The 64663-nt window shown below is 42.3% G+C and overlaps 3 protein-coding genes across 6 annotated transcripts; 2 read left to right on the top strand and 1 right to left on the bottom strand.

The window, feature by feature from the left end:
• Window positions 1-6038: 6038 nt before the first annotated feature.
• Window positions 6039-16014, bottom strand: ARMT1 (acidic residue methyltransferase 1). Its single transcript, XM_084201540.1, has 5 exons — window positions 15933-16014; window positions 14473-14578; window positions 13708-13949; window positions 12098-12263; window positions 6039-11072 (listed from the first exon to the last, which is right to left on the bottom strand). Exons 1-5 carry the CDS (start codon window positions 15980-15982, stop codon window positions 10305-10307), a joined length of 1332 nt encoding a protein of 443 aa, XP_084057666.1. The 5' UTR covers window positions 15983-16014; the 3' UTR covers window positions 6039-10304.
• A 72-nt stretch (window positions 16015-16086) lies between these two features.
• On the top strand, window positions 16087-37015 carry RMND1 (required for meiotic nuclear division 1 homolog). Of its 3 annotated transcripts, XM_084201714.1 has the most exons (12): window positions 16087-16201; window positions 18854-19368; window positions 23531-23639; window positions 26561-26636; window positions 26983-27022; window positions 29988-30088; window positions 31343-31449; window positions 33475-33539; window positions 34408-34484; window positions 35493-35613; window positions 36320-36436; window positions 36675-37015. In XM_084201714.1, the coding sequence occupies exons 2-12, from the start codon at window positions 18868-18870 to the stop codon at window positions 36705-36707; spliced, it is 1347 nt and encodes a 448-aa protein (XP_084057840.1). In that variant the 5' UTR covers window positions 16087-16201; window positions 18854-18867; the 3' UTR covers window positions 36708-37015. The 3 variants fall into 3 exon arrangements, with proteins under 3 accessions (XP_084057840.1, XP_084057839.1, XP_084057841.1); XM_084201713.1 differs by lacking the exon at window positions 36675-37015 and having other exon boundaries at window positions 36320-36655; XM_084201715.1 differs by lacking the exons at window positions 36320-36436; window positions 36675-37015 and having other exon boundaries at window positions 35456-35526.
• A 7159-nt stretch (window positions 37016-44174) lies between these two features.
• Window positions 44175-53068, top strand: ZBTB2 (zinc finger and BTB domain containing 2; the record flags this gene model as incomplete). 2 transcript variants are annotated; one of them, XM_084201940.1, is made up of 3 exons in its annotated part: window positions 44175-44304; window positions 48045-48228; window positions 50210-53068. In XM_084201940.1, 2 exons carry the CDS (start codon window positions 48056-48058, stop codon window positions 51570-51572), a joined length of 1536 nt encoding a protein of 511 aa, XP_084058066.1. In that variant the 3' UTR covers window positions 51573-53068. The 2 variants fall into 2 exon arrangements, with proteins under 2 accessions (XP_084058066.1, XP_084058065.1); XM_084201939.1 differs by lacking the exon at window positions 44175-44304 and having other exon boundaries at window positions 48023-48228.
• Between the last annotated feature and the right edge of the window lie 11595 nt (window positions 53069-64663).

Below are 64663 nucleotides of genomic sequence, written 5' to 3'. Positions count from 1 at the left end.
AAAGCAGGAACCTTCACATTGGTTTGTCCAGGGTATATTCACCAGTTCTTTACTGAAATACATCTTTTTTTCCCCCTCAGATGTTGAGGTAATCAGTGGGCCCTTTTTACCTACATATTTGTATAGGACTTGGTACAGCGGTTGGACTCAGTAGGCTGTTCAATGATTTTTATAAATCCCAGTGTCATAACTTTTCATATTCTGAAATCAGACAAAATGAGATATCCCAAATCTGCAATGTTTTTTCTTAGGGCAATGAATATTCATGAGTGTATACGTGCATAAAATTGCTCTTACTTCTGAAAATACACTGCAGCAGCAGATTATTATTATTATTTGTTGCAACCAGAAAGATGACATCCAGCATGAAATACCTGAAAGAATGGGTAGTTGAAAAATGTTCACACTTGGCTGCTGCAGATTTTTCTTGGTAGCAGCAGCCAGCATGCACATCACCTCAGAAAAGCACAAAGCTACAAACAGCAACGAGCATGAGAGGGTTCAGACAGTATTCCACAGTGACTCAGATTTTGCTAACACATACAAAAACAGACTAAAATGAATCACACGAAATTATGAGACTGGAAAGGACTTGTGAGAACATCAAGTCTGACTATGACCAAACACTGCCGTGTCAAACAGATCACGGCACTGAGTGTCACATCCAGTCTTTCCTTAAACACCTCCAGGGACAGTGGCTCCACCACCTCCCTGGACAGTCCATTCCAGTGTCTAACCATCCTTTCTGTAAAGGAATTCCTCTTCATGCCCAACCTAAAACCTCCCCTGGCAGATCTTAAGACTTTGTCCTCTCGTCCTGTCACTGGTTATCTGGAATAGGCCAACTCCCCCACTGGAATCACTTCAGGGAGTGGGAAAAAATGGGTTCACAAATTAACCGTCTTGTATGTATATTTTGGGTCTTCTTTATAGACAATACTTTGCCCAATTTGCCTATCAGGGATCTCAAAATGTATTGATAATTCTATATTAACATAAATCAAAATTTGCAAGTCAAATTTCACAACTGTCTGAGTTCTGCCACTTGCTTTTGCGCATTATAAAATGCCAGAAACACCCAAATACTTTTGATTGCTATCCACTCAGTAAAGTGTTGATTCCTTCTTGTAACTAGGCCAACTCAGTATCTTGCAGTACTTTTTTCTTGTTATTGTTATATACCTATGGAGTTTTTCTGCATTAGTGAAATGTCCCAGAAACATGTAAAACTAACTTAAGTGTTCTCAGCAGCTCAAATAAATTACCAAAGAGATTTTCTAAATTCCATTCAGAAGGGTACTGCTCAGCTCTACCCTCCTCCCTTTGCAGTCATCATTGAAAGGTATTACTGAAAAGATAAAAATCACTCCTGCTCTTCACTGGCCTCAAAGAAGCCAATTTTGAGCTTGATTTATGGGCCCAAATGAAAGTTTCATTACAAGCAAAATTTTAGTCTTACCCTCTGCTACTACTACAAGAAAAGTTGAAGCATTTCCATCATTTGTTTTTCTGTTAGGATGAGGTGACTTTGCATCTAAATATAATAAATGTATTTAATGTGATGAAAGACAACAGTCATCTGAAGGCAATTAGAGAGATACATCACCTACTCTAAACAGTACTGAACATGCCTTCTGGTTGACTTCATCCTTTGTCTGTATGGACAAATTAAGGAATTTGGACCTCCCCTGACATTGTCTCTCACAGCTTTTCCAAAATGATTAACAAGGAGCTGCTGTGTTTATTCCCTAAACAATAAAAAGGGTAATTGCTAAAACAAGATTAAGGGCTTATGCATGGATTTGTGCAAACAATTCGTTCTACTGTTTTTACTTTATCAGTGCTAAATAGAGCTAAATAACTTCTGTAACAGAGCTGCTTAAATGGTAGAGTTAAAAAACAGACCACCATGCACTGCCAACAGCTGTGATTTTCCTATAATGCCTACTATACTTTACTGCAGTCAACAAAATGAAAATATTTTAGAAGTACTTGAGCATATTGGTATATACTCAACTAAAAACTGATTAGTGCTACAGTTTGATTTAGCAGTTGTAACTTACATTTTATAAACATGTAATTTCTAGCATGTTTTTGAGTCCCAAAATCAACACTCACAAACTATTTGACTTCTGGTTGGTTAAAATGTGGAGCAGTTTGCTGTCAACTCTGTCACTAAGCAATGCTAGCAAAAAGTTTGTAATTGGGTAATAACAGTTGTATTTAATATAATGGCAGTTGGTTTTGCCACCACAAACTACCAAAATTTTGTATTTTCTTGTCTCAGACCAATATAGCTTCATTACAAAACTGATGTTCAACTAAATGAACTGTTCACACAAATAAATTTCTTATCCTTTGGAACACAAAACTGTTACAAGGTTCCTATTATATCTTTAGTACAAGGGTTTGATCCTTCTAAGCAATATCCTCTAGTGTCTCCCTTAAATTCACATCAAAGCCAGCAAACCCCTTTCAAAGGAGGAAGAGATGCAAAGAAGAAATTCTTAGATAACTATAAATTCCTGCTCTGTGAAAGCTACTCCCTTCTGCAGCACTTAGTAAGAAAATCTTTCTGGCCTTGAACTTGTAAAGATAAGCTGTAATGATCAGCTGGAGTTCATGGGGCTTCAATCGCACCACGCACGGACCACCGGGCACAGCTCTGCACCTGCAGGAGTTCTGCTTTGGGGTTGGGGGTTTTTGTTTGTTTGGGGGTTTTGGTTGGTTGGTTTTTGGTTTGTTTGGGGTTTTTTTTCTTGGGGGGGGGGGAGGGGTTCCGGGGGAGAGGTGTTTAAAGGCGAGACTAAATTGAATGTTGCAAAGATGACTTGCAAAGGGGGGGTTACAGCCAGCAGCAACACCGACTGAAAGGGGGGTAGGAAGGGGGTCATATTTCCAAAGTCCGGGCTTTATTCCCTCCTAGGGGAACGGCCAAAAAAACCCAAGCCCTAACCAGACCACCCCCCTCGGCCCTTTCCGCCTCGCCCCGTTCCCCGGTTACCGCGGTTCCGCCGCGCCGCTGCCCCCGCAGCCCCGGAGCCGCTCCTGGCCGCAGCCGTGCCCCTGGCAACGCGTCCCGGGGGAAGGGCGAAGGGGGGCCCAGGTTAGGGACAGGGCTGGGTGGCTGCAAGGGAGCATTCCTCACAAGGGGAAGCTCACAGAAACGCCGGGGTTTGCTGGTTTTGTTTGTTTGCATTTTAACATTTAGCTGATAATATTTGCTCACGTTTTCTCTCAAAAAAAACAGCAGCAGCAGCTCCTGTTACCCAGACAGGGTTTCCTTCTCCCCCTAAAACCCGCCATAGGAGCACCCCCACAAAAGCAGCCTTCCTTGACGGCTGCTGAACTGCCTCCAGCTGAAAGAGAACCTCCTCGTCCTTCTCACCTTTCAGCCAAATAAAGTGGATAAAAATGGGAAGAGAGGAACTGCAGGTTGCAGTAAAAGAAAGTTAGCCCTGTGGGTGCAGGGGAGCTGCACATCATTTTCTCTGAAGACCTTGTGAGCTTCAATCAGCCTCTGGGGACAGTGCCATTGGGCACCATTTCTGTACTCAAAAGTCAAAAAGTACTTTACCTTTCTCAGGAACGATGACTTAATCACGTTTTCCAGAGAAGAAAATGAAGAAGCTAGCGACAGTACTAATTTTTCCTGTCCTTGTCCCTGTGTGTCTGCTGCTGGTTCACTGCTGTTGCCGAGGACACAAGCCCCCAGGCAGAGGGGGGATTTTGCTGGTGTGGATCATGCTGCTCCAGGATAACCTCATTCTGCAGTCTCAATCTATTAAGTATTTTTGGCGGGTTAAATTTGTACTGAGGAGTCTTACATAAACCCAGAGGAAATCTAGCACATGTTTTACTATCCACTGCAAATCTGAACAAAAGTATCATCTTGGATTTGTCCAGCATTCAGCTACAGCCTAATCCATCCTACTACCGGAGTGGCGTGCAGATGCAGGAGTAAACGCTTGTGAAACTTTGTCCCAGCTCTCCTGAGCATGTGCTCGAGCACAGATCCCCATCTCTGGTCCTGCAGTGCCACGGCTGGTTCGGGAGTTACACTTTAGCTGCTTCTACACCCTTGGTGATGGGGAGGGAGTGTGATACACTGTATCTTACCACACATCTATGAAGTTATTTGCCCTTAAAAAAAACACACTTTATTGTGATGAACTATAAGAAGAGCAACAACAAAAGAGACCAAAAAAAAAAAAAAAGGATGAAGAAAAGTAGAAATGTCATATAACACTCTGAAAAAGAGCAGGTGCAATACCCACTCTTCAAGCCACTTGACTGAGAAAAAAACTACCTTATTACGAAATGCTCACACTTTAAAATGCTTTACCCTTGTTTGCTAGCATTTAAAAGTAGAGTTCTCAAAAGAATGTCATGTTTCTTTTTCCTGAACAGGGACAGGAAATAATTTAGGAAGGGTTAATTCGGGATTTTTAATTCTAAATGATTTCAAGGAGTCATTTTCATTAAGCAAATTCTTCATATTGTGTTTCATAAAATGCACGGAAAGGATGTTCTCAGCCTTTCTGAGAGAAGAATGATGCAAATCTCTTGAAGGTAGGGACCTAATAAAGCCGCACTAATTTTTGAAAGAAAGCATAATTTAAAAATTACCACAAACTTTCCCTTCCATGAAAATGCTCCGTGTTGAGAAAAGATGCTAAAATTGATGGGTGTTATGAAACCCGAATTCCTGCACCCAGTACATTCAAAAATGTACCAGCTGATATTCTGCAGGTGTCTAAATGAGAATGGATGCGTAAAAATCATTTCAAAGCCAAAAGTCACACGATGGTGTCCCTGTGATAAGCACGTGTGGTGGGATCAGCAATCTTCTGAAGGAAATAACCTGTTTTTACAACCCTGGACAAAGGGAGTGATGAAAATGCAATACACATGGGGGGAACTAATCAGGCTTGGGAAAGAAGTGGGAATCTGTGTAAGGGAAAGCTGCTGGTGCTGATGTATTAGGTTGTTTTCAGTTTGAGGAACTTAAACCAGACACAGAGTCCTTGAAAAGTATAAACTCAACACATGCACCTATTTTGCAAGTCCTCTGTATGTGGATCTCAGGTTTCCACATACGTATGAAAACTCCCTGATTTGCCCCAAGCAAGTAGTTCCTGCTAATGCTTCCATCACAATCCAGCAAAGCAGCAGCAAAACTTCCAAGGCCCAATCTAACATCATGGATGCAGTCAAAGCTGTGTATCTAATTCATGACAAAAGCACTCAAGTGTAGCTCTAACTCAGGATTACCTGAAAACAAGACTACAACCAACCATGGAAAAATGCAGATGCTCTTCATTCATGTAAAGATACTCGAGCTCTCTCTGCAAGTTGTAGGCCCTTCTTGGGCTGGAGGGATTTACCTGTCTCCTAATTCCCTAACCTTAGCAGAACATTGAGCAGAAATAGGACCTCTGTGCAGATAACACAAGTCACTGGACAGAAGGAAAAGTAGGTGGAAAGGCCCTTCAGCTAGCTTGAGGGAGCACTCCTCGACCCTAACCCTTTTTCCTGAATGGTTCTGCCTTTTACACAGGTCCTAGACTAAAATTAACAATTATGTGTGTATATAGACCATCTAGGACCAGAACTCAGTGCACTTCCTCACCTATGACAATTAATGGTATTTTTTTGGGAAGTGGGAGATAAGACATGAAACCTATTCCAAATGCAACTGCATGAAATGCATCATCAGGCCTTTCATCAGTCTTGGAAGGCATCAGCCTTGCCATGGTAGTGTGAGACCAATCAATTAGTTAACATTAAGAAAGCAAATTAAAAAGCCCATAGTATATATCTTGATGTATCTTACCTCAGCTTTTAATCTGTTACTTCATTAGACTTGGAAGAAGTAAGCAGAATCCCAGGAAAAATAAATTTCTACAAGGAGGTAAATTTTTCTTCACAGGGAGTTTGAAAGATTATGATGATGTCACTTACTGAAAAGTGATATAACAGAAGCAGCACACAAGTACTGAATCTTATTTATTCACTCTAAGTTATCACAAGAGGACATTTTATATTTCTTTCACAGTGGAAATAAAGCCAGATGAGCTCAACCTCAAAAAAGCACTGCAAATAAGAACCCTTCTTACAACATGTCTGCAGAATTCACAACTGCAAAGCTGAGGCAGAATGTGGATTAATCCATAAACTAATTCTTAATTCATGTAAAATACACGTAAATGGATTTTTTATTTTCAGGCTGTTAGAAACAGAAGTATATCAGCAAGAATAAAAATGTACAGAAGTTTTCAAAAGTTTTAGGGAAAAAAAAAGCCAAAACAGAGGCAAACAAGAAAACACAAACAAGTCTATGTTATAGGATGTTTTCCCTCACATGTGTTCTGCCACTAGCATATGAAAAAGAAAGAAAAGGATCACTTTAACCAGCACATTCTCAGTTTTATTTTGAAATCCTTAGATAAGTGTTAGGTGAATTCCAACTTACATTTTGCTTTAAATAAAAATAATTACAAGCTTTTGTTCTGTAATTTTGGGTAAACAGAAAGCTGGTAAGCAAACAAACTTTAGTGAAAAAAAACCCCAACAGTTCTGTACAAGATTCCAGTTTGGAATTTTTATTTTAGACACAATTAAGGGTTTCTTTTTAGATTAAAACCATTTCATAGAGTAATTTTCATGCAACAGAGTAAACTTTTTTCCTATGCTGTTTGACAGCACAGGAGATAAATGTTCACATGGAACAAGTGTAAGCATGAATGCAAATAACACTATGAACTTTAAAAAAACTGTTTCAACAACAGTTAGTGTTTATGGGATATCAGCAAGGTGTGTAAACCAAAGTGTTTTGGAAATATTTTAGTTAGAGTAACACCAAAATATTTCCATTTTTGCTGGAACACATGAAGCACCTATCAGTTCTAAAGTGATTCTGGAAATGACATCATCAGCTGCACCAACCTTAGTAAGTAAGTACCAGATACATTTAAGAGACACCCAATCATTTTTAAGGTTTTGAAATTTTAACAGGAGTACAAGTAGCTTAAAAACTAGAAAATTCCTTACTATTGTCCTGTCTTGTTACAGAAGAACGTTTTATGATACCTATCTCTTGCACCTGTATCTTTCAAAACTTCATTGAATAAATATGCTTTACAGGTTTATGCATAAAATCCATTTCATAAGGAAAAAATTCAGGAACTAAGACCTGAATTACTTTAAGTTGGCTTCCCCAGCCACTGAAATAGTATAACAATGTCTGACTTGCACAAAATTATATAATTTATTTCAATATTCTTACAAGCTTCTACTCATACAATCAACTTATTTTCCACATTAATCAATTTATTTTAAGTAACCTTATATACATAAGAAATTATTGTAGATATCTTACAGGATAACTTACCAAGTATTCAGACAGATGTGTGCTGCCTTTCACTGTGCCTGTGACATTACTTTCTTCCTATTTCCTCAACAATGAAAGTCGTCATCAAAATTTGACTTACAAATACAGTTGCTCAAAAGTTAAAAGACAAAAAAAAAAAGTAAAAAATGGGGGTTTTTGTGGTCCTCAGAATTACTGAAAATGCCTTTGGCTTTTGCCATAAATATTCAAATGGCATATGAAATGGAAATCTCAGAAATTTTAATGTACAAATCAGTAGCTCCTGAGTTATGCTGTAGAAAACTTTTGGGCAATCAGTTGTAACACAGATGTATAGAAGGAACTTTCTTAAATACTCAAGTTAAAAAACAGTTGTATTACAGCACATGCTAGTGTTCTAACACACACTTCAGGTTATGTTTTTAAATTCCACCTAAATGCAATAGGTTCATGTTGGCATTTCATGAAGCTGTATTACAAAAAGTAATTAACACCGAATAACTACAAAAGAGTTTCCCATTTTTAAGTAAACTGTGGCAAACCCATCAGAAGAGCACTGTGCCTCACTGGAATATGCCTTCACAACTTTGTTGTGTCATGGGAGACTGTAACACTGTATTACAGCAACACTGATGTTTTCTTTTTTCATACAATCAATCAAAATTTTACAAAAATATAGCCAACCAACAAACAGAAAAGTATGCTGCATATTCAGTTCTGCCTAGAGATAGCACTTTGCAATTACAGTTATAGAAGTCAAGCATTTGGAAGTTATGGCTGTACATTCCTTACACAGCCACAGTCACACTGTATTACCACATAAACTTCTCTTTGTGAGGGGCAAAAGATGGAATATGCACTTTTCATCAACAGGAGAATAGAGAGATGGTTTTTCAGCATGACAACATGTCATACATTAGCTTTCACATGCCAAGCTAAGAATTACATGTGTTGTAGCAATCCTCATGATTCAGTAATACAGAGCAAATACGAATGCATCTCCTAATTGATTTTGTATTTTGTAGGACTGTATTTGTCATTAATTCATATTATTAATTTTCCCCAATCAGCATTGTGAGTTCCCAGAAGTAACAGCCTGAAAGCAACCTGGACACAGTAACAACCAGTAAAAAACTAAATCAAGTTTCTCAGCATGTGTAAGGATTGTGCAAGAGGCAAATCTATTTGTCAAGGGTGGCCCCCAACAGTGACTTTCTCTTCTTGTTCATTATATTCCTTTAAACCTCTCTGGCAAATTAAGTCAGCACCTTACAAACAATCTGTGCACAGGCAAAGCAGATTCCATCCCCAACTGCTCTCTGAGCAAGGTATGATGTTCTCATTCCACATATTCCACAACTTCCATCTCTCTGTTCTTGACCCAAAGTTGTTGCTTCAAAATGCACTTCAAACAAGTTAACAGCATTTTCAAAGATGAGACACTGAGGCTCCAGTGCACAGATTCATCCTGTCGTTTACATACTTGATCAAAGCACTAAAGCTGGAGTGCTGTTGAGCTCTCTCCAGAAACCTTCAGCAGTCTAACCTTCAGCCTTCTTGACTTGATTTTTAATTTCTGCAGTTCAATCAGGTGCCTAAGGATGGGGATTAATTCACCCTGTAGGAGTACCAAGCCAAAGATACAAAGGAAATAAGAGCAGTAAACCCAGGTCTCAAAATTATAACCCCCCCCCCTACAACTGCCTCATGAAATTCCTTGCATCTTTGTTTTTGAATACTTGACCTTGGAACCTTAAAATACCCTTTCATATTTAAGAAGAAGAAAATAAACACAAATAATCAAAGTCACCAGCATTTGGAACATATTTATCCACTGTATAGATCTTTGTTGTATGAACATAACAAGCAGCAGCTTTTGAGACCAGGGTGGAAGAGTAGAAATGGGCACCTAACAACTCCAGTTAACAGGAACCTGTATGCATATGCTTCTCTACCCTGTACTCCTCAGTGCAAATGGGTTGTATATCCTCCCTAAAAATTAAGGCATCCTTCTTAAAAAACAACCAACCAAACAAAAACCCCCAAACAAATACATTTGAAAAATAAACAGAATTACCACAACAGAAGGAAGCAGCAGTACTTGAACCTCATACATACACTGCTGACAGGCCACCTGCAGATCAAATCTGCATTAAATCTGAAGTCCAGTTAATGTAAACACTTGGGTTTCATAAATTTTTTTGTTTGGAGAGGCTTTTCTGTGTGCTTCTTTTTTGGTAGAGCTTTGTAAATAAACAGTATCTTCAATATTCTTAAAATGAGATTGTCCTTTCTCCCACTAATCTTCCTACCAGATGGGACAACTCTCCCACAGGCAAACTGGTTAGCAACATTCACTTGTGCTTTAAGATTGAAATTCAATACTCAATTCTACATGAACGTTTACAAGCTGCTACCCAATAACTTATCCCTTAATATAATGCAAACTATCCTCAAAACATCAAAAGAATCTGTCTGTAATTAACTTCTGAATTCTCTAAAATACTAACTTTCATGCAATGCATGAAATGACACGGAGCACAAATTATTCCAAAATAAGTAAATTCATGCTAATGTGGCACTGGGGAAATTGTTTCTGAAGCAAATTTTTCACTTGTAAAGCTTTCACTCATTAAACTCACACTCAGCGATGAAGAAAAAATATTATGGACAACTAAATATTCATCTTAAAGATCTTCTGACATTGGACAACAGGAAAACAAAATGTATTGAAATGCAGATTGAGTTACGTATACGAAGACCGTTTATAAATATTTGCACAACATTAAAGTCTTCCACAGACAAAACCAACAAACCACTTGAGAGGAAAAAGCGCAAACAAAAAAGAATCTTTACTGAAGCCAAGTATGGAACAGAGAAAATAATTAAAGTCAGACTTAATGTCTCCTTCAGAATATTACAAATCATTTACCTAGAGACCAGCATCAAACTGAACTACCCCATATTTTCCACTTACCATCCACTCAGGTTCAGAAGCCTGAATTTGCTCACCTTGTCCAGGTTTCAGGCCAACCTGAGTGTCAGATTTCAATGTTCTCAAACTACAGAGAGGCGCAGGATGAAACTTATTCAAGGCTTGATGAAATGGGACACTATATTCCCATTTTCTATCTCCTGTCAATTTTCTATAGTTTAGATCACCTTTGAAGAGAAGCAAGTTTGACTTCTGTAGCTCAGCATACAAGTCAGGAGCAACTTCACTCATACTGGAAAAATCATGTGGCAAAGTCCAAAACATGTGGTCATGGAAAACCCAAACTCCCTTCTTCAAATTGCCCTCCCAGTTTATCCCACATCTAGACATCCACATATGATTAGCTGACCCCAGTTGTTTAATAGTCCAGTTAAAATCATGCTTTGTGGTATCTGATACATACCATGGAATACTTTTTCCATGAAAACAGACTTCATCAGCTAGCTTTGACGACAACAAGAAATCAGCCAACACAAGATCACTTACAAGTTCAAATCCTGCATTATCCAGGATTATGTCAACTCTAACATTACTTCTTTCTGTTCTATTTTTTTTGGCATTTACAAGTAGTGACCAAACTTTTTCCATATCATTCACTAAGATGTAAGGTACCATGTTTTCCAGGGATTGCAAAGGACTAGATTTCTGAGAGCTGTCTTCACCAGCTGAAAAAGAAAGGTCACACTTATTGCCCCACAAGGACACCTAGAAGGAAAAAGAAAAATAAGAAAAAAAAAATTACTAAGTCTCACTGTAGTTACATTCTCAACTGCACATACACTGAAGATTTTGTTCCCTTGGTTTTGTTTTAGGTAATAAAGGTTCTAACTCCAAATATTCTTCCAAGCTTTATATAACTCAATATAACTCAGCTTCTTGTACAGGTGTCCAACATAGACAAGATTTTGTGGAAGAAACCAAACAAAGCTCTGCATTTATCCGTCAGAAATGGCGTCAAAAATGACAAAGATGGAAGACTTAGATCAACATAAACACATTGATCACAAAGCTCAAAACAGAAATATTCTCCATACTGCAATTTCAAAAAATATCAGTGGTAACACAGAAAAAGAAATTAAAAAAACAGATTTTTTTTTATTGCATGCAGCCAAAAAAGTATTTTAGATATATGTATTTTAAGTACTTACTAATGAGCCCTTTGTAAAGATTCATCAAATACTTGGCGTACACTGTTGCCAGCTACTGAACTTATCTGTAATCCTATGATACTTTGGGGTTTCTACCAAAGGCACCATATTCCAAGAATAATGCTGTTAAAAAGCTTTTAAACCACTTCTGAACCAGACTTACTTCTATTTTTTTTCCACAAATGAAGTCTAAAAACATTTAATTGACAACTAAAATTAACTTTTTTAAGAATTAATAACTGTTTTAAGAAATAACAGGTAAATATCAAAAAAGTCATCTGGAATTTGACTTTAAATGTTTGAGAGATACTGGTTTTGAAGGAAAGATTGCTGGGTTTTCATATACACAATGAAGACCAGCAGTTCATAAAAAAGCACTGTATTTTAAACAAGAACCCAAAATATAAATATTTTCAGAATAGCAGCAATACAGTAGGGCTATCAGGACTTCATCACACTTTTACAAACAAAAGATCTATATTTTAGCTCCCATATGAAGTTCAGATTCTTTATAACCTCAAATTCTTATTTGTTTCATAGGAGAGATATTGTCAACTCTTGTGTTAAGTACTATCAGTTTACCTGCAATAGCTTAAAAAGTTCCTCCTGAAGTTGCTTTTCATCTAGATCCTTGATGTTCTTAAGAAGTTCCTGAAAATAAGTGCATAAGGCAATAACAGCTTCTTGGGATTCAAAGAAATTTTGAGCCTTTCCTTCCTTAAATACATCAAAGTTGTCAATAGGTGGGCTAAAAAGAGAAGAACAAATATGTTGACATACTTCCCACATTCTTCATTACAGCACATGCAAAAGAAGCACAAAGGTCAGCCCCTTTAGACTGTACTACAGGCCTTAATTAGATTTTCCACTTCTAATTTGTAGATTTTACCATATCTCCATAAGAGCCTAATATTTTGCTGAAACAGACACTATGCAAGGCATCTTTATATAGCAATATATTCTGAAAGTGAACAAGTATTCAATTACAACAACTCTGGGAACTGCACAGACAGTGAGCATTTTGAACTCCACTCTTCAGACAAGAGATTTAAAACTGTAACATACAAGTGAACTAAAGTCAAGGAAAGCTGGCCTGATTTTATATGTGTTTCTGTGCGCTGGAGTGTATTTCCCATACCAAATTCTCTTCCAGTTAGGAAGTTATTCCTATGAAAGTCTTTACTAGGATTCTGGAAAATTACCATGACAAATGAGAATGTTGTAATATATAAAAATTATAGGCCAATCTATTATGAGACATTTGCATGATGACCTTTCAACAAATGATTGAACTTCCATCCAAGCATATGTTAAGAGCAACTAAATATCGGAGATCAAGAAACTTAAAAGTTAAAAATTAAAAGTATCTACTAAGCTTTTTAAGTGCAATCCAGCAGATCAACCTCATATTTGAAGCTTTTGGTTCAAGAGTTCAGATTACACAACATACCAGTGGAAACTGAGTCCCATTATTGTGTTTGCATCTCCACAACACTAAGGGTAAATCCAGTACTCGGGGAGCTTTCAAATCTTTTTGGCAGCAACAGGATGGGATCTTAAACTGTTCATTCCTACCCCATGACGTTGTACTGGCACATCTCCATGGTACCAGCACAACAAGTTTTTCCTGCCCAGTTATTTTTAACTAGTATCAGCTCCCAAAGTTTGATGCAACACATGGGCTGCAAGGAGTGCTGTAACTAAGAAGCTGGTGTAGAATGAACAACAGGGGCTGCTTAAGATGGGTCTACTGCTGTAAGAAACAGTTCTCAAATGGTAACTTCAGATTGCAAGCAGCAACACAAGTTAGAATTCCCAAGAGATTTGTGGCTCTCATGTTCTATGTTTAATGCTGAAAAGAAAATTCTAGACAAACAAACCTTGTAGAAATGCTACATGGTTTTCATATCTCAATTGACTTTAGTCTGCAAAATCAAACTATACAGTCAAGCTCAAGAGTTTTCATGTAGACCAACTACCAAAAGTGAAGCATCAAGCAAGCTTCAAATTGTGCTAAAAATAAGTAAAGGTATTAATTTTAAATCTGATGTGCAAGCTGAGAAAAAGGCAATATGGTAAAAGCCTAAGATCTTCCTTTATCTTACTTCTCAGCTGTCTTTCTTTTTCCCAAATAAAAATGGGAAAGAGTAAAGTTTTGTGAAGTAATATATACCAAGCCAGTAACTACTTACTTCTGTGCTAATGCTGCATGAATTCTTCGATACATGTAACACTCTACATACAGCCAAGGGGATTGAAACCAACTTGGTTCTCCACTTCCATTTGGTAAATTTCGTTGGTAGTCCAGGTATTGGTTCCACAGCACAGCATCGGGCAACTCATCTTCCAAAGGGGTCACCGGCTTGTCTGTTTGCAGCTCATTCCGCAGTTTGGAGAGGAAAGATATAGCTCTCTTCTCTGCTTCAACACCCTTCTGAAAAAAGTGGAGAACAAAAGTTCCTATTCTGTACCTTTATTCCTGTAGAAACACAGATCAACTGTTCATGGAATGTGTAAGGTTTTAATTGCCATATGAGAGTCTCTGACAAATCACTTGATTCAACAAAATATATTTTGGTGAATAAAGCTTGTTTCAGATCCAAGATCCTAAAATTAATTCCATATGGGACTTCTTTTCAGATTGGATTTTTTGCTTATTAGAGGTGAAGAGAGTGTTGAAACACAGTCATGTTCAGAAGATGTTACTGTCCATCAAACACTGTATCAACACAAAAACTCAAGTGATGCAGTTGCATAAGCGACAGATCAGAAGGAAAAGGTTAGACAGAAAGGTGTGTTACAGAACTAATCAAAAATAGCTACTAGAAAGCAATTTTTTTTTTAATCAGACAAAAGGATTGAGACAAACAAGCCTTGCCAGCAAAAACAAGGCAGAGAAAGGGTCTCAAGGGCTAGGGGGGAATAAACATCAGAGGAAACAGGGACCTTACTCTTACCTCACCATGTTCTTCAAAAAATTCATTTTTATGTCGATGCAAAGTATCAATTACTCTTGTGAGGATCTGGGGAAGTCTGTCTTTAATAGTAAAATATGCAAAGGATCTAAAAAAGAGAGGATCAGTATTTTGTTATTGTCAGCAAAGGATGAAATAGCTTCTATTTTTAAAAACAAATGCAAGCTCTTTGTGCTACTTTGGGCTGGGGTAGAGTAAATTTTCTTCACAGTAGCAGGTATGGGAGTTATGTTTTAGATTTGTGCTGGCGACAGTGCTGACAACACAGGGATGTTTTCCTTATTGCTGAGTGGGGTTTGCACAGAGTCAAGGCCTTTTCTGCCTCACCCCACCCCACCAGCGAAGAGGCTGAGGGTGCACGGGGTGTTGGGAGGGGACACAGCCAGGACAGCTGACCCTAACTGACCCAGAGACTATTCCAGACCATATGGTGTCATGCTCAGCAGTGGAAACCAGGAGGAAAAGCTGGCCAGGGAGCCACTGCCTAGGCATCAGGAAGTTCGTGGTGAGCAATTGCTTTCATTTGCCTTACTTGGTTTTCTTGGGTTCTATTTCTCTTTGCTCTTTTCACTACGATTTATTCTCATTTCAATTATTAAACTGCTCTCAACGCACAAGTTTCCTCATTTTTTCCCTTCTCATTCACCCCTCCCCACCCCGCTGAGCTATGTGGTGCTTTCCTGCCAGCTGGGATTATAACACAACAGTATTAAAAGTAGCCCTTAAAGCAGCGGACAGTAAAAAAAAAACAAAACCAAAACAAAAAGAAAAAAAAAAATTCAAACTTGTCAGGTTCTTGTGCCTACTATTGCAGAAAATTATAAACAGTAACCTTTTCAAGGAAGAAAAAGCTAAATGACTGGCCCTGACAAAACAGCGAAAAATTGCAGTTAATTCTAGGCTAAAACGCGACCTCTATTGCTGATAGCCTCTATTGCTAAGATGCAAAACCCGAGATCTGCTCAAATGTTATCACGCATCTCATCAACGAGAAACGCACTCTCCATTATATACTTCATTTACATTTTCTCCAAACGCTGTTTATGTACGAGGACAACGAGCAGAACGCGGCCAGCCGCAAGAGAGCGCACACCGGCCTGGAGGACGATTTTTACTGTGACACTTCTCCCCGGTGGGTTGGAGCCGCGGAGCCGAGCAGCTGCCAGGGAGCCCGGCACCGCCGCTGTCACCCCCTCACGGCCGGCCCGGCCCGGGCCGGGGACTGCGGCGGCGGCTGCGCCGCGCCCACAGCGCCGCCTACGGGCCCCGCGCGTCGCCGGCGCTGCTGTCCCCGCCCGCCTCCCCGGGCCAAGAGCCGCCCCCCGGCCCCACCCGCCGCCCGAAAACCTCCGCTCCCTGGCGGCGAGGAGCCGGACGGCTCCTCAGCTCCCTCCCGCCCCCCGCCTCGCTGCCGGTGCCGAGCGCGCCAGGCCGTGACGGACCCCTTAAACCTGCCCGACAGGGACACCGGGAGCGCCGGTACCGCCGCCATCTTGCTCCGCCCCCCCACGAGCCGGCGCACCGCCCTCCCCCTGCCCCCTCCCGGAAGCGGCCCCGAGCGGCAGCCGGACGTTATTGGCGCGCGGGCCGCGCCCCGCCGCGCGGCGACGGACGGGCGGGGCGTGTCGGCCCGCGCGCCCTGGCGGGGCCCGGCGGGCGGTGGGCGGGGCCGCGGCTCGCGCGGCGGAGAGCGGCGCGCCCCCTCCCCCAGGTCAGTGCTGGCGCGCGGCGGCGGCGGGAACCGCCTCGCCCCTCCCGCCGCGGCGGCGGCGGCGGGCGCGCGCGCGGGGCGGGGGAAGGGAGGGGAAGGGGGGCCGGGCCGGGCCGGCGGCGCAGCGGGTGCCCTTGGCGGCCTCGCGCGCCGGCCGGAGCTGCGGCGCAGCCCGCACTGCGGCAGGGGAGCGGGGCGCAGCCCCTCCTGGGACAATCCCGGGGCGGCGGGGCCTGCCGCAGCGCCCGCGGGAGGGGTGTGAGCGAGCCGAGGCGGCGTCGCCCGCCCTTTTCGCCAGCTCCGGTCCTGTCGCGACTGCGAGGGCCGCGCTACGTTCCTCGCGAGGAGGGCGCAGTTTCGGGGCAAGCGCTCCGTCTGTGGGTGTGAGGGGAGATGCCCAGCCCCGTGCCTCCCCCCACCCCAGGATGCGCCTGTGGCGGCCGGAGCGGGGCGGCTGCCGGGCGGCCGCCCCGCTACCCCCCGTGGTCAGGCGTCGCTGCTCGGGGGTGACGCAGCAGCGGTGGAGGCCGCGGGCCGGGGGTGGGGGGGCCCGGCCCCCCGCGTGCTGGCGGCGCTGCCTTCCGCGCCCGCCAGGGGCGCCCGTGAGTCGCGGGGGCGGCCCCGGCGGCCTTGCTCGGCCCGGGCGGGCGGGGCGGCTTCGCCTTCCGATTGGTCGGCTTGCTGCGCGCTGTGCCCGCCCCCACCCCCCGGCACGCAGCCAATAGGAGCGGAGCCCTGGCGGCCCTGGCTCCCTTCCCCCGCGCTTGCCGCAGGGCGCTGCCGCGGCGGTGCGGGCGCTGTTTGCCTTGGAGCGAAGGACGGGGGGGCCGGGAAGGGGCGGAGTGTCCCCGGCATCCGGGGCTGGCGGGCCCCGGGGGCAGTCTGGAGGCATCCGGACTGCGTGGGCCGGGCGGAGCTCGCGGGCCGGTCTGTGCCGGTCCGGTCAGCCCGCCGGCGGAGCGGGTCCGCCCTGTCCATCTGTGTTGGTGGCTGTGCCGCAGCAAGCCGTGCCTCCCGGCCGGGGACGCAGCAGGCGTGGCTAAAGCGTGCCGTGTGCTGAAGAGACGTTGGAAAATAAATCCCAATTCCGTGCCTGCTGCTCGGAGGTGGCGCCTCCTGCCCTGTTGTGGTCGCCCTTCGTCCCGCTTTCTTCTTGGATTGCTGTGTTCCGCTCCTACTGGCTTGGTGCCTCTGGTGCCCCAGGTCTGACTTTCAGGCCCCTCGATGGAATTTGGTCTATTTGATCTCTTTCCTTGCAACTTACTGTAAGCCTGTACAGTTGAAAAATCATTGCTGGCATTATTGATCCGGGATGAGGTTTTGTTGGCTAGGAACGCCAACAAAACCATTTTAATTCTCTTTCTGCCACTTACCACACACTGCTGGAGACTTTACCCCTTGCCCCCGCTCTCCACCACCTGGGTTACAGTTGCTGAGTTTCTCTCGGCTCTTTTTTTATCCAGGAGGTATCGGGCATTTAAAAAGGTAAATATGCCTTGTCCTGGACAATGTTGCTCTTTAAATACAGAACAAATTTAAAATTATATTTTATCCCAGTGAGTATTCCAGTAACAGGCTTCTAAATTGGGCAAAAAGGTACAAGTGGAGAGTATGTAAAGGTACAAAGTTAAACCCAGTTCATTTAGGTATCCTTGTCAGGATGGAGGGCTTGTTCCACAGCACACACTATGATTTGCTCTTTAAATAAAATGTTTATTTGAACTATTATGTTATATGTATTTTTAATGTTGAAGATCCTCCTTCAGTTTTTGAAAAATATTCTAAAATGGGCAGTTTTTTGAGCTAGGCAGCTTAATGACTTTTTGTTTATAACTTGCTGAGGATGGATTTTGTGTCATAAGGGAAATGTTCTTAGGAAAACCAGATGAGGGTAGGGCCTTGTCACTGAGTTTTTTCAGCAAATCAAACACATCCACTGCGGTATTGAGTCTGTGAATATTTTTATTTTATTAGCTCACACAATGTAGTGCAAATATAGAAGGGTTGCTCTTAGTCTGAGCTGCCAGCATAAGGACATTGTTGTGTTTCAGGCTGCAGGGTGGCTCTGCAGGCAGGCCTGGTGGTCCCTGTAGCACCAGGATGTACTGGCAGGAGCAAGGCTGTGAGTCGGCTCCATTCTCTGTCCTGTGGTCAGGACAGATGGCTGGGGCTGGATCTGTGCTCGGCTGTTCATGGTACAGCAGCTGGAGCTGAGGCTGAGCAGCGTGTGTGTTCTGCAGGTGACATTCCCATACAACCACGTAGTAATCTAATTGGTTTTATTATATATCACAGTGATTCACAGCGTCTGATGTTCTCTTTAACATGTGTGCTTGCTTGCTCACAAGCAGTGGAGTTACTGAAAGTGCAGGCTGCTGCACAGAATGAGCAGCCAAAGGAAAAGATGCCCTCTTGCATATTGAAACAGCAACCAGGTCTATTTTTTCACCACTTGTTGCAAGCACACAGATGTGTTTTGATCTTGGAGTGTTTCCATAGGATCAAAAAAAATTTTTATTCCACCAATGTCATATGCTGAGGAGTACTAACACATGCAAGAGTAGTATGGACCACCTTTTAGATAAGAGGGAAATAGTGTTATTTCTTTCTGAAATGTTGATGGATGATTTTGTTTGTTTGTTTTAAATACAGTTCAGAGGGAAGAAATGAGACTGAAACTTCTGCACCTTCAGATGAGATCTTTCCACGCTTTAACAACAATATGCCAATGCCAAAGCTTTAACAAAACTGGATGTCTACTATTTAAGCTGGATAATGAAGTTGAAAGAGCAGCTCACAGAGCAGCAAAGTCTTGGGATTTGTATGCACTGAAATCTGCCTTCCCTTGGTTGACAAGTCAATGTGTGCAAGTCTGGAATCAGCATTTTCTCCAAGGATTTCTGTCCACTTTGGAAAGAAATGTTTATTATCAGAATGGGGAGGGTTTTTTCTCATCCTGGAGATGTTTGGGGGTGACGATGATGGAAAACTACAGGCTTAATACAGAGTGGATCAAAAAGCTTAGGAACACATCATCAAGATTTTATGCAGTTGTATCAGCTGGTAAAACTGTCCCCAAAGCCAGTAACCAGCCAGTTAAGAGGCCACCAAAGGCACCGAGGACCAAGCAGCCATCCAGAACGAACCTGCCACTCTCAGACATGGAGGTGAGGTATAACATTTATAGTCTGTGTGACATTAAGGAAGTGCATCAGTTTAATTTCCATTCAGATTTGGGTTTAGATGAACATTTTAATGAAATTAACGTAATTATTTGGTGAGAAGGACTTCATTATTTACACTAGTGCTGGAGCTTTGGAAATAGAAGTAAGCTTGATATAAAATTGGCATGTCTGGTATTTTGTAGGTAAAATAGAAGTTTACTTGCAATGTGTTAACAAAAGTGGAGGGAAGATGAGTGGTTATTATAAAGGGGAAAGGTGAAGTGCATTAAAATAGTTACGACCAGTGCTTTCAAATGACATTTTCTATTGAGAAACAAAGTCTAGCTGTCAGAATAATTTAATTTTCTCTACAGCTCGCTTATCCAGATCTACCCAGTTTTAAGATACCTTAAAAGTGTGTAAATAGTATAGAAATAAAAGTGACTAGTATAGAAATAAAAGTATAGTAATAGAAATAAAAGTGAAGTAAATAGTGTAAAGCTTACATTCACATAAAGTTTCAGATGGGTAATGAATGTGCAAGTGTAGCCTGTGTTACCTGAGAGATCATTCCATGTGTAGAAATAGCACCTTGGTTATCAGACTCTGACGTCTACAGAGGAAATGCAACAACAGTCTGTTTTAGATACAGTGAGGTCCAATGAGGAAGAACAGTGCATATTTGTAGCCATAGCTCCTTAAGATAGCTCTTAGCCAGGCTAGGCCTTAAATACACTTGAATATAGGATTCCCATTGTGAATCCTGGTGTCAGATGTGTTACTGTTCTCGTCAGGCTAAAACAACTGAGTTTTGGGGTATTGTTAGTAAAATAGTATCATAGGTGAGACTGCTACAAGTACTGTGTCTTCAGAAATAGTTTCCACATTGCAGAATATATCTCTTACATGATCTACTGAATGTGAGCAGAGAAAAGTTTTAGTGCTTGCCTTCTCATATCTAAGCTTATGATAAGTATTTTGTGTGATAAACAGGTGCATGCCATAGTGTAACATAAAGAGGTAGTTATAAATAATTTAGTTCCCACTAATATTTTCATGTTGCTTTCAAAGAGGAAAGTGAGAAATATTAGTCCTGGAACACTATGTAATGCTTCCAGCTTTTTAACCATGGTATAACATTACATTCAGAGTTTGATTCTTCCTGGGTTTGGGTGAAGTGACAACATTTTTGACGCTTTTAAATGACAGCATAGAATGCAAACAGTTTCTTTGTTTGATATTTCATATATATGTGCAAGCAATGTGCAGTGCTATTTTTAACTTTTTCCATTGTGAAGAAATGGAGAAAATACCATCTGATGCACTGAAATAATAATATACTTCCTGTGGAGGCTTTTGCATGGCAAAATGCTGGGCCGAAGTTACCTATAGTGTAGCAGGCCCTGGCACCAAGGCCACTGCCTTAGGGACATCTCCTTCCCATTTTCTCCTGCTCCGGAGACAGCAGTTGCAGGCCCATTCCTGAGGTTCTCAGTTCAAGAACCCGGAGGATCGGATCGGTGGTGTTTTCCCTCTGGGAGGGCCTGACAGCTGACACCTTTCTTTTGCAGAGCACTTGGTGAATGAGGTCCTTCCTGTCCTCCCCAGCACTGGTCTTCACGTGTTTTACAGGCAGAGTGCAGGGCACCAGCAGTGGTAAACTGTTGTATGACCAGTTTTTCAGGATAGATAGAGGATATCCTTGGAAGCAGTTAAGTGGTTTAGTCAGTCCATCAGTGAGTGGTACCACTGCTTGGATAACCTGGTACGATCTGATGGCAGGAAAAGCCTCTGAGCTAACTCTTAATGCTACAGCCATCTAGCATAGAAATAGTTTGAAATTCAGGCATAGACACAGTATTTACTACACTTTAGATAAAGATTGATTCCTGTGGTGATTCGAGGACTAAAGTTCATCCTATAGGTTTTCTTTCTTAAAATTTTTTGTATGCTTAAAGTGGAAGAGATGGACTAAGGGGAGTTATGATTCCATGAGCCTGTACAGTTACTGGGGGCATGATGATACAGAAAATGAGTTGCCAACATACTTGGCTGTCCTTAGGAGCAGCCATCCTGTGTGCTGCTCTGAATAGAATGTCAATAATGCCATAGGCAGAAAGGAGAAGGGGGTGAGTAGCTCGAGTTCCTTTCTAGCACCAGTACAGGTGCTGTATTCTGGGATTTTTGAAGTTTGCAGGTGAAAGTGTTGTAGCAGAAAACATGGCATTACGGTTGATCAGCCATTTAACACATCTATTTTAGGATTAACTGAGTCACTGATTAGAGTAGATTTTTTGTCTGTATCTCCACCAGCACCCATGGACACGTATTTTAGGTGTCTTAATCAAAAATTATGTCTGAGCTGAATGTTCTCTATCAAACAAGATTCTTGTAAATATGTGAGTGAAACAGTACCTTGTAAAAAAAATCCCCAAACCCAAAAAGTTGTTCATATCCAAAATGCTATTTCAGGCATGTAGCTTAGTGGAAAACCTCTGGTTGTAACTAAATGAGAAATGTAGCCATTGAAACTAAAATTGCAGCTGTAAGACAGAAAGTCAATCCTGTAGTGCCTTGAAATGAAGAATCAGTAATAAACTGTGGGAAACACAGAGCAGGATAGAGGTTTTCAGATTGAGAGATGAGAATTTGCTCCCTTAACTCTTGACAGAAGAGTTTCATGGCAGAACATGTGTACTTACCATAACAGGAGTTTTTTTTTTTGGAAGAATCTTCAGATTCAGATGTATAATTGGCACTGGCGATTTAATGATTGAGAATGGATTTATACAGTTAAAATTCTGATAATGAAACTCAATACTTAAAGGGAACTGAAAGCAGAGTTCTGTTCCACTGTTACTTCAACCTTCTAGCACAGTTGTGGGAATATGCGTACAAAATTGCTCTCTGAATATTATAATTACTTTGAAAGCTTATTTTCTGCTAATGGTTGCTGAATTAAGATTATGTGTAAGCAAAGCTTTGGATGTGACAGTAGAATGTTGATATTAAAAAAGAAGAGTTCAAATGTTAGGTGGTGATTGTAATGATTGGTGACAAGCCCCATGCAGGGAGCAGAGCCCCTCTTGAAGCCTTGCTGTTTGACAGTGTATGAGTGTTGCAAGAATGTAACTTGGATTTTAGGTTGAAGTGTATTGTCGACCAAAATGCCTGCAGATGAGCACAGTTCTTTTGTTCATTTGTTGTTAGTTACATCCCCATTTGTATTAGTTACAAAAAGCTGGGAAGTGACTGATCCACAGTGAGACATTGCTTTCTGGATGTTTTCCACTACATTGTACTGAAAAACAATTTTGTAGGTCATACATGGTATCAGAACAAAGAAATACACTTCAGACAAGTAGTAGAATTTGCAAATCAGTTTATTGTGATTTGTTTGATTAATCAAGAAAATCTCACATCTCCTTGCAAGTTAGCATCATTTTTCCATTTACTTCTTCGAATATGACATTTTAGTTGTTTAAGATTGTGGGATATCAGGACAAGCTGGCCATGTGTACTGTCCCACTGTGGTGTCAGGGGAGACCTGCTGTTAGTGCAGGATGCAGCTCAGGCAGGGAGAGACGCTGTAGATGTGCAGCACCTGCAGCTGGCCCGGAAGGTCGGTGACTTTCTGTGCTGCAGTGGCTCAGCCCTGGCAGTAGCTTGGTGCATGGCAGAACACGGTGTTTGTGTTTGGAGCTTCTGCTTGATAAACACACTGGGCTAGTTAAACTGCATTTATCTTTAAAATGCAGTGTTTTTATTCTATCGGGGGCATACTGCCTCTGGTTTCAGTGGTCAGCCAAGTATGTCATAAGCCATGGGATGGGAGAGCAGCAGCAAGTGCAGCTCTACTGTTCAAGTATTTGATTTGCTTTCAGGGAAGAAGGCTTGTCTTTGAGGCTCTGCCATAGAGTTTTTTGTTGTGACTTCACTCATGCCACCTGACTTGTTCTCAGTATGTGATTTGCTTTCTCACTTAACTAGGAGCAAGTACTCTTTGCTAGTATATGTACACCAGGTAGAAATCATGGCAATGATACCACAGAACAGGGCATAAATGAAAATTGTCACTCTCTTAATAAATTTGAGACAAACAGTTGTCTTATTACCATCTTGCTTCAGCATTGCCCTAACACAAATCTCTGTTCCTTTGGCGCAGAATCTGATGCAGTGCACAGCCTTTGCAACAGCAGATGAATATCATCTTGGTAATCTGTGTCATGACCTGACTTCACATGGATATGTTGAAATAACAAGTTTGCCTAGAGGTAGATTTTTGAAACATATTAAATGCAATGTTATATCTGGGGAAATAAAATATGGGTGAGGGATATAATTTTTGTAACTTTATGTATTCTTATTCTGATAATATCCTGGAATATATCATACTGCCTGTAAAATTATTGCTTTGCTTAAAGATTCTATTTGCCTAAAAGTCCCCACAACAAAACCTTTCAGAATAGCAGCATGAGTAGCTCTTGCTCTTACCCTCTTGATAATTTTTCCCAACATTACAATTACATTAGAAGTATAGAAAAATTACATGCATGCATGAGAAAAAACTTTGGAAATCGACTGATATAGAGAATTTCTGCAGAAATTCACTAACTAAGTATTAGTTTTTGAATGTTTTATTTTAATTAATCTTTCAGTAGTGAAAGTGCACAAATTTTTCAAGTGCGGTACATAAGCTGTCAAAACAGTTCTGTAGTTTGAAGTGTTGTATCTTCTTTCTGTACCTAGATTTCTCTTAATAAATTAAAAAAAAAATCAGAGCTGGAGAGGAAGGCATGCAAGAGAGAATCTTGCTGACAAAGTGAAATAAAAAAGATACACACATAAGTGTTTAGTTCTAGTAAAGAGAGTGCTGTTGATACTTCTTTATTGGATCAGGTATATCCTGGCAATTGCTGAATGCTACACTTAGGTAGGCTTCAGCAAAATAATTGATTCTGTTTCCTGTACAAAATATTTCTGGAGACCTGGGAAAGTATGGCTTGGAAATAGCTGCAGTATACTACAAAAGAAAAACAAATTGATCTTATTTTAGCTTAAGGAACCTTACCCCTGGAACAGCTGGGATTTTCATATGTCAGTAGTAGAATACCTTTTCTTCTCCCTTTGAAAGAACAGATTATATGAAGCTAGGAGAAGCACTGGCAGTTCATGGGCATTTCAGAAGGGGTTATCAGGAGCCTGTCTGCCTCTCAAATAATAATCTAAGTGCAGTAATACTCCAGTGGGTCTTTTTCAAGCATGACACTTACTAATGATTGTCTTGTTCAGAAAGATGAGCATGAAAGACAATACCCACTAGAATATAGGCTTCATGTTCCTTTGTAGTTTCTTTGTATTAAAACTAACTCTGGTTTCACAGCTTTGGGATAGAAACTTTGTACAACCCCCAGCATGACTGTGAATTAAATGTTACTGTTGATGTTATTTTACCCTGGGAGTGTCAGTTTTGCCAATTTCTTTTATTTCTTCATGGCGTTTTTGACTAATGAGTACTGTTTATCAAAGGTTTGGAGGAAGTAATGATGAAAGGATATTGGATTGTGCCAGCAGATCTGAAGTGTTGTGATGGTTGGCATGTGCATGTGGCAGTGATTGGTTGCCAAGCCAAACACTGAATTTGGGAAAATAATTTTTTTAAATATTTCTGCATAGCAGAAATCTAAAACAGCAGTTATGGTGTGAATTTGTTGCTTTGTAATGTTTTTCCAAAGCATTATTCTTGGTTTTGACCTCTTTAAAAACATTTTAGAGGCAGATCCTGCACCTCCACTTAAAGTAGACCAAATTCTCTTCAATTGTGTGTGTTTTGGCTGGAGTGGATAAATAAAGATATGGCTGGTATTTGAAAATGCAAATGAGAAAATGTAGACAAATGTTACTTCCATTATGAACTCAAGCTTCACACCTAAAATTGCTCTAGTTATTCATCCAGTTATGTGTTTCTGAACTGGACTAGCAAGTGGAAGAAAAGTCTTTAAGGGCTCATTCAGACCAACTGTGTGGTCCCAGTTCAGATATTAGCAAAAGTGTATCTGGTACTTGGTCATGTCTCTCTGCTGCCTCAGTCTACCTACCCTCTATGGCCTGAGCAGTAAAGCAGAAGGTAGAATTTGTACACAGGCAGAAGTAACTACCTTGATACTCCATCACTTGACTTGTGATTTTCCTGAAAAGGCATTTAAATTTTTAAGGCTTAGCTGTTAGGCCCTGCAAAATCTTTGTGAAGTCTCACTTGAAATAGAAATAGTGGGCTTTCCTGGTATAGCTTCCACGATTGCTGCAACAAAACAAGTCATGCTGGTTTGAAACCACATCAGGACTTCTAAAACTCCATCTGTATTAGTGAGTGGCACAGTGGAGAAGAATTGTAGAAGAAGAATCAAACCCCTGTTTTGAGAACCCAGGAACCACATTTTGTAAATTTGGGAATATTCTACTTGGACTAGCTCTGGTCTCACCCTTTGTAACAAATGCCCCATTTAGTGGTTGGAGTACCACAGGAGCATTTTTCTGAGCTTCTCTTTCATTTTAATTTAATGCAAAAGCCCTCACATTTTATGTACTGTTGTGCAGTGCACATCAGAAGTGTGGTAAGGGAGAGTGGGTGGAAGATTTGTTTCAAAAGCACACTTCTGATGTGCAGGGAAATGCAGGTGTAGGCTCTCCTGTCTTGGGGGTACACTCTTTCAAGTTTCTGACTGGCAAAGCAAAGTCAGCACGTTTTGAGTGCAGATTAATCCTTTAGTGTGTAGAAATGAAGAGCTTCCAGGCAAGCAGATTTGACTGGTAATTTCTCTGCAACTGTGCAAAACTTCCACAGTTCTCTCACATTGTATGTCCATTTCGGTGTTCTGTTCCTGGTTATTTACAATGTCTGCATTAGTCTTCTCCTAAGTCTTTTGTTCTTCAAGGCCACTGTCTTTCATTGCTGAAGATTCTGGTGAGGTTCCCAGCAGAGGCCCAGTCAGTCTAGAATGTGTTCTCTAGTTCAGAGAAGCAGTGTAGTTTGATATTGTAGTTGGTCCCTGGCAAGCATTTCTCTCAGAAAAATAAAATGTGGAACTGGCTGATGTGTTAGTATGCAACTGTTGAATTACATGCTTACAGCTATCAGCTGTCATGTTTAAAAGTTTGACTAAATATTCTAATTTTTTTACTTATTTCAAACCAGATGCTGCAAATGTTTTGGTGGTTAGTACTGAGAAATCTGCAAAAGAAGATGATCCCGGCATGATTTTTTTCTTCAGGTAAGCAATAAATCATGCTCAATATATTATGTCATGAATAGTAATGGTGTGAAGGAAGTAGTGCAGCTTGGTAGATCTTGCATCATATTATCTCATGAAACTCAAGGAATAACTGTCCAGTCAGAATGATTTTTAAAAAAATCAGAATTATTTAAATGATTGAAAAACACTTCTCATGGTTTTTCATTGAAGTATGGTTAAAAAGCAACTAGTATGTAATTTCTGTGAAGATAGTTTTAAGTTTCTTGATTCACAATGACAAAAATTGCCACTGTACGATTTGAGTATTCCATTAAAATACATTTAAAACAGTATGATTACACTCAGTTTTTCCTTGAATTCACAGGGAAGGGGCTGTTGTATTTTGGAATGTGGAAGAGAAAAGTGTAAGTAAAGTGAAACTTGGTTAAAACTGCATAAGCAGCTGTTTTGTCAGTCTCACAAAGCTCAGCATGCTAGAGGTTTGTCTGGGAGATTGATCTTTCTGTGAAGGAAAAAAACCTGATTGATTATTCTCCAATGAGTGCAGGTTCTTGCCTGCTACTGCCCTCAAGTGTGTGGGCTGCTGATACATCACCTTTGAAATTCATCTACTTAAGACAAAAATCTGAAACCTTAATTTAGTGAGACTGACAAAAAGAATATTCTTGCAGTTCTACATCCTGAAAAAGTAGATCAGAAAAATCTACCTGTGAATGATTGTTTGGAAGGCACTAATGTAACAGAAAATATGTTAGAAGAAAAGGATTATTCCATTCTATTCCATTTTAAGTCAGTTATTAAAGAATTATGTTTGTACAACTTTGAAAGGAAAAAAAAAAGAATTATAAGCAACTTATTAATACTGTTCTGTGTTTTTACCAGCCAGTAGTTTTCCTGAAGGAAGTTTTTTATTGATTGGTATAATTATTAAATATGTTGCTGACATATTATATTTTGGTCGTCTTTGCTGATCTAGAAGGGTATGCCAGAAGCATATCTATTCTAATGAATACATTTATAGTTATTTAATATTTTAAATGTATTTTTATTACTGTGGTTAAACTGGATTCTAGATACAAAAAGTATTGACCTTATCTGTAGACAGACTATGTGAAATTAAATGGTGTGTTAAATAGAGAATACTGAGATTCATAGAAGTTCACAGGAGGATTTTCATTGGGGTAAATGAAAGCACAGAGAAGTTGTTTCCAGATGTGAACAATTTCTGGATTCAAGTTCAGTTCTTCCATTTCAGAACTGAAATGTTCCTAATTTCTTGTCTGTTTTGGGGGGTGTCAGTGTATCAGGTGTCCTACAAAAAGATACCAGTTTTCCCTTGCCTGTTTGGATGCTATGGCTGTAACTACACTACTGATTCACAAATATTACTGAAGACCAGGTGCTTTAACTCCTGATGAACTTTGAGTTGAACACCTTAGCCCACCAGAGTACTCTGAAAATTCTCCTTTTGTTGTACAAGCTTAAATACCTTTGAAAATTTGATACCTTGTTTTCCTCATCAATACTAGTATCAGTAGTTGGTCCCTTGCTAGCTTTATTTGTAAAAGAGGAAGAAAATGCCTCTTTCTGTTTATTGAAATCATAGTCAAAGCTTTAACTGCCAAACTATTTGCTCAAATACAGGAAGTATTTTTATGGACATGCTTTAATGAACTGAAATGAAAGGAGAAAAACCCCAAACTAGTCTGTAGAACAGAAACTGAAAGTAATTCAGTAAAACAGAGTGTAGAGTGTCACTGCAAATGGACAAAAGTACCCCAAAATTACTAGCAGGAGAAAAAAATATATTGTAAATTAAAAGACATTTAACAGAAGAGGTAACAAATACAGACTATCACAAAAAGAAACTTAAAATACAAAATAGCAATTTCAAATACCTGAGTAGGAAGGTTGCACAGCAGCTTCCTTACCAAAATAGCAAGGGCAAAAAGAAAAACCAGCTCTGAGGTTTTATTTAAAAGGAAACTGTGTGACGTAAGTGCCCGTAATAGCGAGAGTTTGCAGCTAGTGGCTCCAGAACATCTCTTCTAATCAATTTTACTGTGTCACAGCTAGTCCCTTCTATAAAATTATGCTGGGCCTAGAAGCAGTGTAAGGTTTGCACTGCTGAACTGTTCCTGGACACTGCTGTTTTGCTGAGGTGACTGGCCTTAGAGCAGATGCTTCCTATGTTTTCATACCCTTTTTTATCACAAGACTTGAATTGTATGGCAAGTCTTAGTCATGCTGATATTGAATTCAGGATTATGAAAGGAGCTGTTTCAGCTGTACAGTTGAGGGGGTTTTTCTCAGTGAAAAATGTTACTGTGTTACATAGATAGTATCACCAAAATTGAAAGCAATGAAGGAAGCTAACAGTGCAAAGAAAATCCCTCTTGCAGGTGATCGAACAGATATTTTTAGAGTACATAACCTGGAAAATATACTTTATGAAAAATTTATTGGGTACAGTTTTGTGCTAAAAGATGAACTATGAGCTTTTATTTTAAAAGGAGAGCGTTTTTAGGTATGACTTAGTAGGAGATTGAATTCTAAATAATTTCGGCATCAGAAGTGTTTTGTGGTTTGGTTTTTTATTGGCTGTTGTGTAGCTAAATGCCTTTTAAAAACTCATAGGTGAGTGCTTTTTTTAGTTTAGAATTTGTTCTAATTGCAGATGATTTTTTTGAGGGGAGCCTTGTAGCATATAGAAAGGAACAAGGATGAGAGATCCTAAGTCAAATGTCAAGAGGAGAAAGTTTTGTGAGAGAAAAGGGCTCTTTCTTCCTGCATCAGGTTTTAGTGTGCTGGAGAATAAAGGAGCAGTGAGATTACTTCTGCAAGTAAAAGTGTACATTTAACTACTTACAGGGATGAATGTGGCAGCTGAAACAATTTTTCCAGATTTTTGTAGTGGTAAAGGGTTTCTGTAATATAACTGACCTCTGGTAGCTGAAACAAGACTACTGATTTAGCATCAAACTAGTAATTTTATCAGAAAAAAATACCTAATGTACTTCTCCGAAAGATTCATTCCCACACTCGGACATCTGCCAAAATCTAGTACAGCTCATTGTTATAATACTGAATACATCCATGTTGCCCTTACTGCTGCTGTGGTTAATCCTTACCCTGTTCCATGTGTCCAGATTCCTTGCAGTTGTTTATAGCTACAAATTCTTCTCAAACCACAACTAGTTTCAGAAGTAAACTATGTTAATAATAACTTCATTATTTAGTGCACCTCTTCATTGTTAGGTAAATAACTTCAGCATGAAGGTTGCATTAATCAGCCTGCCCCTATACAAGTTCTTTGCAGAGTGATAATTTGCTGCATGGTAACTATTGCTGCAATTGTCTCCTTCTTAGATGAAGAATATCATGCGAGTGCTAGAGCAGCATGAAATTCAGCCATACGAAGTTGCACTGGTCCATTGGGAGAATGAAGAGCTGAACTATAGAATAGGAGAGTAAGTATCTTCAGGTGGTCTGTATATAAAAGCTAACAGACACCTAAACCAAATTCAAGCAAAAAGTAATTCAGCTAGTAAAAATATGTACTTGTGCTTACTTTTTTTCCAAATGAGTAAAATAAAGGAAAAAAAACTATAAATCTGAGTGGATAAATGTTTCTGTCTTGGTAAACTTGCAAGTAGTGGCCTTTGTGATTTGCTTATGTGATAGATCTTGTAAGCAAGAAGCTCTCTGCCCACACAACTCTTCAGCAATCGCAAACAGAAACGATGTATGTCACAGCATAAAAACTGATAAGCATTATTGAGATGAGTTTGATTTTAAAGAGGATGCTCTCTATAAGCTTTCACCATGTCCTTGAGATTCATATACAAAGATGTAATTTCTGCATATACTTCATTTAGTAGGAAAGTTACAGCTTGATTATTATGTAATGATAAACCTGGCAAGTTACCTTTCCTTGTTAAATAATGTTTTTTCATAATGGAAAAAAACTTATCTCTACAGAAATACTTCACAATGAAAATTATTATATATATTACCTGTAATTTTCCAACAGCACCCAAAAGCAACCCCTAGACAGGACACTTTGTATAGGAACTGAATGAATGATGCTCAGCTTATTTAAACTAACTTGATAAGGAGACAGCTGTTTGGTTTTTCCTGACCATTTGAAAACTGCATGTACTATTTAGTTGTGTAATTTGCAATTCTTGACGTGCTCCGTTTTGCTTCTGTGTGTTTCCTAGTGAGATGGACATGAAAAATTGAACAAGTCTTTGTCCCCTTTTCTTTGCTCCTTGCCCCCTATGCAATAGAGGTTTTAAGGAAAGCAACATTATAGTGGGGAGGGAGTAAGATTGATAAGAGTACAGCGGAAAATGAAAACAGAAAAGTAACAGAGGAGCTAAAGAGCAGGAGAGAGGCCAGTATCCTCCTTACTCTGAATAATCTGTGTGTATGCAGCAATGCTACAGTTACCATCACAGCTTGCTGCACTTGCATTTACACCTAGAAAATTTGGCCATAATATTTGTCTTAGACTGAGGAACTAATTTTCAGTGAATTGTTGTGAATATTGTCAGGTTGAACATGTCGGGTTGAAAATGCAAGGATGGGGATGATACCATACAGACATAGCATGCCTTACCTAAATAAACAACCAGCCTTTCTTGCACTGTCAATTATTCTTTAAATATTCCTATGCTGGTAGCTTGATCAATGAAGATGCTTCAATCTTGTCTTAACAGAGGTCAGTCAAAGCTCCATAAAGGACAAATCTTGTTAAATTCTGAGCTGGATAGTGATGAAGTTGTTCTGCAGAAATTTGCCTTTTCAAATGCTCTTTGTCTTTCTGGTAAGTTAATATTGTTCATACTATGTAGTCTATGCGACAGATTTTGTGAAATGTCATTTTAAGTGGGACTTGTACAGTGACAGGCTGGAAAAAACTTGGTATCTGGTTTAGACAAACTGTGTAAAGAGTGATTGTGCTTCAGATTGAGAGGATTTGTTTTCAATGCTTTTACCGTGTTTTCTGTAAATTGGAGTTACTTTATTGAATGGAAATCTTTTTAAAGCTGAACAAACATGCTTTGCAAAAGATAAACATGCTTTGCAAAAGATTGACATTCAACTGAGCATCCTGTTCCCCACCTTTGAGAACTATCCTAGGATAACAATGAGTGTAGAGTGCAGTATTAGAAACCTCTCAGTAATCTTAAGTAATTCATACTGACATCATTTCCTCTGACAGAAAAAACTAGATGCCAGCTAAAGAAGTGATACAGGGCAGCTATTCCCAGCTGGGGAGGTGTATCAGTAACACATATGTGGACCAGAGTCACAGATAATGTTTTGCAAGCTTATTAGCTATGGTAGCAGACAGTGGGAGGCACTGTGGAAAAGTCAGGTTCACCAGTCATCCTACTGCTTGAGCAAATAACACCTGTCTACTTCAGCCTTGAATGATGGAGGGAGTGGGAGTTAGGAACCAGCAGCAGTACGGCTGTCCTCAAAAAGGCCTTTAAGGGAAGTCTGGTCTGTCTACTTCTACTGCCTTTAGGGTAAATTCCAGGATTCCAGTAGTATTTTGGGGAAGTGCATCTTTACACAGGAGAGAAACAGAATGCACATTTTTAAAGTGCTTCACCATTTCATCCAGGAGTGCAGTGTAAGTAAATGGTTCTTGACTGTTGAAGGAAGAGCTGTTGAGAAAAAGGCATATTGCTCTCTATAGTTTTCTTATTCGTAAAGGCACTGTATGGAAGAGTAGTGCCTTCTGAAAGGGAGCAAGGGATTTATTCCCAGGAGATAATGTTCAGTAGAAATAAAGGATGCAAGTATAGTCCCTAGTCACATTTATGAACGGCAGAAACCAACCTCTGTCAAATAACAGCTGACCGATGAAATGCTTACTGGCTGTTGTTTTTTCAGGGGCTAAATTTGAAGTCATTTAAGTCAGTGACTTGGATTAGGCCTTTATTCAAAAGATGAGTGTGTAAAATGCTCAGCATTGGGTTTACTGACCATGTCCTAACCAGATGATACTATTGATTACTACCATAGAAGAGTTCATTTTGACAATTAAATCTTCCCTGATTAATTTTTTCAGATTGAATGGGTTAATTTTTGATCTGTTGCTACTTCTTTCTTGTCTGGGAATCTGTGGACTAAAGAACAAGGCCCAAGTTATATTATCATCTTGCAGAAACATTTTACTAGGTTCAAGCTGAGGCATAGCAGAATTTGTGTTGCCAATGCCAGTGCTGAACTCAAGCTTCCACAGAACAGAAGTTTGTATCTTCAGTAACAGTACACTCACCTAAAAACAAAGCCGGAGATTGCTCAAGTTTGGATTGAGCTTCAACAGGAACAGGTGGTTTGTCCATACAAGCTGACTCTGTGGTTGGTGCACAGTGCATCAATACTGCACAAATGGAGAATGAGAGCTGTGCAGGACACTAGAAATGCAGTGAAGGGTCTTGAGGTGCCACATGACGGTCAGCCTGATGCCAGCATAGCTCATTATCTAGCCTCCTTGGAATGTCATTTGCAGAGGGCTCACACATCCAGTAGAGCACTTGGACACACAACTTCTGAGCTGAAGCAGAAATTCTCCAGGATCTGAACTGATCACTTGGAGAAGAAAGCTGTGCTCATGGTGAAGCTGGTTCTGTGTGCAGAGCTGTGTTAGTGCTCAGCCCAGATCTGCTCATGGTACATGAACAGTGATTATATAGTACAAACTGTAACTTCCTGCAAATAATGTCTGTAAGCATCAACGTGTCCTGAAGCAGCCTGTTGGCAGATTTAAAATTAGAATTACTTGAAAGCATACGTACTTCTCAAAGTCTTCTGCTTTGTTGTCTCTTTGTTGCAGTGAAGCTAGCTATCTGGGAATCATTATTGGATAACTTTGTGGAATCTATCCAGTCAATTCCTGAGGTGAGGTCTTGTTCCCCTCCTTTTCTCCTGTGTTTTGTAAAAAATCAGTCCATAAGTAGCTGAGGATAGGGAAAAAGCAATTGAACACATTTGATCATAAAGCCATCTGTGTAGAGAAGCTCAGAACACCTGCAAAGTGGTTGGACAAGAAATCATCAGCCTTTAAAGGGCTGCAAGTGTGGGCTCTGCATTGTAATAATGTTTCCTATGATGTGCCACTGTCACTTGCTACTGGTGAAATGTATGTGCAACAGGATAAAGCAGCATTTAAAAACTGGCCAAACACAGTGTGTGCTGACTAGGGCTGAAAATAATGTGCTTTGACTTGAACATAATGAAGAGTTTGAGCAAATTACTTAAATGTTTTTCATGAGACGTAATTACAGTACAAAGCCCATATAATGTTGTATATAAAATTGAGATTTGTAGGGTTCAAAAGAGAAAATGTTTGGTTTATTACTTTTATATGAAGGAAATAAATGGTAATACATTGATTGTTATAAGGAGAAAGTCTATTAAAAGGCTAAGGAGTGGCAAAGTAAAAGAACACTGTCATGACTTTAAAATAAAAACAGCAGGAAGGAAGAACAAATCGTCTCTTGTTCAGGAAATCTCTTACAGAAACTGCCCCAGTATTTCTGTAGCTACTATGACATACTCAGTGATTTATTGAGAAGCCTGGATGAACCAGTTGCACGGTGATATTCTTAGAAAGCTAGAGAAGCAAGGCACTAAGCAAACAAAACTAAAATATTCGTAAGTACAGTATGCATTCAGATTCTAAGATACTTCAGGCTGTAAAACTCTGGACTTCTTAACTGCTAGTACATGTTACTTGATCAAGTAGTGAAGAACTTCTACTTTTCAGATTCTAAAGTCACGAAGGAAAGTAAAACTCTCTCATGCAGATGTGATGCAGAAAATTGGAGAACTCTTCGCACTAAGGTAACTTATTTGGTTACACCCAAGACATTGTATTACACAGAATGTAAAAGTTACATTGTGCGGTATACAAAGAGAAGAATACACACTAAATAGAGCAGGGTGGGAGAATTCCTTATTTTGACTGAAGTCTGTATGCTATTTACATTAGTAAGGGGACCCACACTGGCATTTCAACTGCAGGCATTAAGCAGGCAGTATATCATAAATGACCAAATACCACACCCTTTTCCTTTCCTGAGTCCAGGAACACGTGTTTAAACTAGTAGGTAGGTGTAGAACTGTTAACTACAGCCTAGAGTTGGTAAATATCTTTTGAGTTCTGTTCTTCTCTTGACTTACTCATTGTATTTAACGTTTTTTCCTCCCTCAAGTGAAATTTGGCCTTTGACAATACAGACCATTTTACACTCAAAAAAAAAAAAAAAGAAAAAAAAAAGGAAAAAATCCCACCAAAATCTCCAAGGTAAAATTAAAAAACAAGTCCTGTTTTAAATGCTGGGGTACTTGAAGGACTGATCAGTAATCAACAATGACAGGTATCCAAAGGTTTATGTTAGCAATATGTTGAAGGCAGGAGATTTTAGCTTTCAGCCTTTACGATGCTTAGACCATTGCCTGATTCTGATGGGTGTGCTGCACACACATATCCAGCATGCAGTACCAGTCACATTTAGTTCTGTATTGTTGCTTCAGTGAGCCACCAGCATAGTCAGGGACCTCTCTACAGGTATCGAAAATTAAGGAAGGTGACAGGTTGAGGAGGCAATGGCATAAGGAAAAAATCATTAATGTTCAAAAGAGTTCCCCAGTAGAGTATTCCCAGAAAAATTTCAGGAGATGTGACCAGTTTTAAATAATCGCTCTAATTGTATTTTTACTATAAAAGGGGATTATTTTCATACTGTATGTAGAATTACAGGAAAATTTTCTTATTTAACTGTATGTAAATATTTGCTCCTATATTCACCAAGAGGAAGCCTGAACTACAGTAGTACCCATTCTTTTTAGACACCGTATAAATCTGAGCTCAGACCTGCTAATAACACCAGACTTCTATTGGGATAGAGAAAAACTGGAAGAGCTTTATGACAAGACTTGCCAGTTTCTCAACATTAATCGCAGAGTTAAGGTGAGTGTCTTATTGTTGTGAGAATCTTCCATGCTCAGATCAGTTGTCTTTGGCTCAGCAGGGTCACAGATTGCTCTGTGAATATGCTTTATTTGCAGAAAGGGAATAAATAATAAGGTATTATACACTCTCCATTTTTCCAGGTGTTATTTACCCACTTGCACCTTTACCTGGTTTAGGTTAACCTGCCTCACATAAATGAATTGTTTATTTTCTGAACCACTAAGTAAGGCTTTAAATAGAAGAACTGAGAAGTGGATTCTTCTTACTGACATGATCATTCACATCAGTTCTTGAAGGGTGACATAATGTTTACTGCTGAACCAGAATAAGAAGCATGAAAACTACCTCTCCTGGTGGTACAACAATCATAAATACTTAATTTCGAGGCATTCTAGAAAGCTGTATCTTCTTTTGCTTATGACTGTTTTCATGAGTAGGTATCACCCAGAAACACTCCAATACCTGTAGATGCCTATCTAAATTTATATTCTTTTGGGGAACCCATTGAAATAACAGGTTCACTTATACTGAAGTTTCTTGTTGCTTGTGCATGTTGTCTTACAGAATTTTCTGTTCTATTAATTTTCTATTCTGTTTTGCAGAGGTGGTAACCCCTTTCTAGTTCTGTGGAGTATGTTTCCCTATTTAGTGATCTGATTCCATTTCTGGAGTCCAGATGTGTGATGTTTGTAATTGCTTGCAGGTAATGAATGAAAAGCTCCAGCACTGCATGGAGCTGACAGACCTAATGCGAAATCACCTGAATGAAAAGCACGCGCTGCGCCTCGAGTGGATGATAGTAATATTAATCACCATAGAGGTGGGTGGGGCTTTTTGCAATATTAAGGACATCATGACAAGTGCAATTTCTATACTTCATACTTTGAGAATTAAGATTAGTGTATTAATGTGATGTACACGGGGATTAGTCTTTGTTCTTTGCAACTTTCAAATTGCAGCTACAGTTACTTTTCAGATTATCTGATTTATAGTGTAAAGTGGTTTAAAGGTTTTTAAATAAAATAAAAATTCACATCAATCTGTTTGCTGTTCCACAGGTTTTGTTTGAACTTGCAAGGGTAGTTTTCTGATGACAGAACAAACTCAGGAAGAAGAAAACAGAAAAAACAATAGAAAAGAGAAGACTTGGAAAATTCCAATCAGATGCTCCTGGAGAATAATGAAATTGTGTCTCTGATAAATCTCTAAATATTTTGCTCAAATAAAAAAAAAATTCAAATCAGTCTGTGAACATTATTCCCAGCCACTGTACTAATAATGTTAGAGAGGGCTTAACCTATGGATGAATCTCATGTGTGCTGACTCTATTTGGTGAAAGACTCTACTGCTTTCTCCCTGAACAGTTAAAAGGATGCTGAATAAATTGCTACTTTGTGTATTTCTGATAGGTGTTTTCTCTCATGTTTACCAGCTCACTCTTGGAGAGCTGCAACACTGTCCCAAGCTTGGAGATGGCATTACCATTTGTTCTGGCATGATTTTAATAGATGTGGCAGATATATTTAATGTTATGTTCCATCCCATCAGAAAGTGATGTTTGTATACTTGATTAGGAATAGGTTTATTGAGAGGTAGTACTACTTTCATTCTTTTTTTACATTAGTATTCATATAGAAGGGGGATCAGTTGACCCTGGAAGTCACAAGGACCTGTAGCAAAATGGTAAACTAAAGAAAGATTCACAGAATTTCTCTGTCCACTTTATCATGCTATCTGATTTTCATCAGTGTAAGTTGCAAGGAGTGGGTTAGCATAGGGTGAGATGTCTTAATTATCCTCTAAGGTAAAAGTTTCTTGGTTTTTATTTTTAGTATGTTCCTAGTCCATGGAATGTTTCTTGAAAGGATGAACGGATTTTTTTTCCAAGCAACTTCTTTTTCTAAATGTATTTTCAGAAACTGGTACACAACTGCTGTTTTATCACCTGTTTCAAATTCACTTTAGTCTAGTGTATTGAATAAGGAACAGAACCTAAAGATTCTGTTAAAAGTTCCTGGAGCATCATTAACAAGCCATAATGACTAAATTCTGGCTAAAAATACAACTACAGTTGCAGTAGCTTACTGTTCTCTCTTCACCTGAGAGAATTATTTCTGAGTGCAATACTGGACTCCTGTTGAATACATCAAACAGACATAATGGAGATAATAATAAAGTCAGGCACAGCTAGCAAAAACACCTGACTACAAACCCATCCTTTTGCCATAAATTACAATACAATGCCATGGGCACCTCTGAAGAAGCAGCCGCTGCTCTTAAGGGGAGGCTTTCTCCACTGGCATCAGAGCAGACTGTAGCTGGAGGAATACCTCAAGTTCCTCTTCTCTGAACTGCTGAGAAGGTCTGAACAGTCAGACCCTGCTCAGGGAAGTGAATTGGTCAGAACAGCACGGTGACAAAGACTTGTCACTGTGGAACTGCTCTGCATCAGTAGCGTGACTTACACGGTGTTGTTGAGAAACAGAACATTACATCTTTTATGCAGCAGGAAAATTTACCAAGCACCACTTAATTCCAATAACAGAGAATTACATTTTAATTCTAATTTTTCCAGCAAATATTTTTCAGGCTTCTCCCTCCCCCGCTTTGAGGTAATACTTACACCCAAGGACATTACTTCCCATTCATCTCACATTTAATGTTTCAGTGTTTCAACTAAATTGCTAAAATGCAAATATGCAGACCAACTGCATCAGTAAAAGTGGTTTTAACAAAGTCATTGGAGGACTCCTAAATGTTCTTTAAAAGCATAAAGTGTCTAGGCTTGATTATCTGAAGTATTCAATCTCAGGACTGTAAGAGTTACCAACACCTCAAAACAAAAGAAGTGCAGTTACTTTTGAAACTGTAAATCAGTTTATCTTGGCACATAAAATCACAGGCATAAAGTCATACTGTGCTTCTTGCCAATCCCCCAACCCTGCTTACTCCATTGAGTGGCTAGTCACAGTTTTAAAAAAAAAATGGAAAAGCTTCAGTTAAAAGACCTTTAAAAGTTTGTATCTTTTTTTTTGTGGGGTACACACTGGCAGCTGCATCCGAGCACGAGGGGCTTTTGCATTAGCAGTTAACTCTACAGAGAATCCTCTTGCTATATTACATGTAGAAAACCAAGCTGAGAATTGAATTCACCAAGAACGTAACTTGAGCTTTCACTGCACAGTATATCAGGGAGTAGAGCCCCTCTGCGACCACACAGCACGTGGGAAACTCTCCCTGCCTGCACTCCCTGTTTCTGCTTCAAGCCAGAGATCCCTTGGGGAGCTTGTGCACATGTACACATGGCCTGACCAGGGGGAAGTTTTATGGCACAGGCAGGATGAGACTCAAGCTCCAGAAGCAACACAGAACTGCCTTATTTGTGAGAATACACCCATCTTTTGCCTGCCTCACCCACCCCATGCTCTCCTAGTGTAACTGAAAACAACCATCATCGTTACAGTTTGCACAGTTTGAGTCTTCATCAAAATGGGTCTACTCTAACCAGTAAGGGTCACTTGAGGAAAAAACAAAAGATGCAATAGCAATGAACACAGAATATGCACAGAAAACCAGAGAGAAATCCTAAAATACCCAGAACTCTGAAATTTTAACCTTTTTTAAAAAATTAAGACTGAATGGTAAAAATCTGTTCGTATGGAGCCTTGTTAGACCAGTCTTTATAAGGATCCCAACTGTGCAAACTGCTTCTATCTGTGCTTTTTCTGTCACATAAGGTAAAGGATACACATGATTTTCTTTGGCACATCTGCTGGGAAGTTGTCACAAGAGTAGCTATTTGTAAAACAGCAAGGAATGCTGAGAGCTATGACTCAATTCCAGACCTGTTTTTCTGGGGTAACAGCACTCATGGTTACAGAGTCAATCTCTGCTCTCTGCTGTGCTGTTCACATCAGCTCTGCTTGCTGGATGCATATACACACCTCCCTGGAGCTCTGTCATTGAGAGCTGCTTCCTCTGGAACACTTCACCTGCTTGGGCATTAAAAACGCACTTTGAAACCACTGCAGTTTGAATCCTGCATGCACATGCAAATACATACATTGCTGTAACTTTATAGGCAAGCTCCCCTAAAAATGTTAGTCCAGCCAAGAGGACATGGTTATGTTTGATTTTACCTGTTAAAAGTGGGCAGGGCCCATGTAAAAGGCTCATTTTGGACTAAGCCAAAGGCAGAAATAGATGGCTAATCTGCACTGCAAGAACTGTGTTAGTTGGGTTACACTAAAAATTTCTGACAGAAAGGAGTCTTCTAATAAGAAAAACTATACACACAGTTAAACTATTTCCTTAAGTGACATACATTGCACTAACAAAGGACATTGTACTAATAAAAGGATGGTTATAATTATTTCCCCTGGTCTAAACTGCAGCTGCTCAACTAGTTTTGTTCACTAGGTATAGAAACAATTCCTAATATCCCAATACCAGCAAACCAGCTTAGCCTACAGAACAACAAAGATACATTTCTTCATCTTTCACCTCATACAGCCCTACACAAAAGGTGGCTCCCACACCGTGGATCTCCTTCACCTGTCAGACCACCAAACCTACTGGCAATAAAAATGTGAAAGCTCAGCTCTCCTTGGGGATGACCCCTCACCTATCACAAATGTATCCCAACAGCAAGGCAAGGAAGAATACGGAAGCCAAGGCAAGAAAAAGTAGAGCCATTCCACTATTGCTGCTGGGCCTGTACATCAGTTTTCCCAGGGATCACTTTTACATTCCTACAATGCTGTCTGAAAGATAGGTGAGACTTGGACAAACTATGTTCACAATTCTAACAGGGGAAGGACAGAGTCCTGGATGAAAAGATTGGAGACTCTCAGAGGTACAATGTTCTAGGAAGAAGCTATTGCAGCTGTCACACTTGCCACCAAACCTTCTCACCAGCATAAATCCAAAGTGGAAGTGTTAGAAATGGCAGCTGTGCTAATAAAACAGATTTACAGCATTGGCAAAAACTCTTGGTTTACTACAGTTGTACCTATGTGAAATAGGGTCCCACACCTTCAGGGAACAATTCCCACGCATTGCCTAGACATGCAACTCTCAGATTCCTGTGGCTTCTACTCCTCTGGGAGTGTGTCAGCAGTGCTGCAGGGAGCAATGAGCAAAGAGCTCTTCAGAACAGCAACTCTGCTCTGCTATTTTTCAAAAATGCTGAGAAATTTGAAAACTCACAAAAAATCTTAGCACTTTGAGACTAATTAACATCATTAGAGCTGTTGAGGTTTTGACTATAGCAATAAAAAAATCTGCTATTCCACTCCAGATTTCAACTGAACTCATCCAAGAAGACACACTTACAGGACTTGAGACTAGATCAAGTTCCTCCCACTGCTCAAGTGACTTTTTACTCAGATTAGCAGACACTTCCGTCATCCTATTAACACTTATATCATCAGCAACATGCTCATTTACAATGTAAAATATGATCTTATCAGACAAAATGCTGCCTCTAATCCAAGTACGTGCAGACTGAAGTAAAACCCAAAACCTAGGGACTGATCCTGTCATCAACAGCATCACACCTAACTAAGAAAGTGCTACACACATCTGAGCACAATCTCAAACATTCTGAACAGTCCTTTCAAAAAGTCATAAAAGTGGGAAAGAAATCCTAATCAAGTACCTCTAGAAACTCAGGACGAAAAGCCAGCACATAAAAACTAAAAGCACAGTAATGCCACTTAATGAGACATGGATACATTTTTATTACAATTTCAGGTGCATGGATTGTAACCTATGAAACAAACAAACCCAAAAATCTGAAGAGATAAAGTAAAATTTGATAAGTTGATAAGTTAAGTGTCCCAAATGATAAGTTAAGTGTCCCAAATTCATCAGGTGAATGCTTATCACTCCCTGCGACACAGGTGACAAGTCTCAGGTGACGGTCAGTACTGAAGGGCTGAAGTTTGGAAACATTACACTCAACACAGCCATCTTTCTACAGATTCCAAAAGGCCTTGAATCCAACAGGATTAGAAACTGCAGTATTGCTGGATTCAAGTATTTCAGTCCAAATAAAGGTGATTTACAGCTGAATCATGAGCTGTTTACAATACAAATAAACCATAGCTAAGTTCATTTTGCTCCAGTTTCAGAGACAGCACAGAGGAGAATCCCACACATGCCAACACACAAGTAAGCAAGTGCAGCATGAAAAAGAGGCCAAAAAGCCTGCCTGATATCTGCCAGAAACACTGGTTTTCCTAAGTAGCCTACTCAGTTAAATTAAAAACTATATCACTTTTTCAATATCTTCCAGGAGACTGAGACAGATCATCAAACACTAAGTGACTTGAGTTCAAATGCCCATCTACTCTCTTTACTTTGTATTTAGCTTGCAAAACTGAAATGCAAGGGAAACCATTCAGGGGAAAAAATTGCCAAGTAGACTGGTTAAATACACTCTATAAACTTTCTGCCACATGCTCACATAGCAGAACTCAGAGAGTTGTGCTGAACTACAATGGACATGTTTTTAAGATCTCAGCTATTCAAGATGGGTCTTAAAGATTAGGTTCTGTTCAGATGCTTTATTCTAAGTACTAGAACAGCAGCAGACAGCTTTCAGCTCCATTAAAAATAAAAGTTGTTGGGTTTGGGGGTTGGTTTGTTGGGTTTTTTTAAGACTTCACTAGTCTTAAAACCCTGCACTTTTCAAATGCAGTTTAATTTGGGTAAATAAATTAATATTCATGAGCTATTTGATGCAAAGACTCAAGCTGTGCCTATCAAGACATCCATTAATTTCAGTGGAAGATGGCTTAGTCAGACAGACTCACATTCAACTAGTCTAATCCTTTATCAATGTAGATCCTGTAGAAGTAACAACAGTCTGGGATGGCTGCAATCATCTGTGGATCTACAAACAAGACAAGATACAAGACTCCTCCTCCCCATCAGCATGCCTGCTGTCAAGATGCAGAGTTCAAAGTTTGGGCCTTTTTTTCCATAGTATATCTTATTTAATTACCATGGAAACAACATCCCAGGTACAGCTAGGCCCCTAAATGCTTGCTTAAATAAGTACCCTGAAAAAGGTAATAATCATCTGGACCTAATTCAGGCAGTTGGCATTGTAGCATATGCTGTTCCCCATGAACAACGAAAAGCACACTGGAGGACAGCAGGTGCAGGGCTCCAGGGCAGGGGGTGCAAAGGAACCCCCTCTACCTATTGCTGGCCAAACATCTTCCCACAAGGTCTTCAGCAACAACTAAGTTTCTCTCAGAATATGGTTCGGTCCATGCCACTGCTCTGCTTAGCAGATGTATACAGGCTGTCCCTGGACTGATTCCCTGCCTGGAGAAATCACATCCAAGGGCCTCCCAGCCTCTTGTAGAAGACAGCTCCACGCTAACAGCTCTGACTTAGTAACTTCTGCAAGACTGACAATTTTTTTCCAGGTACGTCTGTTGACGTATTTCTTTAGGCAGTTTTATAAGCATCCATGTATTATTCTACAGCATGCCTCGGATTTGGATAAAATGAGGCCTTGCTACAGCCACCTTCCCTCTGCACTCCACCACAACCAGATCTGCCACTGTGGGAAGTTGCAGATGTGATTTTTACATATGACAGCTATATCATCCCTTAAAAAGGCAAGTTAAGAATACCCGTTTCAAATAACCTGTGTCCAGCTGAACAGACCGCAAGCAGAACCCAACCTTCCCACGTTTGTACTCTCAATCACTCTTTTTGACAACTGAACTTGTAATCTGCCATCTGACAGCTCAGCCACGGCGTGCCCAGAGCAGTTTCACAGAGACCGGTCCCACGCCGCCCCTTCCCGACGCACCGGAGCGAGATTTGCTATAAATGACACCTGGAGAGCAGCCAGGGTGACGCGGAGGACACCGGCTCTCAGAGTTCATGCCCGATAGGCCCGGGACACCTCGTCCCGCTGCTGCCGGCCCGTCCCCGTCTCCCACATCCCCGGCGACTCCGCGGGAAGCGCCGGGACGCACCTGCGCCCGTCACTCCTCCCCTGCAGCGAGCGCAGCACCCGGCGGCATCCATCCCTCCATCCCACACCCGCCGCCAAGCACCGCCTGGCCGGAGCCGCTCGGGGCCCCCCGGCGGCACCGAGCAGCCTCTGCCGCCACGGCGAGGCCGGACGGGCGCCGGGAAGGCGGCGGCGGGCGCGGCGCGGCACGGCACGGCACAGCACGGGACGGCACTGCACCATCCCATCTCATCCCATCCCATCCCCGCACGCCGCCACGATCCCCGTTATCCCGCAGCGCTGGAGGCGGAGGGGGGTGCAGGGGGCTACACCGGCCTCCGCCGCCCGGGAGTTTTAAAGGGGCAGCACGCCTCACTGGGACGGGAGCAGCGGCTCTGCCCCGGGGGTGCCCGGAAGGCGGGAGGGCCGCTCCCGTTCCCGGTGCCGGCGGTGGGGCGGGCGCGGAGGGAGGGGCGGGGGCTGGGTGTCTCCCGCTGCCGCCACAGCGCTCGCCGCCTCCCCTCCCCCACGGCGGGGGCTCCTCGCCGCAGCCTCTGTGCTCCGCTCCCGGTCATGTGACCCGAACGTAACCGGACAGGAAAAGCCGCCGCCGCCGCCGCCGCGCTGACTCCGTTGTTGCTGCTGCCGGGCGCGGAGACGGCGGCGGCCCCCGCGCGGCGCCACCCGGCGGCCCCCACGCCCCCCAGGTGAGCGAGCACCGGCCGCGCCGCGCCCGCCCCGCGGGGCAGCCCGGCCCCGCCGCCCGCACGTGCGCCCGGCCCCGTCGCGCCGGCCGCGGCCCGGGCTGAGGCGGCGGCGGCGGGGGCGCGGCGGGGCCTGCTCGGCCCTACCTCCGCATTGTGTGTGAGGGGCTCCCCGGGCCCCGCCGGGTCCGAACGGGCCGAGGGGCTTGCGGGGCGGGAGGTGGAACCACCCGGTGAATCCCCGCCGGACCGGGCCGGACCGGGCCGGGCCAGGCGGCTCCATCCGGGACACGGTACGGGGGGGAGGGGGGGGATGGGTGCGCACCGAGGGGAGGGGAGGGCCGGGCTGAGCCGAGCCGGAGAGGAGTGGGTGGGTCGCGAAGAGAGAGGAAGAGAGGGAGGAGGCCGCGGGGGCCGGTGCCGCCCGGCGCGGGGCTCGGCTCGGCCGGTTGAGGCCCGCGCTGCCTCCCTCCCGCCCCCTTCGGCGGCGGCGGTGGCGGCGGCAGCAGCAGCAGCAGCGGGATCCGGCGCGCGCGGGGCGGGGCGGCCCCGCCTGTCCCCCGCCCCCCCCCGGCGGGTTGGGATGGGCCGGCCCTGGCGGCGGCGGCGGCGCCGGCTCTTCCCGTCTCGCGCGCCCTGGCGGCTCCGCTCGCGCTGCGTCTCGCGCGCCGTCTCCGTCCCGTCCGTGCGCGCGTGGCGTGCGCGGGGGGGTGGGCGGGGCCAGCGGGAGGAGGGAGGGGCGGGGCGCAGCCAGTGAGAGCGGCGCGCGGCCGCCCGGCCTTCCGCCCCGGCGGCCAATGGGAGGGCGCCGTCCGCTCCCGCACTGGGGCCGAGCGTGCTCCGGGCATGGAGCGGGCGCGCGGCCGGACACGCCCCCGGCCCGGACAAGGCGGGAGCGCCCCGGGGTGGGGGGGGGAGGCACGGAAGGCCCATCACGGGTCCCCGCCCGCCGCCCGGGCTGAGGGCGAAGGCCGAGCGGGCGCCTGCCGCCGCTGCGGGAGGTGCGGCGCGTCTGTGAGCGGCCGGGGCCGCGCCGGTGCCCTCTACCGTCGGAGCGGGAGCAGCGCCGCGGGCTCGGTGCTGTCGAGGTTCGCTGCCCGGGGTGCGCGGGCAGAGCGGGAAGCGCCGTGCCCGAGCTGCTCCCTGCCAGCCCCGTTAGCTGCCCGTACCCGGCTCAGTCCCGCGGTGCGGTACCGGCCCTTCCCCGGTGTTACCTGGGCTTGTGCCGCCCCCGTGTCCCTGCGGGCTCTCCGGAGCGAGCGCCCTGCCCGAACGGGCTCGGCCCCGCGTGGCGGCTCAGCCAGCGCCGAACGGATTAGGTAACTTGCAAAGCCGCGGCAGAGCGGGGCCGGCCAGGGAGGCACTGTCCCCGCGGGCTTTCAGCGCACAAGAAGTATTTCACACACTTGTTGAATCGGTCAGCACTGAAATACGGCCTTGCCAATGTTAATCACCGCTTCGTTTAGCTAAGGGTAAAATTCCTGAGCACACGCATACCTATAATGTGCAAAGTGCTTTCCTCGCTCTTTTCGTCTGCCCTGTCATTTCCTTAGAGTGTAATTACTGCGGTGCTTTTAGCTAGAGCGTTTAGATATCATCCAGATACATGCAAAGCGCGATGTTGTGCACATGTGTCATTTTTTTTAAAGTTCAGTTCAGGTCTTTAAGGAAGGGCTTGCTGTTCAGGGTAAGAGTGAAGCTCCAAACTAAACACACTTCAGGACGGTAATAACTAGAAAGAATGCTTGGCTGACTTGGAGTGCCTTCACATCAGTGGTTTGCTCTGCTTGGCGAGTTTTGTTATCCAAGTGCTAACTAGACTGAATTTTAAAAATGTAGAGCACATTAATAATCAAAATTAAATGTAAAAAAAAAAAAAACTAGCAAGTTTTCTGTAACATCACCCACATGGGGCAGCTTGCAGGATTAAATAACACCAAATGTGATCTTTGTTCCTGCTGACAGAGAGTATTCTGTCTTGTGGAGAGAGAGAATCTTAGCATATTGTATGTACAAACTTAGTTATCCAAACATTAGTTGAGGGAGGAGAATAGGTACCTAAAGAGAGCTGAAACCTAGCTTCTCTTTCTCTTATTAACTGTAAGAAAATATTCAGCTGTATCTTACACTGTATTTCTTTCTTTGTCTTTACACCCCTGTCTCCAGTGAGTTCTGATCTCATGTGAATGCGAGGGAATGCATTTGGTCAGCCTGGTTATTCCTTTAAATAAGAGGGAGTTTTTCCCTGTCCAGCAAGTAGAAATACTTGCTTCTCCAGTGACTAAACATGCTGGCATATGTGGAATACATTTCTGTTCTCTTTCCCAAAAAGCCATGTTCTTACTGTATAAAAGAAACTAGCTGCTTGAACTTGACTTAAATTCTGATAACTTGCTGTTAAGTTTAGAGGGGAAAACACCCAAGACTTTTTATAAACTTTTTGATCAACTTCTAGTTTCACCTTCTCTTTCTGTTCAGTTCTGTTTCTGTTCTAGGCTTTACACGGCCAGGAATTTTGTTGGCTTTTCTTGCTTTTTTGTATGTTTATGTGCAGATTTACATTGCTTCATGCTTTCACTTTTGCCCAAGGCTCTATTTGCTTTGATTAAGTTTGTTTCCACTCACTGATCTTACTAGCCCTATATTCATCCATCCATCCATCCATCCATCCATCCATCCATCCATCCATCCATCCAACCACGGGTAACTGTCCTGATGTGTTTTCCTCTGTATTTTTTCCCCCCAAAGTTACCAATTTTTGCTTCCAAGGCTGCCCTTGAATCCTTGATAAAAAGTTTAAAGCTCTTAGGTAGTTCTTTGTGGGCAGCCTCCAGCATCTGGTACAAGGAAGTGCCCAGGAGGGTGAGGGGCAGTGAAGCCCTGGCCTAGGGGGGCTCGGGTCAGTGCCACATTTCACCACGGTGCCCAGCCATGGACAGAACTGCACCTCCCACCCTTTGAGTTTCTTGATTTTCTAGGCATGCAGACTTCTTAAAAATGCTGTTGTGGCTGCTCTCAATAAATAGATCACTAGTTATTAGGTGAAAAGGTTGGCCCCTCTTTGTTAGTCCAGAGGGTTTGCCAATACCTAGAATGAATTCACTGTTTGAGCCTGGGAAGATTTAGGTATGTATCTGGTATTTCCCAAGAGAGGGCATAGCCATCACAAATGTTCAGTTATTTAATGCTGGCCTTGGATTCAGCTGGATGGACTCATAACTGTTAGGTAAAAGATATACAGAGACACTGAAATTCCAGGTTAAAAGTATCTAACTTGTCTTTTATTGGGTTGTGTCACTCCCACTTGTGTGGATGAGAGTGACTGACATCAGGAAGGAAAATCAGTTTTGCTATTTGAGCAGACAAGTGGCAACCAAAACACTTTCTTTTTCCCACTCTGTATAGGTGTTTTTACTACTTGTTAATATATCTTCCTCTTCCTTAGCTATTTATATTTCTGTATCCAAGTACCCACACCATGCCTTTCCAGAACACTTTGGTCCTGGTTCTCTTTTACTCTTTAAGCCTTGGCAAATCACTCACACCTTTGTGAATTGCATATCCCATCAAGAAAGAGAAATCCTTGCCTATGTGTGAGGTATCTTTTATACAGTAACTTGGGATTAAGATGTGTTACTAAAGTATGGCATCTGGATATTGGAGAAAATATCTATTAAGGGACAGCTACTGTTGCATCTGTGCATCTACTGTAAAGTTTTACATGCAAGTCATTTGCTTTTCAGAGTGTAAAAAAATGGATTTGGCCAACCATGGACTTATTCTGCTGCAGCAGCTAAATGCTCAGAGAGAGTTCGGTTTCCTGTGTGACTGCACAGTTGCCATTGGGGATGTCTACTTCAAGGCACACAAATCTGTCCTCGCTTCTTTCTCCAACTACTTCAAGATGTTGTTTGTTCATCAAACCAGGTAACTCTAAAAAGGTTCACCGTTTAAATGTTGTTCAGTTAACTAAGTTAAGGGAGTCTAGCAAAAAAATGTTCTTTTTGCTTCTTGTCATGACATAAAGAGAGTCTTAACTGCAAACAGTCTTAACTGCAAACTAGAACCTCACTTTCAAACATATTAAAGTTGAACTGTGATTCATTAACACTAATTTTATAGTTTAGCACAAGTTCTTTATCCTTAAAAAAGCAAAGGAGATTGAATTTCTACAATTGAATGCTTCAAGGATCCTGTCTTCTCTCCTGCACTTTCCTTCCCCCACTCACTGTCTTCTACTCTATCTTGACACTGTTCTTGACATTTGTGCAATGTTATATACAGTCCAATAAGTACTTGCTAGGAGGTTTTGAGAAATAAACTTACAAAAGAGGTATATGTGTTTCATTTCTTTGCAGTTTATTGTCAATTAAATAATAGAGTGCTATGTAATGGTGGAAAATAAGGGGATTTGTGGTACTTTTCTTTCAGTGTTTTTTTTTTTAATTATTTCTGTACCACAGGCTTACATTGAGGAGATGATTGAAAAGATCACAAGAGTGTGAGACCACTTTAAAGATTTTTTTTGGTCTTTTTCCAAAGTACTTGAACTAACTGAAAAAGTTTGTTAAGTGATTCACACTTAACTCTTTGGCTAAGAGTTCTTAGCCAGAAGTGAACGGCTAGGACAGAAGTGCATTTGCACTTCTGAAACAGGACTGCAGGCAGATGTTACCAGTCTTGATGCTCCATCAAGAGCACACAGTCATCTTTGAAAGACAGCATTGCAAGTTTACTTTTGAGTCATATATCTGAATTCACAGAGAGAGCTCAAGGAGGGTGCACCTCAAGAAATGGAAGAATCAGCTATAATTTCCTCCTCAGCTTGGTAGCCTACTGTAGTTAAAACATTCAGACCACAGCATGCAATCATGTCCATTTCTGAATTTCTGTGGTTTATTTATGTTTGTTTTTAATAGAGGAGCTGCAAATACTTAAGAAAAATAATTAGAATGCCAGTTCCTCTCCTGTTAGCTAACTGACCTCACAAAGATGTTCCCTGTTTTCTTTCTTCTTCTGTGAACCTTGCCTTACTTTATGCACAGAGATACAGCCTTAGCTAGAGCAGTGCTAGCTGTCTCAGTCCAGAGCATCATAAAGGTTGATGCATAGGGCACACTCTGAGCTGGAGGGTGGTGTTGGTTTCAGTCCTCTTGGGCTGAAGAGGGGATCACAGCCAAAGCATCTCCCTTTGAGTGCTCTAATCAAGGGACTGCTAGGCTGATCAGGCAGTCCACTGGTGCTGCTGTTTCTCCCTCCCTATTCAAGGAAAAAATCTGCTGTTTTGTTGTGTAAGAAACCGGGATTCCTGGGGTTACACCTGTTGCATCAGATCCCCGGGTGAATTCATACTCTGTACTGCATGGTTTCTGGATCATAATGCACTTGGGACAACGCAATACCACACATTTGCAGAATTGTAGCTGTAAACCCTAGTAGGACATAGAAGCCCAGCAGGCAAGTGCCAGATAAATTAGGTGTTTTCAGGGCTAAATGCTGAGAAAAGTTTATTGGACTATGAATTTAAGAGTCCCGTGCTAGCAGGTTGTAATTTAGCTACAGATGTGTTTGAATCCAGCCAAGAAAAGGGGGAAAATGTCTTTGCAGTTTACAAAATATATTAATATGTGACAACACATTTGCGACATAACAGCAGTTTAAAACTATACAGGTCGCAATGGGACAGCTTTTTTTTCAAGCCAGTTATTTCACTGTGGAAAGAAGTCATCTTTCAAGCAGCTCCTAAGATTAGCTCTTTCACAGTAAAGCATTTCCCTTAATATTTATTGCAGATTCTGTCTTTTGAATTTAAGTAGAAACCTCCTATTTTTATCAAGGCTTGAATGACCTAGAACTGGGAAAAAATGTTTTCCTTATGTCTTATTTATAATTTTGTTTCACCTTTCAGTGAATGTGTCCGTTTGAAAGCGACCGACATACAGCCAGATATCTTCAGTTATCTCTTGCATTTGATGTACACTGGGAAGATGGCACCACAGCTCATTGACCCAGTTCGACTAGAACAGGGAATAAAGTTTCTGCATGCATATCCACTAATTCAAGAGGCCAGCCTTGCAAGTCAGGGAACTTTTTCTCACCCGGATCAAGTCTTTCCATTAGCATCTTCATTATATGGCATTCAGATTGCAGATCACCAGATAAGGCATCCCACTAAGGTTACGTCAGCGACTGACAAACTTGGGCGAGAACCACGGCCTCAGACATCCCGAATGAACCAAGAGCAGGCTTCTGAAGGCTCGCAGCTCTCGCAGTTGGGTGCAAATCTGCCACAAGTGACCCGGACAAATATGTCTGCTTCTGACCCATTGCCATCTTCTCTATCTCCAGAATTGGTATCTGCTGCTGGTAATAATTCACCTTCGGGAGAAGAGGCCAATATGGAAGCATCTTCTTCAGATGAACAGCCTGCCTCTCTCACAATAGCACACGTCAAGCCAAGCATTATGAAAAGGAACGGAAGCTTCCCAAAATACTATGCCTGTCACCTCTGTGGTCGCCGGTTCAACCTGCGCAGCAGCTTGCGGGAGCACCTGCAGATCCACACGGGAGTTCCCTTCACGTCTAGCCAGCAGGGAGAAAGTAATATTTCTTTGTCTCTCTGTAACAACACAGCTGATAAAGACGCCATGGAAGTGCCTGAAGCGGGGATGATTAGTGACAGCGAGCTGCAGCAGATCTCAGACTCCCCAATAATTGATGGGCAGCAGCAGTCAGAGACACCTCCCCCCTCCGATATCGCAGATATTGACAACCTGGAGCAGGCAGATCAAGAGAGGGAGGTAAAGAGACGGAAATACGAATGTTCCATCTGTGGTCGCAAATTTATTCAGAAAAGCCACTGGAGGGAGCACATGTACATACACACGGGCAAGCCCTTCAAGTGCAGCACTTGTGACAAAAGCTTTTGTAGGGCTAACCAGGCTGCCAGACACGTGTGCCTAAACCAGAGCATGGACACGTACACGATGGTGGATAAACAGACTCTGGAGCTCTGTACTTTTGAGGAAGGCAGTCAGATGGACAACATGCTAGTACAGACCAACAAGCCCTACAAATGTAACTTGTGTGACAAAACTTTTTCAACTCCCAATGAAGTAGTCAAACATTCGTGCCAAAATCAAAACTCTGTCTTTACACTAGAAGAAGATCGCTCCATTCTGTTAGGTGGTGGGGACACGGAAGCCACAGAGACTGATAACGCAGTGTTAGCCTCCATCAAAAAGGAGCAGGAAGCAGTGTTGTTAGACTGAATGTGAAACCTATATCAATTTTTTAAAGTTTCTTTACTCATTTTTTATTAAATCAATTTTTTCCTCCCCCTACCTCTTACCTCACTTACCCCTACCATCTTTTCCAGCAACCTCCTTCCCACCCTTTGTCTTCAGCAACCAGAACTGTACTGGCACATTAAGGAAGTTGGACTTTGCCTCTCCCACCAAAACAAACAAAAAGCTCTTGCATCAAACCACAACAAAATTGATTTTAATACAAAGGAACATGTGAAAAAACAATCCAGCTAACTATGTTGATAGTATTAGTTATTCCAAATTTAATAGATTTTAAACAAAATTTAGGTTGCTTAAAAGTGTATTTAGATACAATGATGAGTGTAATGAGAAACAGAGTATCAGTTCGGTAAGCAAAGGATATGTGTATTTTAGTTTCCCTGGTAGAAGGCATTTTGAGATCTGGCAGATTAAACACCGTGCTCTTTGCAAGTCCGCGTGCGAGTTGATTAAGGTTATAACCTAAGCCCTCAGAACTTTTCCTCAAGGAATGCAGAAATCTCTGTTCATTGAGTTAAAAAGAGCTGAGGGCGTTGGGTTTTTTTTAGCCGTATGTTTTCCTTCAAGTACGCCTTTGGGTATCTGTTTCAGAGTCAAGCAAAGTCGTTACTTAGTCAAATTCTGACTTAAGTAGCTGTAATAGTAATGTGATGGCAATCTTTATATATATATATATAAAAATACTGTATATGTATAAAGATTTATATATATATAAAGTCTGTGTGTATATTTGGTACAGGTAAATAAATGCACACATCCTTTTTAAGTAACTGGCCGTCTGCTCTCAGATTCAGCCTGGAATGTCTTTTAGTTGTTTGACAAAGCTAGTCATTGCACAGGTTGCTTTTAGCCAAATTTGAAACGTCCTGAGCTGTGTGCATTTTTATTGACCTGTTGAAGAGAAGCCAATAGGTAAGTGTTGTCACCCAAGCTACCAAGGAAACTAGAGAAGTGGCATACTGGTGAGCACTGCACCATCGTTAGTGCAGCACATGCGTGTGTTGTTAGCTATACAGAGCTTTGAGTCATTCTGGATGAAAGGAGAGCGAAAAAGCTTTATTCCCTTACTCAGGCAAGGAATGTCCATGATTTCATTTGGTCTAATGGCATGAGTTAAGAGGAAGGAAAAGCAGTGTTCTAGCAACAGGTGATCATGGTTGTTTTAAAATGAATCTGTAGTGCTGGCTGGGAAATTCTGCTCTATGAGAGTCCTGTTATTTTGAAAGCCAAGACAAAGCCTGCAAAAACTAAAAGGGTGAATTCTGTAGTTTTAGTTACTGCTGATGGTAGTACTGCATCTTTGTGTTAAAAATCAAGTTGTTGATTTTTATTATTTTATATAGATGCCCAGATTTTTTGCTGGTAGCCTAAAAACCTACACTGACAGCAGCAGTGAAGCCCACTGAGCAATTACTGGGCCAACAGGTCTAAGTGGACAGAAAAAGTGCCCCATCATAAATGGAGACAGTGTGTGTTTGGGGGGAGGGGTGGGAGAGGGCAAGTCACAAACCACAGCTCTTCTCTGTGTATACGTTTAAACTGAATATCATCTTTTTGTGTATAGTTAAGTTCTCAGATTTGTAAGTTTTTATACATCATTTCATTGAATAAAAACTGAATTAAATGGGATATGATTTATTGAGTTGAAGGTGAAAGGTTGTTGGTGTTCGGTCTTCCTGGATGAGCTCTTGCTGAATCAGTTTAAAAGCCAAGCAGTGTATTCTGTTTATCAGACTAAAACCTCCATCACACAGGTGAACAATGAGCTTACTAAAACTTGAGGTGGATTTAGCACAAAAAGTCTCTACATACTAGGTTTTATCCCAGCTTATTACAATGTGACCATTATTGTAAAGTTTATTGTAAGTGATACTGATTTTATTATCTCTCTTTTATTAGAGTAATAGGTTTAAAATCAATTGACTTCGAAGTGCAGAAGTCTTTTGAGGTAAAAAATAACATCTTACAGAATTATTTTAGTGCTGCCCATTTTAAAACTTTATGATCTTCATCTACCAGTATAATTTCCTTAAATATGGGTTTTATTTCAACTTCCTTAGTCCAAAATGCTCAGAGAATAGAAAACCAAAAGAATAAACCTTTCCTAATTCAGCTAATGTCAGGTAACGTCAGCTTTTGAGGTATCTGTGGTTTAGGGGATAGTTACAAGTTCATTTCCAAAATAAAGGTGCCACCACCTCAGCTGTTAGTTACTGCTTAGATGCTTTTTTTTTTTTAATGCAATGCTTCAGTTCTGCTGTGGGGCAAAGTGCAGCAGTTCAGCTCAACTCCCCAGATGGCTGGTTGTGTAAGGGTGCACGTGGCCACAGCATTTATTGTGAGACATTATTCCTGCTCTCACTTCTCCTTCTCCACTGTTTGGACATCATGATGTTTGCTAGGTTACATGCTGAATGGACTCAAGCAAAAAACCAGTCTTAAAAGAAGCTATTTTTCTGTCAAACCTGTTCCTTATTTTAGCTCTGCAGAAGGTTTTGAACAACTCACAGTTGTGCAGAGATGGAGATGAGCTGGGAAGAGCCTTACTGAAGCTCAGCGTTGCTGCTGGCAGCATCCAGGATGTAGAAGATGGGAAGTGGTGACTCCCACTGGAGCAGGTAGCTCCTCTGGAGGGCAGTGTGGCCTTGCAGGCTGGTGTGCTGCAAGGGTGGGCAGGGAAACAAACAGCCATGGAAGGAATTGGTTATGGTGATCCTTCTGCTACAAGGAATGTGAAATTGCAGGCTCAGCAGAGATACTTTCACCTGTTAGTATTTATTCTTATGAAATAACACTGTCAGGTAAAGAGAAAAAAAGCCACAATAAAGAGACTGTTTTAATATGTGTTGAGCTATGATAATGGTTTCTTTTAAATACCCTTTTATTGTCTGATGCACCACTGGGATATTTAAGTCATTGCCTTTCAACTTCATGAGCAGTTTTGTTCCTTTACAACATATTAGAAACAGTATAATTCTGGTTATTAACAGCTGCATCAAGAATTTGGGAAATTGCAGCACAAATGCAGTATTGCTCAAGCTTCTTTTTCTAAACCCTCTGAATTATTATTACAGTTAGAGATAACTCTGGGGTTTAGTTTTCAGTTTGACTTGGAGATTTGTGACTGAGTTGCTCATTGCTCATTCAGTCTGCTCACCTGGTGAAGTTGTGAATTTTCTACCAAATGAAAGCAGACATCTTGGCAGGAGCTGCTGAGAAGTTGGTGAAAATCTGCCATCATTCAAGGCGTGGGCTGGAACTTCAGCTCCATGTTTTTCCAAAGGAGTATCTTCAAAGGTAATTTCCTAGGCATGTCACTTGACATCTCTGCCTTGGCTTCAAAAGTACCAAACACCTACAAATCTCTCTGCTCCAACAAAGGATTATCACTTCTGAAAGTGAAGTTTGCAGTCCATTGCAGTCAATATTTTTCCATCAAGTATCTTCTCCATCACTGGTCTGATAATCATTCTGCTTCAGCAGAGGGAGAATTTATCAGAAGATGCTTGTGTTACAAACATTGAATATTTAAAATTGTGCTCCTGTTTACACTGCAGAGCCTTCCGTTGCTGTCTTGATGTTTAGAAAATCTGGCTGGCTCTTCCGCTTCAAATCCGGTAAAATAACAGCCTCAGTCACAAAAAGTTGTCAGTTACAAGAGGGGAAAAAAATGAAACTGATTTCATTCTGTTTACTTTAAATAATTTCTTTGGCGTTGCAACATATTTTACATCTTTTTTTAAAGGAGACCTATGGTACCTGCTGGCATCATAGTCTCTCAATGCTTTTTTCCCAATCTGCTTAACTGGAGGATTACCTTGTTTGGGTATTTTGCCTTTTTGGAGAGTAATACAATTCTTTAGACATCCTTGTCCCAAGCACTTAAAGATCAAACTGATTAATTCTTAACCAAGTTCAAGTAATTTTCCTTGATTGTATTTCCACACTTTTTAATCTTGAAAATTAAACACGTATAAGGGAAGTTAATTTTGGATTTCTGTCATTGATTCTCTTATTGCTTCCCAAAAGTCAGCAAGTGTTTTAAGATACTTCATAGTTGTGAATGATTAGGAGTAATCTGGTTACTTACAAAAAATATAGTAAAATAAAAAATATTTTTTAAAAAATGAATTTTAAAGCCAGTTAGATTCCTACTTAAACACTGTAAATGTTACACTGTCAATTACAACAGCATACTTTGGTTAATGCAATCTAGGTGACAGACTACCTGTGGTGATGGTGGCTAGCTGTTCAAACAGCCCCACTGTTACTCTGAGACAGAATGTTTCCATTTCTACAGCTCTTGTTTTGTTCACTTGTTTTTGTTTGTAAAAATGCCCATTCTCACTGGATAATGAAATCCCACTCATACCAAAAGTAGAACAAAACAGAGAAGCAAGAAATGTTTTGCAACACCATTAATGTGTATTTGCCAAATTATCTGTGATCAACTCTAGAAATAAGAGGAATTCACTGTCCTTAAATATGGGCTTCTATCAAGTCTGCCATTAAGAAGGACATATTTAGGTGAAATTTGGCCAAAACCACACAACACATTTCCTGTGCAGTACAGCCTTGGTGCTGTGATGTTGGTGCATCCATGCTTTTGAACAGATCACGTGTGCCAAGGTGCGAGAGCTCAGTTGGCTTTGGAGCAGCTGTCAGTGAGTGTTGTCACTCCTTGAGGTGCAGGTGTTTCAGTGCCAAAGGAGCTGCCAGCAGGACTTCCTCATATTCAGTCCATGCCTATTGCCTTGGCAAAGCTGAAGCCTTTCTGGAACCTTAGGAAATCTGCTCAGGGAGGAGAAAAGCAGAGCCACAAAATGAAAGTTGACATAAATCTTCACTTACTGTACTGCTCTGTGGAGTGTGGAGGAGGCACCCACCACTCCAGCGTGCCTCAGCACAGACCCACAGCCTGTATCCAATCTGCTGACTGTGTCAGGACTCATTTTGAAGCAGCTCATACACTTTGTAAGGGAGCTTCCTGATCAATCCATTGTTTCCTTCTATCCTTAATCTCTCAACCATGTGATTAAAGCACTTTCTATTTTGTTACTACTGTATTGTGCAATTCCAGTTTCAGCAGTGAGTTATTTCATATATTGCCATTGTTTATTTGGGTCTCTCAAATTCACAGAGCAATGTACTCTGTTAATCAAGATTTATTTCATGAGCTTATTAGGTAAAAGTCAAACCAGGCTTCAATCCACCTTTGACAAATTAGTCTGATCTCTCATTGTGTTGCTTCAGCAATTCCCACGTTCATTAACTCAGGAACTGACTGAAGCACATGCTTATGAGCAAGAGAGTTGCCTGGCTGAGGGTGAGGGTGCTCATCCTTCCTTTGCCTCACCCTGCAGGTGTTCCCTCCATCACCCCAGGAAGCAGGAGAACCTCAGCAGCCTGGCTTCTGCTGGATCTGCTGCCAAAGGCTTTTGGGGTAAGCTGCTGTATCCCTGCCTCCCAGCTTGGAAGGCCGCTCTGCACCTTTCCTGTGGCTTGTTGCAGCTCACCCCAAAGACTTCCAGGCTCATCAGGTGCTCAAGCAGCCACTTGTGCCGCTGTTCCTGCAGCCACAGGCACTTCTGCCAGCAGGCAGGGGCTGTACCTCGGGGAGCACCGAGCAGGAGCCGAGCCAGGGCTGCTGAGGATCCAGCCCTGCTTCTGCTGCTGCCCTCTCATCCCCTGACTTGGGCCAGTCTGGCACCAAATACAGCAGCGACCTGGAACTCTGCTGCAAACACAGCTCTAGATAATGAAAAGTTAACACAATTAACAACAGTTAAAAATTAACAAAAGTTAAGGCAATTTTAACAAGCGCAGGCTTTAGGGCAGCCCTGAATATGGACACTGGCCAGAGCCTCTCTGTTGGTGTTATACTGCCAGCATGAACTTCCCAACCCAGCAGGAGCAGCCTTTCCTGAGTGTCCTATAAAAGGGTAAAGTCTGGAAAATGGGGAAGGTCAGGTCCTTCCACCCCAGCAGTGGTGCTCAAAGGATGTGAAGCGAAATAGTCAGTGAAAGCATGTGATTGGCAGCTGCTGAGGAAAGGAAGGGATGTCCCATCACCACTCCAGCTGCTGGCACACAGACAGACATACACACAGAGTGTGGAGTAATAATTGTTCAATAATAATAATGATCTTGTTCTTTGATATGATGCATTCTTACACAGAATATTTTTTTTTAATCTCATTTTGAGGCACCTTTGCAATACTGATAACAGAATGGGGACCCAGAACAAGTCCTTATTTGTGCACAAAAACTGAAAAGAAAACATTTGTAGAAACTTCATCCCTGTTTAATGAGTTTATTAACATTCAAAATTTTTATGCCCTTTTTAATAAAACTGTAGTATAATATTAATTTTTTTAAAACCATACTACATGACTTGAAGGATGTAAGTGTTGCTGTGCATCACTCTCCTGTCATATAGGAAATGTCTCAGAGCAAAGGACCACAATATCACTAGTTTTTCCTGAATTTATCTGCTGCAAGTGAAGCAAAAGTAAGAATCAGCAGAAGGAATCAGCTGAAATATAGATAAGCTTTCATCTGTGTGCAGAGCTGTGCCACATGGAGTGGAGAGGCAACATGGTGAAACAGCAGCTCAGCCTGAATGGAGAGAGTCTGAAAGAGCTGAGCAGTTACTCAGGAAGCAGCCACCTGAGCTGTGATCATGCCTGTAAGGACACCACCTTTCCTGTTTTGGGGTGGGGTTTGGGGTTTTTGTTTTGCTTTGGGATTTTTTACATTGTATTAATTATTTCCTCTTAGAAGAGTGGTACACTTGTCCCGGGGAATGGGAGCACTACCTTCAGTTCTTGTTAGCTCAAGGGTCAGAAATCTCTTAGGTTGGGATTTGCATTTTTGTCTTAAAAGAGCATACTAGGAATTTGGAAATGATGGCTGTATTAATGCTTTTTCAACCCTTCCCCCACCATAGATAGCTCCTCTTTCTCCTAAAAGAGATATTTTTTTGCTTCTAAAAAGAGGTTGACCTACAGAAATTAAAAGTCATCAATTCCTGTATCAATGGTAGACCCATGAGAAAGTCATCTAGTGTTGCAATGCCATAGAAAACATCTCCCTGCTTCTGATACTCCTGCAAGGGAGTGTGAGCTGATGGTTTACTCTACATCTGGCCATGCTGGTGGGCTCCCTCAGAGTGCTTACAGGAGCTGAGGTTTTGCATGGTGAGAGGAAAAATGTGCAGCTGCTGCTGCCAAGAGGATTTATTTGCTCTGTCATGCAGCTGCCAGTAGCAGCACTCCCTTGCAGAGCCACACCTCCGTGGTGACTCTCACATGAGGAAATGAGCGCATCTATTTCCTCTTGCTGTCAAGGAACGTGATTAGACATGGCTCTGAGAGCTGGGAAATAGAGATACAGTGACAGTGGCACTTAGCACTGATGTCTCTGCCACTGAGCTCAAGCAGGGTTTCCAAAGCAGAGACACTCCAGGCTTCGAGAGGTCGCCTGGACAGAGCTGAACTGCTGTGCCTGAAGTGAAGCAGGAGGTTTTGCAGAAGTGCCAGCTTGCAAAGTGCTATAGACAAGGGCAGTTCCTCAATCTGTGTTTAAAACCTACCAGCTGGGTGGCAAGATTCTTTCTCAGTGTCTAACAGGACCAAGAAGATGCATTTCTTGGTGTCATCCTGCAGCAGGAAACGTGCCAAGATTACACGGACGAGTTGCTCCAGCTCTCAGAAACCCAAAGGAGATCCCAGGGAATTCAGGCACCTCCAGAAGCAATGGTTAGGTCCAGGAATGGCACTGCCTCTGACAGGGACTGTGGTGGCACAAGCCCAGCACTCTCAGACAGTTCCTGTCCTGGCCATGCTCCCCCTGGCTGGCCGAGCGAGGGAAGCTGGAATGTCCTTGACTTGGGGCAAGCGCTACTCACCAACAACTGCATCACCCCTGCCTTATCAACGTTATTCCCACACCGTGTGCAAAGCATGGCACTGCACCAGCTGCTAGGGAGGCAATTAACTCTATCCTAGCCAGAACCAGGACAAAGATTAGTGCTGGGGTGGGAGAGAAACAGAGTGGAAACCTCTCACCAGAATGGGGCTGCAAAAGAGCTGCAGAGGGAAGAGGGAGGCTGTAGAAAGTCAGTGTAACCACTGGTGGAGAGTGCAGGCTCAGGACACTGCCTGTTCAGCTGGAATGACACCAAACAAGTATTTCAACCCCTGCAGGCACTGCACAGAATGTGATTTTCTCCCCTTCTCGCTCAGTCCTCTCTAATTTCAGCTTCAGTTTTCCCTTTCACTTGAGAGCGTGTGCAGGACATGCCCCCATTTCTGTCCCTGTCTCATGATAGGAAAAGGGAGAAGGAGGCAGAGGAATCCTTGATGTCCTCCATGAGGGGAGTGGGTTGAGACCATGGCATGGAACACACATGTAGCTACGCTGAGCATTAAAGGCTCTGCTTCTTATGACCATGACAAAAAGGTCTTCAAGGAGTAATTGTCAGCACTCCTGAATGAAGCCTCATGGATAAAGCTCCTGACTCTGCCACAACCTTGCCAGTTTTTCTCCAAGACTGTATCTCTCCAAATGGCACATGGATGCCCAGTGTATCTGACTGAAAGAAGAGAATTATGAAAGTTTTATTAACAACAACTTACTCTCTCAAGATTATCTTATTTTCCCAGGCAGTTCTTAAAGATGGAGATAAAAAGGTCTCAGTTAAGCAAATGTAGAAAATGGTCTAGGGAGTGGCTGCATCTACCACCTTTCCTGATGCAGATTTCACTGAAGTCTAAAAAGCTTTGGGAGTGAGGCAGCCCATGCTTACCACAAAAAGAAACACTCATGCTCTTCGCTTTTCAAAAAGCTTAATTAGAGGGTAAGTGCACTTGCCTCCATGATGACCCCACTGCCCAGCTTCATGACCTTCCTCTAAAACCATAATCTCTGGCTTCCTATTCAAAACAATTTTTCTTTTCAAAATAATTTTGTAGCAATCTTATTGTTACATATGACTGCATTCTTACATTCTATTTGGAACCCAAAGTGACTTGGTGCTACATATGTCCAGGCAGTCACTCTTGCTCCAGTCCCCAGCCACATCCCTTCTCTCCCACCTGGATGTACAGTGAGGGGGGCTACACAGGGCAGATGGGTCCCAGTGACTGAAACACATTTATGGTTTTCAACAGCACTAGGGCCTTCTTATGTTGTGGGGTCCATTCCCAGACTGCATTTTTCTTCAGTAAATTATGGAGTAGTCAGATTATTATACTTAATCCTGGAATATGCCTCCTCCTAATAGTCTCTGGCACAGCACATAACTAATTTCTTATCCTGGGACAGGGATAACCTTTGTATTTCTTGTAGCACCTGTTTGTCTCCCACCTGTCCATCTGACTCCCCAAAAGATGAATTTGTGAATGGGCTCTTGTTTAGTCTCTCTGGGCTCTTGTGTCCATAGTCTTTACAGGTTTTGCGGAGCAGCCTCGTCCTCCGTCCCTGATGCACTGCCTCACAGTGACCTCTTGTGGAAATTTTAACATTTCCAGCTCTTCGGGCAATGTAGCACGAGCTATAATGTGCTAGGACTACGGTTTAAGCTTTGGAATAGACAAGTAAATGTACAGTGAAGTCCCTGACAGATAACAGCAAACCTCATCTGATCTGCCCCCAGTGCTGAGGGCATGAAAAACATTTCTATCACGTTGATAGCTGCCATCCATCATTAAGAGGAGTGACTGTATCAGCTACACTGGGAACAGATGCAGTAAGTAGTTTGGCAGCAGCTGCTGGGCCTCCATAATCTGCTGTTAGCTGCTACTCGCCATGCAGGTGCCTAAGAGACCACATCCCTAAAACCCTCTGCCTTGGTCATTACTTTTTTTGAAGTTGTACTTTGTCACCACCATCCCTGGGTATGGATCCCAGGGGATTGTTATGAAGAGAGAAACTCAGCTAATTGATGCAAAACAGGTGCTGTCTGTACATTTAACTGACTTAGAGTTTGCTCTTTGTCTAAATACATTTTCCACAACCACTTACACTCAGCGGTGCTGCTCTCTTTCCCCAGTTTGCTTTCTCTTTTTCACATAGAGACAGGTGGGCTCTTTTCCTTTTCCATTACCTTTATTTTCATTGAGGTTCTCTGGGTGTATCTGCAAACAGGCTGAATGTCTTGAAAGGCATTGCCACTTATCCTTGGCTAATGACTCCAGTGCTCGCTCAGCTTCCCTCGCCTCCCCCTGCAGGTGTTCCCTCCATCACCCCAGGAAGCAGGAGACTCTCGGCAGCCCAGTTCCTGCTGGATCTGCTGCCAAAGGCTTTTGGGGTGAGCTGCTGTATCCCTGCCTCCCAGCTCAGAAGCCTGGTCTGTACCTTTCCTGTGGCTTGCAGCTCACTCTGAAGACTTTCAGACTCCAAAACAAGAAGCCATCTAGAACTGAACTTGCATTTTCCCTTCAGAGCCCACTAAAGCAGCTCATCATTTCACATGTGTGTTTTGTGCACATACATCACTAATGCAAGCTAACACCCTGCCCTGCTTTTGACTCTTCAACAGCTGCCAGACCTGGGTGGAATTTCAGCTAGCTGGGAACACAACAGCTAGAAGTTTGTGCCTTTGCCACATCGATTTCTCCACCTTTGGGGTGTTATGAAGCAGGAGATAATGGTTCCATGCACACGGAAGGTGCAGCCTGGGTCCATTTTTCCTTTTGGTTTGTTTTTGAGAGAAGCCCGAGCTGAGCCTCCTCCCGGCCGAGCATGCAGCGGCGGTGTGCAGGGACAGCACTAGATGGTGCCGTCACACCAGGGCAGCCACCCGGGCCCTCCGCGGGGCAGCCGCTGCGCACCCGGGCAGCATCTGCGGCAGCATCCCTGGAAGCATCCTCCGGCAGCATCCCTGGCAGCATCGCCCGGCAGCATCCCCGGGCAGCATCGCCCGGCAGCATCTCCTGGGCAGCATCCCCGGGCAGCATCCCCGGGCAGCATCCTCCAGCAGCATCTCCCGGGCAGTATCCCCTGGCAGCATCCCTGGCAGCATCCCCGGGCAGCATCGCCCGGCAGCATCGCCCGGCAGCATCGCCCGGCAGCATCTCCCGGGCAGCATCCCCGCACACAGCGGCTGCAATGGAAAGCCAAAGAAAGGGGCAGGAGAGATCCGGCAACCCTGTCCCGCAGCGGGCTCGTCCCGGAGAGCAGAGCCTTTTCCACGGAGGGCTGCGGAGCGCTCAGAGGCGCCAAGTCCCGAGGTGGCAGGGGCAGGTACACCAGGGAAAATACGCCTCGAGAGGATATTTTGTGTCCCCCAGAGAGCGGGGGGCAGCGCAGCCAGGAGAGACCCGAGAGCTGATAAGCAGGTGGCAGAGAAGTTTCAGAGCAGCAGAAACACCGGCACGTCCTTGCACACCATGTTCCAGCTGTGCCAGGGAAGTGCAAGGCCAAGGGGAAGCAATTGTTTGAGCTTCAGTGCAGCTGCTGAAGTTCCCTGTCCCCAGGTCCAGAGAGGGGACAGAGCCTGAGCACGTCCTTGCCAGAGGGAGGGTGAATGTGTGCACACACGTGTGTGCACATGAAGTACACAAATTCCATCTGCTCCTCCAGTCCAGAGCGCTGACTTCGGAAGGGCTGAAAATATTAAATCTCCAAGCATCACCAGTAACACTCCCTCTGTTTAGTGTTCCTCCTCTCTGCTTAAAAGCCAGAGTATCTCCTCACTTTAGGCACACTCTGTGCTCATCTTTTGGTTACATTTTGAGATCACAACAGAATTAGAAAGAGCAACAGACTTTTTCCCCGGAACATTAAAACAGTCTAACCTCAGCACTGCTCCCTTGACAGTCTATTTAAGGCTCTTCTAAGCTGAGGAATCATTAATATTTCAGTCTAGCCCATTTAAAATTCAAACCTAACCTTCTAAACTTTGGTTTGTGTGCTATATTTAGAATAGGAACCAGGTAGAGGGTTTTGGTGTCTCCCTTAAGAAAATCGGTAAGGAGCAGGAAAACTGAGCTTTATACTTCAAAAAATCATTGTTAGTTAACCATACACTTTCATGTTTCTTACTCTAGCAAATTTTTAAAAGCCCTCTTACCTGTCTTTCCTCTTGCAGAAACGAAAGCAGCAGGTTCACACTATCTTTGGTTCATTGGTGTTATGTTAAAGCTATGAGCTTATCTTTAATGTGAATATACTCTTACTTCAAATGTTCATATGTATGTATGAACACCTTCTTTAAAGAGCACTTCATCCTTAATAAGCCACAGTGGCTATATTATCTGCATTCCTGCAAACAGGTCACTAATTCATTTCAATAAAGGCACTCATTATTTTTCAACTCATTTAAATATTTTTCTGGATTTGCAGATTGTGGAGCCTGATTTTTTTCTCCCTAATTCCAAGTTTGTCATAATAAACATTCTGTTTCCAGTAGCACCAATCTTACATCACTTGGTGCATGTTGGTGTCTGCTCCTGCAGTTCTCCAGCTGTGCTCTTCTGCTTCCCTGCTTGTTGTCAGTGCCACCCACCACCACTTTCCTGCTAATTTTACTTTGTCTCTCAATGGGAAAAAATAATCATTACCTCACCTAGTTTACAATTCAAAATTCAAGTATTATTTTCTCAGTGATATGCCAAGGTTCCTGGATTCTGTGGTATGATACAGAAGTATAGCAGGTTGCTTTGTTATAGCACATCATCACTGTGTTCCCTGTACACTAGTTAAAACTAAAAGTGGGATTTTGAGAAGTTTTAAGCAAAACCATCTCACCTGCTTAGATTGCAAGGTTTGATGCTACCCAAGTGATCCAAGCTTTCAACTAGAAAGAGAAAACAAAATGTGACGCCTCTTCTATTGGAAAAATAAGTAACTAATAACAGGAACGTCCAGAGCCTTGAGACGCTTCCAGGGATATTTACAGAAAGAAGTATCGTATCTGTTCTCTTCATGAGCAACTATTGCCTGTGAGTGAAAGGAAACAAAACAGTAATTTTCAACATAGTCAATATACTGCCATGATTAATATGAGCCCAGAATGAATATGAGCCTGCTTCTACTGACTAGTGCCAATA

This window comes from Fringilla coelebs (genome assembly GCF_963513975.1).
Source record: "Fringilla coelebs genome assembly, chromosome: 3".
In the NCBI taxonomy this organism is placed as follows: domain Eukaryota; kingdom Metazoa; phylum Chordata; class Aves; order Passeriformes; family Fringillidae; genus Fringilla; species Fringilla coelebs.
Note: the sequence above shows the minus strand (reverse complement) of the source record. Positions and strands in the feature narration are given on the sequence as shown.

What these genes read in the sequence shown, in the direction of transcription:
- ARMT1 (XM_084201540.1), bottom strand. Translation starts at nt 15,982, where the DNA reads ATGGCGGCGGTACCGGCGCTCCCGGTGTCCCTGTCGGGCAGGTTTAAG. An exon ending in CATGCAGCATTAGCACAGAA is followed by an intron (nt 12,264 to 13,707) that starts GTAAGTAGTTAC and finishes TTCTCTTTTTAG; the next exon opens with CCCACCTATTGACAACTTTG. An exon ending in AACTTTTTAAGCTATTGCAG is followed by an intron (nt 11,073 to 12,097) that starts GTAAACTGATAG and finishes TTTTCCTTCTAG; the next exon opens with GTGTCCTTGTGGGGCAATAA.
- RMND1 (XM_084201713.1), top strand. Translation starts at nt 18,868, where the DNA reads ATGAGACTGAAACTTCTGCACCTTCAGATGAGATCTTTCCACGCTTTA. An exon ending in TGCCACTCTCAGACATGGAG is followed by an intron (nt 19,369 to 23,530) that starts GTGAGGTATAAC and finishes CCTTTGGCGCAG; the next exon opens with AATCTGATGCAGTGCACAGC. An exon ending in CTGAACTATAGAATAGGAGA is followed by an intron (nt 30,089 to 31,342) that starts GTAAGTATCTTC and finishes TTGTCTTAACAG; the next exon opens with AGGTCAGTCAAAGCTCCATA.